This window comes from Pelophylax lessonae, assembly GCF_965119305.1.
Source record: "Pelophylax lessonae genome assembly, chromosome: 6".
Lineage (NCBI taxonomy): Eukaryota > Metazoa > Chordata > Amphibia > Anura > Ranidae > Pelophylax > Pelophylax lessonae.
The window spans coordinates 112,557,446-112,629,534 of record NC_138773.1 but is presented as its reverse complement, the minus strand read 5'-3'; the positions used below and the strand labels follow the sequence as shown (position 1 = coordinate 112,629,534).

Here is a 72,089-nt window from a genome sequence, read left to right as displayed (position 1 = left end):
TTGATAAGGGGATGTCAGTCACCTGCATAGCCTCCTTGCTTGTCCCTCCCCTGCCCCTCTCCATCAGCGTTGGGGTAACATTAGCCGAGTGAGGGAGAAGAAAAACATTGGAATACTAGTCAGTACCAGTTTGCCAATTTGTATTTGCTTTGGAAGAATGAATCGCCTCTAACGGTGAGTGTCCTTCTTGGACTTGTGGATGGTGCTGCATTATAATGGAAAATTGTATCAAATACCGTAATTTTCCTTTCCTGACACCAATACATGGCAGCATACACATGATATAGCTCCACCCCAATATCCACCCACAGGACCTGTTGAAATCTATAAAAGCATGACTGAGAGCAATCTCCCCATTCTTCGTATTAAGCATAAAGATCAGAGAGAGGGTCTGTATGCTGCCATGTATTGGCGTCATGGCATGACATGGCAGCATACACATGATAAATGATGAGCTTTGAGAGGGAGGGTTTAATGCAATAATCCAGTCTTTATTTAACAGTTAGACATGGACGCCTGAATAGTCCTTCTCCCAAATTCTAAGGTAGTGAGAGCTGCCGGATCCACCCTGTAGTGCCTCAGGAACATGTGGTTGGAAGACCAGCTTGCTTCCCTGCACACAGTCTCTAGAGATACCCCTGCACACGCTGCCCAGAAAGAAGATACTGCTCTGGTTGAATAAGCTCTTACCACCTCCGGAGGAGACTTTCCGGCCGCTCTGTATGCATTATGAATAGTTTTAACTATCCATGAGGATATCGTTCTTGCCGAGGCTTCTTTTCCCTTTAGCCTTCCAGAAGGTAGGACAAAAAGCCTTTCCGATTGTCTAAGGGAGGCAGTGGCTTGAAGATAGGACTTCAGGGTCTTAGGAATGTCCAATTCTTGCAAGTTGGCCTTTGATTCCTCTGGGAATGCTGGAAGCACCCCTTCATTGGTGAGATGAAACATAGAGGCTACTTTAGTCACAAAGTGATCGAGTGGCCTCAATACTACTCTGTCCGGATAGAATGTAGTATAGGGGTCCGTAGCCCCTAAGACCTGGAGCTCTGACATCCTCCAGCCTGAGGTTATGGCAATCAAGAAGGCAGTCTTCAAGGTGATGTTCCAGGGTTTGCCAAAAAATGTAGTATCAACGTCGGGTCCCACTGAGGAAATCAATTTTTTCTAGGAGGGCGCAGTCTGATCACTGCTATCATGAAGTGCTCCACCAATGGATTAGCTGCCCATTTTGTTTGAGTAAAGGCTGAGATGGCCGAGACTTGGAATTTTAAAGAACTCAGGCTGAGACCCAGATCTAGTCCTGTTTGTAGGAATGACAGTATCTGTGCAACGCTAGGGTCGAATTGACGACGGGTTGCAAAATTTGCAAACCTATTCCATATCCTGGTGTACATAGCATTTGTAGAGCCCTTTCTGGAGCTTTTTAATGTTTTTATGACTTCTGGGGTACTTCCTAAGTCCCGTAACCCTTGCCTTTCAATCTCCAGGCCACTAGGGCTAGCGGGGATGGATTTGAATGTAGGATGCCTTCCTGTATCAGGAGAAGAGGAATTACTGGCAGCATGATCGGAGGGCATATGCTCAGGTCCATTGCGAGAGAGAACCATGGTCTGCGTGGCCAGTACGGAAGCACCGCAATGACTATCAAGGTCTCTGCCAATAACCTTATCAGAAACGTCAATATCAGGGGGATCGGAGGGAAGGCTTAAGCCAGATGTGCTGACCAGACATGAGTCAGTGCGTCTGTCCCCTCCACCCCTGGGTGAGGATACAGAGAGAGGAATAGGGCCACTCTGTAGTTGGTTGAGGAGGCAAACAGATCTAGCTGTGGGAGTCCCCACCAGAGGACAATCTGTTTGAAAACCTCCGGGTGAAGAGCCCATTCGTTGAGGTCCTTGAAGTGCCTGGAGAGAAGATCTGTTTCCGTATTCTGCCTGTCTGGCAGATATATTGCCTTCAGATCCACCAGGTGTTGTTGTATCAAAGCCATTATGGGGCCTACCTCCGCTAGGAGGGAATGGCTGTGTGTTCCTCCCTGTCTTTGGACGTACGACACTGCTGCCGTATTGTCCATACGTAGTAGGACTGGACGTCCTTGTATTTAGGGTAGCAGGGAGGTCAATGCCATTAGGGCCGCCCGGAGCTCCAAGATGTTGGAGACCAAACCCTGCGACGGGAATTCTCATCTGCCCTGAATCTTGTGTAGACCGCAGGTGGTGCCCCACCCTGCTGCGCTGGCATCCGTGGTAACAATGATCCAATTTTGTGGACCTGACGGATGATGTCTCAATAGTGTTTCTTCGCGTGTCCACCACCTGAGACTTTGGCTCATCTGGACGCTGATTCGGAGGGTTGAGCTAGTCGCAATTTCCTCCACTGCGCTAGAAACCCCAATTGAAAGACTGAGTCTCCAAAGAGCCCAAGGGAGCATCGGAATACACGATGACATAGTCCCCAATAGGCTCATGCATTGGGCTGCTGACATCACTGATGTTGCTAGCGCCTGCTTTACCTTTTTCCTTATCTTGAGGATTTTTTGTCGAGTCAAGGAAACTGTGGCATCCTGGGTGTTGAATCGGGCCCCCAGGAAAACCATGTTCCACGTAGGTTGCAGTTGGCTCTTCTGCAGGTTTATAATCCAGCTTAAGGTGGACAGGAGCAGATCTCTTTGTTGCTGCGAAAGATCCAGATTTTGGGCTACCAGAATAATGTCATCCAGAAAGTAATGGACTCTGAGCCCCTTCTCCCTGAGGGGTGCTAGAACTGCAATCAACACCTTGGTAAAGGTTTGCGGGGATGTTGATAGCCCAAAGGGAAGGCATACAAACTGGAAATGCCTGTCCCCTACCGCGAACCTGAGGAATTTTTGATAATCCTGGTGTATCGGGACGTGTAGGTATGCGTCCTGCAAATCCACTGATATCATCCAATCTCCTGGCTGAATGATCCTGATAATGGTATTGAGAAATTCCATCTTGAATCTCTCCAATTTTATGAATTTGTTTAGCCTCTTGAGGTCTATTACTGGTCTGAAACCTCCTGTCTTCTTCTGGACCAGAAACAGAGGAGAGTAGAACCCCGTAAACCTTTGACAGATAGGAACTGTTATAATTGCCATTTGATGTAGCAGGATATCTATATATTCCTGCAAAGCCGCCAGTTTCAGGGGGGACTGGGATGTTTTGGTGGTCACAAACGAATACTCGGGGGGTTGTCTCCTGAATGACCAATAGTGGCCTAGTCGTATCGTGGACTGAACCCACCGGTCTTGGACATTGTCCTGCCAGAACCTCGGCGAGCCCCAGCAGTCTTGTCCCCACCGTCTCCCCTTGGACTGGCGTGGTGTCAAAAGGGTTTTTGGGTGGCCAGGGGAGCCGTAGGGGCCTTATTCCCTTGCGTTCTGAGGAAAGTGGCTTAAGTACCTCCAATTCCTCCTGGAACCCCTATTATAGCGGTTGTTCCCGAAATCTCGAAAACTATTCGGGATGGCTCTAGAGGGACATCCCCTTTGCCTCCTGGCTCTCCTGTCTTGGGGGAGAAGAGAGGATCTTCCGCCTGTAAGCCTGGTGATGGCCGTCTAAAGCTTCTGACCAAATAGGGCTTATCAGTCAAAGGGGAGTTTGCAGCAGTTCTGCTTTGACGACGGATCTGCTGCCCAAGGCTTCAGCCATAATGCTCTTTTTGCCATTACAGAGTTCAGCATTGCTCGGGAGGACCACCTGATGACATCAATGGCTGCCTCTCTGACAAAATCTGCTGAGAGCTTAATTTAATCTAAAGCTTTGATGATTTGCTCCTTTGACAGTTGGCTCTTAATGGCGCATTCCAAGTTCTGCGTCCATACTCGTAGCGCGCTTGCCACTGATGTCAATGCCACTGCTGGTTTACTTTCTCCCTTCTCCCATTCCTCCTGAAACAGGGCTCTTATTTCAGTCATAAGAGGGAAGGTGGTCACCTGTTTATGTAACCTAGGGTAGTAGGTCTTCCCCCTTTTTTTTTGGGGGGGGGGGGTTCTGGCTCTTCCCATTCCAGTGCCGCTTTAATGGCTCTGATAAAAGGGGGCACCATAGAAAACTTTAATCCTGAGTCTTCTAGATCTTCCGCTGAAGAGGAAGATACGTCTTCTCCTTCCCGCGTGTTCAGCTGTGTCGCTGAGCCTGGGGATTAAGCTCGCACAGACCGCTGAGCTGGTGCTTTCCCCAAAAAGCCTGCAGCATCCACAGAAGGGGATGTCTGTGTGGCTGGGTCATGGATCTCCTAAAGCGGGATGGCGAGTGGCTGGGGCTGAAATAGATAAAAAGGCACCCTCGTCAGGGCATAGGGCACTCTTTTTCCTGCATCTTCTTACTTACCAGATGGTGGCTCTTACCTGGCATGAGGGTGGTTTTGTGTGTGTGGTGGAAAGCTCATGTTGATATGAAATACCGAAAGGTGCAAGAGGGGCTACATGTTTATAAAGAGAAAGTAAAGGAAGGGGAAAGGAGAACTAAAAAATCTCATTGGACATACACATATATATACTCATACACATATAAACATCTATACACCTAGATAAACATACAACTAAACGGTTCTCTTGACCCAAAAGCCTCCATGCTTACAGACATATGCGTATCCCTATGCATGCATACACACCCGACCACATATATATATATATATATATATATATATATATACATATACACACATACATACACACACACACACACACACACACACATACCCCTACCTACACACCCATACATACAGACATATACGTAGTAAACAGTAATGCATGTACCCTCTAATGCAATCACCCCCAACCCCATACCCTGCACATTCAAACACATTTGTCATAATAAAAAGTTTTTTTGTTTTTTTTTAAACATAAAATCCACTTACCTTAGTTGTAGCTCCTGCTATGCTTCATGGCTACAGTTGCTTTTCTTCTGTTGGCCACAGGCTTTTAGACTCTGCAGGGGGTTTAAATAGGGCGCCCAATTAGGCCTCGCCCTGTTGCCCTGCTGAAATCAATTAAAATGGTTTGGATAAGGGAAACAGCCTTTTTTCCTTTATCCAAAGCCGCCCATGATCTCTGAGCCTCCTCCCAGAAGGGAAGGGGAGCCATTTGACCACCATGAAATGTCTTTTGAATACACCAGGAGAAAAATACAAGGGGAAAAAAACACTGTCCACAGTACCTAGGAAACTAGCAGAAAAATAAACCCATGAGAAGAGATAGATCACACATGCTGCCCCTAGGCTGTAAACGGATCTCACAACATGGCACTCACAAGAGGGAAACTGACTCTACAAAGAGGACTCCTCACCCCAAAAAAACACCAAAAAGGGATTCCCCACCTTATCGGCGCCTTTAGCAGCCTAAGATGTGGGACTGCGATCTGGGAGAGGCTGAACCCAGCGGACTCCGACGTGGTTGGCAGGTAAGAGCATTCCACTTGAATATAACGGTCTGTAGGTGTTGATCTTTTGAGGACAAAAAGGAGAACGGGGAGATTGCTCTCAGTCATGCTTTTATAGATTTCAACAGGTCCTGTGGGTGGATATAGGGGCGGAGCTATATCATGTGTATGCTGCCATGTATTGGCATCAGGAAAAAAAAACTATTAGAATAGTTTTTACATTTTAGAATGGAGTGCCTCGAGACTGTTCGTAATTTTTAAAGGGTGCCTCAAGGTTGTCCATCATTTTTAAAGGGTGCCTTGAATGGAAAAAGGTTGAGAAACACTAGTCTAAGGGACAGTAACCGCACTTTTACTTGCATGATTTTCCACTCGCCCCACAAACAATGCTTCTGTCCCCTCTCTTGCTATCCTCATGTTCAATTCATGGTTACGGCATCCGTGTGGATATTAGAGCACCTTAGATTGCTGAAGTGCAGGGAAGCAGGTAATACTTGCAGTGAAGTTGCAGCTCCACTTCATGGGAGGACTTTTAGTTTTCCTAGAAGTTCAGATTTCACCCTGAAGTAAACAGTGTGATGTGCTACGATGGGCATACCAGCACCGCTGTCATCCTACCACACACCACAGGCTGTGTTCTAACACAGCTTCTCATGGTAATAGGCCTTAACCGCTCGCCGGCCTGCTGCTGCAGTTATATGGCAGCAGGTTCCCGCAAATCGCCCTACTTGTACAGCGGTCCACGGGAGCGATCCTATTTAGGAACACAGGTCTCTTTATTGATTTCACAAGCCCCCCACAGTTAGAAAACACCCCCTAGGCTCACATGTAACCCTTTCACCACCCCTGGGTTAATTCCTTCCCTGCCAGTGTCATTAGTACAGTAATGTGTAGTAATGTAACTGGTCCCCCCAAAAGTGTAAAAAATGTCAGGGGTCCGATCTGTCCACCGCTAAAAATCGCTGATTGCCGCCATTACTAGTAAAAAAATAAAAACGACATAAATCTTTCCGCTAGTTTGTAGACGCGATACATTTTGTGCAAACCAATCAAAATATGCCCTTTGGGATTTTTTTACCAAAATATGTAGCAGAATACAAAGTGGCCTAAAATTATGAATAAATTTGATTTAAAATTTTTTTTTTTGGGAATGTTATATAGCAGAATGTGAAAAATAGTTTTTTTTTTTTTTCAGCAGTGTCGCTTTTTTTTTTTTTTTGTTTATAGCACAAAAATGGAAAATTGCACAGGTGATCAAATACCAACAAAAGAAAACTATTTGTGGGAAAAAAAGGATGTCAATTTTATTTGGGTACAGTGTCGCATGTCCACGCAATTGTCCCTTAAAGTAACGCAGTGCCGAATCGCAAAAAATGGCTTGGTCATTAAGGGGTCATTAAGGGGGAAAAAATCTTCCGGTCCAGAATTGGTTAAAGAAAACCTGTCATGAGAGGAAACATAAGAGGCTGTTTACAACATCCTTTTGAAATTATCTGTACTCTCTGGTCTCTGCTTTCTTGACACTTTCTTAGAGCCCCAGAACAATTGTAAAGTAAACTTTTTTTCTTTTTCCTTCATTGATGGACACAGCTCCTGATCATCTTAAAGCGGTAGTATCCCGCTTTTTGACACTTTTACCTACAGGTAAGCCTATAATAAGGCTTACCTGTAGGTACAAATAATATCTCCTAAACCGGCACGGTTTAGGAGATATTTGCAGTGCATGCACTCTGAAGGTCCGGGGGGACCTTCAATTATGTTTGCCGGGAGCATGCGCGGGAGTGACGTCATCGCGGCTCTGGCCAATCATCGCGCCGGAGCCGTCTCTTCCGGCCAATCACCGTGCCGGAGCCGCCGAACCCAGAAGAGACGGCAAAGGGTTCATGGCAGCGCCCGCAGCGATGTCCGGGGGTCCGTGTCGGGGCTTCGTTCTAAGGTAAGTTACACATAATGGGCTAGTATGCGATGCATACTAGCTCATTATGCCTTTGTCTTGCAGGGTTTTTTTTTTTTTATGGTTTACAACCGCTTTAACCATTGGATTATACTGCCCCCTACAGGAGTAGAACACTAGGCAGAAAAAAGTCTGGCTACACCTATGGGCAGTCCCAAGGAGTATACTCCCTCTCTCTGCATTCCTCCTGGCCGACAGCCCCCCATTTCGATGGAGAGGAGGTTCTGTCTGGAGCGGTGCCCACCTGGTTCGTGGTATGGTGAATAGCTGTCCCCCCTCTCCCCCTGGATGGTTTTGGGGTGGACGTGGGCACCCCCTTGGGATAGTCGAACTCCCGGGTTCCTCTCCGGCACCCCCACTTCATCTGTCCACCCCTCCACTTATGCTGGGGCTTTGTGGGTGGTCTGGTCCACCTCCTGGGGTGGGGGCAGGGCGCTATGCTGGCAATGGGGGTGGATGCGCGACCAGATGATCAGCTGTGCGAGGGGGGGTTCTACCTGGGGGCCCCTGCCTGGGCCTGTCCGTGAGGCCTAAGGATCCCTCCTTTGTCCCTGGGAGCCTTGTGGCACTGCGCAGGGCCACCATTCTCTCGTAGCCTTGTGCTCCATGCACGGCAGCCATGTTTGTGTAGTCCGGCGGCCATTTTGCTGCGGTTTGCCATAGAAAATAGTGGTGCCCATGACAGTGGAGCCCTCTAGGTGCCGATTTCGGTGGTGGGAGCCCCTTCTCGTCCCCTGGTGCGGACTCTTGGATCCTTTCACTTCCTGATCACCGCTCGTGCAGTGCAGATTCTCCTGGTGGCTTTGGTGCCTGGTTTCTGTGGGGTGGTGAGTCTGGTAGGTTCCTCTCCCTCTGCTGAGGATCAATTGGTGCTCTGTGTCTAGCAACCGGGTGGTGCTGCCTGAGCGGTGGGGGCTGCTTTTTTGTGGGGCCCCCCTGGTGGCTTGTCGAGTCTTGGAGCACATCTCCCCACCTGATCCCCTATCTAGGGCTGTGGGGCCTTCCGGGTCTCATCCATTCATCGATGCACTAACGACGGTCCTGGAGTCCCTTGTGTCCAGGTTGGAGGTGGCTTTTGGGTAGCTGGCTGGCATAAAGCACCCCCCGCCTTACCCTGCCTCATCTGTCTTCTCAGCTGTGCACAAAAAGGCCCTAGTGGACGCACTGTTTGTTATCTATGCTTGAGCCTTAAAGTTGGAGGTCGCAGCTGCAACAGAGGCACAGGCTCCCTTTGGCACACACAAGCCATCTAGAGTGGCAAAGGAGTTCCCTTTTTTTACTAGTAATGGTATCAACAATGAGACCTGTGTTCCAAAATAGGAGGAACACAGGAGCTCTGTATTGATTCCTGAAAGAACAACAGTCTGTGTTTACAACAGCAGACTGCCGTTCTCTCTCAACGGGGAGCAATCGCAGGTGCCCAGCAGCAATCACGGGCGCTGGCCCTGTGAATCAGCTTCCCCACGATCGCCCCCATGAACCGCCGTACAGGTACGGTGATTCGAGGGAACCTGCCGCCATATATCAAAAGCGGCTGGTCGGCAAGTGGTTAAGGACCCGGCTGACAGGAAGGCGGAGGCTGTGGCCCACAATTTTTGTACACCCTGGCTGGTTCGGCACTGAGGCTGATTTTCACCATTTCCATGGTGTCGCAGACTGACCGATTGGGCTAAGCTTTTACACCGTGACCTGGAGAGGGAGTAGCATCCCCCCTGCCTTTGCTGAGCTAGCGGACCAGCTGGTCCAGGGGCTGCAGTTTATCTGTGATGCCTCTTTGGATTCAGTTCCCCTAGTGGCTCAGCCTCTGTTTCAGCACTGGTCCTTCGCCGTGTCTTTTGGCTCAAATGCGGGCCAGACTTCTAAAGAGGCTTTGACTGATCTTCCTTTCAAGGAGATCACTGTTTTGGTGCTACCCTGGATGACATCATTAAAGGTCTCATGGGGGGGGGGGGTACCTTTTTTCAGCAGGCTACTAAGGGCAAGGACCCTCATGGTAGACATGGGCTCTCCTCAGCTCATAAGAAGTTGTTTCATCCCTCGGTCGACTGACAAGGGATCGGAGCACCTCTTCTGGAGGATCCAAGCTAACTTGGTCTGGCAAGTCAAGTGCGGGCTTCCCCAGACCTGAGGACAGTGCCAATTCAGCAGGAAAGTGCGCCCTCTCCCACATTTGGGGTGGGAAGATGTCTTGGCTTGTTCCTGGACCCGTGGACTACCCTGGTACAAGAATAAGTGGGTCCACGAGGTCATTCTGTCTGGCTACAAGGTCGAGTTTCGTTCTTAGCCTCTGGTAAGGTTCTTCCTTCCAATGTGCGACTGTCCCCAGTCCGCTTACAGGCTCTTTTTGGGGCGATGCAAGACCTTTAACTTTATGGGAGATGGTCCCAGTTCTGACTTCTGAATGTTTTCAGGAGTTTTACTCAAACCTGTTTACACTCCCCAGGAAGGAAGGCAAAGTGCGTCTAATTCTGGACCTCAAGGTGCTAAACTGCTTGTGCGGGTGCAGAAGTTCAGAATGGAGCCGTTCGCATGGTGGTGGCTTCCCTGCATTAGGGGGATTTTCTTGCCTCCATCGAAATCAAGGACGATTACCTTCACATTCCAATATGTGTCGGTCTCCAGCACTTCCTCCACTTTGCCATGGGAGAGGAGCATTATCAGTTTGTGGCATTACCTTTTGGTCTCGCCTCTGCTCCTCGGGTCTTCACGAAGGTGTTGGCCCTTAGGCCAGCATTGTTATGCCACTGAGGTATCGGGCTACTTGGATGTCCTCCTTCTGCGAGTGGAGTCTCCTACTGCTCTGGTGGAAAACCTGGAAAATCACCATACAAGCTTGAGAGAGTTTGGCTGAATTCTAAATTTTCAGAAGTCTGCTCTGGTTCCGTCCGCAAAGCTGGACTATCTGGGTCTGACTCTGGACTTGGCTTTAGCCAGAGTGCTCCTTCCTCTGGACAAACTCTAGAAACTACAAGCTGTAATTCATCTCCTGCTGTCCAGCAGATGATCATCCCTCCACACTTGCATGCGGGTGCTGGGCCTGATGGTGTCTAACTTCGAGGCGGTTTTGTTTGCAGTTTCATACAAGGTCCCTTCAAGGGAGATTCTGGCCAAATGGACAAGCATCCACAGTCCTTGGACAATCAGACCTGAGCCAGGGAACGAGAGTCCCTGATGTGGTGGCTTCTTTCTTCAGCTGGGCAAATCCTTCCTCCCCTTGTATTGGACAGTAGTCACTACGGATGCCAGCCTGTCCGGTTGGGGAGGCGTCCTTGGCACATATTCTGCTCAGGGGCTCTGAACACTGGAAGAGTCCAGACTACTAATCAATGATCCACTCCGAGTGATCAGACTGTGCCTGGAACATTGGACGGATCATCTTCAGGAATGTCCGGTGCATATTCAGTCTTATGTTTTGTGCCAGGGGGGCACAAAAAGTGTCCTGGCGGCTCTGGAGGTAGCCGAAATTTTAAGGTGGGCAGAATTGTTTGTTCAAGCCCTCTCTGCTGTACACATTCCCAAGGTGGAAAACTGGCAAGCAGATTACCTCAGTCGGAAGGCGTTGGACCAAGGGGAGTGGTCCCTTCATCCAGAAGGGTTTCATCAATGGCCCTGTGGGGTCAGTATTGTCTGATTTACGCCTTCCTTCCTCTCAAGCTTCTGCCAAGGCTTCTATGCAGGATCGAGGCAGAACGATTCCGGTCCTCTTAGTGTCCCCGAACTGACCTTGCCGTGCTTGGTACGCCAATCTGGTGCGGTTGGTCGCCGACGTTCCTTGGAAGCTTCCTCCCAATCTTCCATCCCGCTTTACAGTCGCTGGCTTTGACAGCTTGGCTGTTGGATGCCAAGTGCTGATGGATAGAGGGTTGTCTGAGTCGGTGATTCCAACGCTGTTAAAAGCTAGGAAATCTACTTCTAAGATGATCTATCATACATGGAAGACGTACATTGCGTGATGTGAATCTCTTGGGGTTGATCCTCGCTCTTGTTCGGTGGCTCAGATCTTGACCTTCCTTCAACAGGGGGGTTGAGCAGAAACTGGCCTTGAGTACCATCAGGGTATAACCTGGCAGCTACAGAGTCTTTGAGGAAGTCAGACTATTTTTGCTCATGGATGGGCCTTGGAAAGGGTTGTCAGTTTCCTCTGCGACCATTTTCAGATGGATCAGACAGACGGTGGTTCAGGTCTATTCCATCCAGGGTCAGGTTCCTCCTTTCCCGGTCAAGGCGCATTCTACTCAGATGCTCAGTGCCTGCTGGGCTTTCCCTCATCAGGTGTCAGTGACGCAGGTTTGCAAGGCGGCCTCCTCTGTGCACATTTTCACAAAGTTCTATAAAGTGGATGTGTTGGCATCTGGGGATGCTTCCTTTGGCCGCAAGGTTTTTTTTTAACCACTTAAGCCCCGGAAGATTTTACCCCCTTCCTGACCAGGACCTTTTTTGCGATTCGGCACTGCGTGACTTTAACGGACAATTGTTGTCCTTTTTTTCCAACAGGGCTTTCTTTGATCATGCGCTATAAACAAAAAAAGAGCGACAATTTTGCAAAAATAACAATATTTTTCACATTTTTTTTATATGAAATTCTCCTCCCCCCCCCCCCCAAAAAAAAAAATGTAAAAATCAAAATTTAACATTTTAGGCCAATTTATTTTCTGTTACATATGTTTGGTAAAAAAAAAAAAAAAAAAAAATCGCAAAAAGCGTATTTTGATCGGTTTGCGCAAAAGTTATTGCGTTTACTAACTAAGGGAAAGATTTTTGTCTTTTTTTTTTTTTTAACGATTAATGGCGGCGATCTGCGATTTTCTTTTTTTTTTTGCAGGACTGCGACATTGCGGCGGACAGATTGGACCCTTGACTGCCATTTTTGACACTTTTTTGGGGGTACCAGTGACATTACTACAGTAATCAGTGCTATACATATGCACTGTTACAGTAAAAATGACACTGGCGCCGGCGGGGTGTATTCCTCCTGAAGCATATACTAGCGGGGGGCGCCCTAAGGTCCTACTCTGACATGCAGGAGTAGTTCTCTCTCCCAGACCATATGTATTATAGATATTTACAGCTGACCCACGCGTTCCGCACCCAGTTTTCGGCAGCTCCGCAGAACCCGGAATCTGTGCTGCTTTTGGAACTGATTAAGTGCCAGGAGCCTGCCCACTTGATTTCCCTTTTCTATGCCGAGCTTCATAAGCCCTCCTCTACTGAGATAGCCTATGGGCTTAAGACTCGTTGGACCCGGGATGTTGGGCCTATTGAGGATGAGGAGTGGGGGGAGGCACTAGAGACCTGTCAGAAGGTGTCCCCGAAATTGTCTGACAGACTTACCCAGACGTTTATTGTACACCAGGCCTACCTCACACCCCTTAGGATGTCCAGATACCAACCTGATCGGGATCCTGGCTATCCAATGTGCCAGGCGGCTGGAGGCACCTTTTTCCACTTGCTGTGGAGTTGTCCACAGCTCCGGGGGTACTGGCAACAGGTGGTAGCATTTCTACATGACAAGATGGGGTCTCCCCTGCAGCTGGACCCCAAGCAGTGTCTCCTTGGTATTTACCCGGATGGAGATATGAATACGTTTATGACTATATTCTTGCAGGAGACGCTGTTTGTGGCCAGGAAATTGATAGCCAGGAGTTGGATGCGCAGTGATCCCCCAACCTTGGCTATGTGGATACGTGAGGTGAATACCAATATTCCTTTTCATAAATTGCTCTATAAACACAGAGGGTGTCCCGCCAAGTTCGATAAAATTTGGGACAGGTGGGTGAGTTGCCCGGACACTAATGTATAAGTTTGTTCTGGTTAATGCCCTCATTTCATAGTTTTTGCCTTTATTTATTTTCATGCACCACTACCGAACTGTACTGCCTAGCGTTAACCGGTTGTACCTTGTATGCCTTCTTTTTGGCTGCTGCCTTTTCTAATATTTATTCAATGTAAACTGCCTGTATTGTTGTACTTGTTCAGTTTTTTTACCATGCAATTTTTATTTGTACTGCACTACGTTTTCAATAAACTCACTGTTTGGAAAAAAAAAAAATGACACGGGCAGGGAAGGGGTTAACTTTATTGGAGAGGGAGGGGTTAAGTGTGTCCCTAGGGGCGTGCTTCTAACTGTGATTGGATGTGGCTTGTGATGTAACAGCAGAGATCAATGGTCCTACATAGCAGGACCGTATGATCTCTGCTGTTACACAGGGGAGAATGACAGGCGGCTTTACATTAGCCGCCTGCCTTTCTCCCGGTGTAACCGTCGATCGCGAGTGACCGGCGGACATCGGGTCCGCCGGTCACTCGCGGGGGGGGGGGGGGGGGGTCCGTGAGCGTGCGGGAGCACGCCTCCAGCGGCGCTCCCTAGAGCCTCACAGGCAAGCGACGTAGTACTACGTCACTTTGCCTGTGAGGGGCTGACCGCCACAGTCGTGCGGCGGTCGGCAAGTGGTTAAGGACAATTATAATGCGTCCCTCGATGAAGTTGAGTTTGACACCCATGCTCTAAAGAGATATAATATAAACTGAACAGAAAGAAATTTAGAAGAAATTTCCCTTTATTATGAATGTCAAATGTATCCAAATAAGCAGCTGCATTATTGTTTACAATATGGATGCATTGAAAACACATATTTAACATACAAAAGAGATTGAATTAGCCATTTGTAGACGAATAAGGCCATTAAAAAATATCTATGTTTAAGGTAGGAATTTATTTGCCAGGGTGAAGATCCTGCACTGCCTTGCTCCTGTCTGCGAGAATTTGGTGTGGTCTTCAATGGAGATCCCTCAGACCACACCACAGGCAGAAGCAGATGGAGTGGCTGAATCACTCCGCTGGAGGAACTAACACTGAAACTAACACTAAGGTAAATAGCTTTTTGGGCCAAATAAACTAACTGATGCAACCATTGTGTGTGTGCTGTATGTACTATACTGGAGTACCATCAGCTACATACGGTATAAACTGCTGTGTTCAGCAGCAGTATGGGCGACTTCCTATCCAATGTTGGATCTAAATCAGGTCGGCCTGAAACAATCTCAGTCACCAGTTGGACCAAAGTATTTAAAAGTCATATTAAGCATGGAATTCTAATTTAATTGCTTGGGTGAAAAAGTGTTCATATAGTGTCACATTACCATTCACATTTTGGATTACAATTTCATGACATTTGATTAACAGCTAAGACTAACAAGGCAGGGCTGCTTGGTACCAGTACCGCTATAAAAGGTGAAAGTACTGGGGTTGATTTACTAAACGCAAATAGAGAATGAGTAAATGAGGGGAACCTCTGCTGACTTCCATCATCCAATCAGGTGCAGGCTGTTTTTTTTTTGTCCATGCACTTGATTGGGTATTCTTTGCAAAGTGAAACTTCATCTAATTTGGCCTATTGAGTCTATTTGCCTCTAGTAAATCAACCCCACTGACTCTAGGTTTCATTTACCTAGCAGAGCAATTTATTGGCATAATACAAGAAAAGATGTTAGGCTAGTTCAGATGTAGGCAATACTGGCACTCCAGCTGTTGTGGAACTTCAAGTCCCTGGAGGCATTGCAAGACTGGCAGCTACTGGCAACCAGAGGCACAATGGGATTTGTAATTTCACCACATCTGAAGGGCCAATGGTGCCTACATTTGACCACTCTCTCTAATCTACCACCAGGCATAAATGGAGGCAGGAGAAACATGGCACATAAATGGTCCTATATTTCTTTAAATCTCAATTTTCAAGATCTAGCATCAGGTCTGTCGTCCTGCTAGTAAGTCTTCTCTGTACCAAGTCTCTGACCTGTGTGTATGTAAGCAAACCTGTACTGGGAAAAAAATATACAGGCTGTCATTGCTATGTTCCTCCTAAAATGCTACTTGTTTGGCTGTCATGCTGATTAACCAGCCTCAATATTTTCAGTGTCATTGACTCAGGAATAGCATGCAGATGTGGAATGTCAGAGTGGAAGTAGAATAGACATATGAGGACATGCAGTCACATAATGCTGTCCTGTTTAAAATACATTTGGCTCAAACTGTCCCCACTGCTCTTTTAATTTCCCTTGTTTTCTTATTTTAGGCAGACACAGACACCCTGTAATATAATCAAGCCTAGTATTTCTAAAATATACTTTTAAAAGCATTATTTTAAGTAAAAACTTATGGAAAACGCTGGAATTAAGGGTGATCACACTTTAAGGGAGAGACTAAGTGATTCACCTATCCATTTCTTTTGGCAAATACCCTCTAAATTTACTTGTTCATTCATCAAACCACATTGTATGTGTAAAATAAATAAATAACGTACCCAGGAGCAAACTAATCATTGTCACTTGTTCCCGGTAACTATTAGGGCCCTATGGCATGGACATTCCAATCAGCTCTACCTGTCAGTTTTTCATGTAGACCTGAGAGGAAGGTCCCTGGACCGGTGAATGCAAATGCACTTGTGTGTTTACACCTGTCTAACTTCAGGTCCTGAAAAAAAAAAAACGGAAAAGGACAGTGTCTTTTTATGCTTTTGTGGACCGGATAGGAGGTAACCTGATGTAAATGAACAATTCATTTACACCCAGCTGCCCATAGAGCTGACAGGGGTCCGCCCGTGTCCACTGGACACAGATGGACATCCATTCCATTTGGCTCTGATTAGCAGTGGATCTGTTCAGAGATCCCCTACTGACAAGAGTGGACTCAGCTTCAGGTTAAAGGAGCCTTATTCTTTGACTGCTCAAAAAAAAAAGTCTGAATGCTAATTAAAAATAAGGATACTGTAGCAATGGAGTTACAATATATGACATGTTCACTATTAATTATACATTGAACAAATTCACAGTGGTTTAGTGGTTAGCACTTCTACCTTGCAGTACTGAGGCCCTCGATTCGTATCTCAGTCAGAATATCTGCATGAAGTTTGCAGGTTCTCCTTGTGCTTGTGTGGGGTTTCCTCCAGTATTTTGGATTTTAACCCACACTCCAAAAACATGCTCGTAGGTTGATTGACATGTCTAAATTAGTCCTAGTATATATGCAAGATAAGGCCCTCCTTGTTTACCCCTTGGTGGCAGGGACTGATGTTAATGTGCAGTATATGCTGCGTAAATTGACTGGACTTTAATGCCTATGATAAATAAAATGGCAGTAGGATGGGGTTTTTTTTTTGATGATAGCAAGCTTCTCTTGGCCACCACAAGAGGGGGCTGTTTGGAGAGGAAAGACTGGCTCAGCAATGGGCTAAATGACCACCAGGTCTCCTATACACAACCCAATTCAGAATACTGCAGAGCCAGGAAACTTCAGGTCATGCTGCTGGAAACAGGACTTATCTGGGGGTAAATGTCTCCTGCTCATACTACCAACCTTTTCAAGTGCTGCAAACACAAGAGTAAATGTATAATTCATAGTGAAAATGTCTATATACAGAACAGTGCACATTCCTCATGGCTAGAACAATGGCATGTCATGTAGTTCACCCATTCAATTTTCATAAGAATGCACTCCGACAGTACTCCAGTTCCCAGTAAAGTTACAGGATCATGGCTCAATTGCAGGGTAAAATCCCTGGTTTCATCTCAGACAACAAAATGTACAGTGGTTAGGCAATAGCCATATATAAAACAAGTTTAGTTAATACATATTTTTAGCCTATCAATGTGGTCATCTGGCATAAAAAAGCCAAAATCAATCCAAAAATAGACTGGTGCTTTCTTTAAAATAAAGATGGTTGCGGTGGAGGCAGGACTAATGCAGAGCATTTCCCAGCTTTTCCCCACCAATATTAAACAGTAATAAAAACATTCAATTTTACCACATTACTCATACATACGCAATAACTTATTAACAATGAAAAAAACATACAAATGTACATGTAGTGAAAATCTAAAATGTGCATTTTAGCATTACAAAATAAATCTGCATAACTGCTCCTCTGCCACCTCCTTGCTAAGAGCCTCCTGGTACACTGTAAGATATAAGGCAAGTTACCAATCACCGGCTCCACCAGAGCTGGCAGTGTCACCACAGTTACAAAGCTTAAAGCTAATTCATTAAACTCATGCATCATGTTGCTCTTCTTTCCATGTCTAAAGGAAAAGGGAAATGAAAATGTAGTAGGTAAGTAGAGGTAAAGCAAACTCTCCATTTGGGTGTTAGTCACTGCTACTGGAAAGAGATCTTGTTGAAGATCTAGTCCTTAAAACGGTTTCCTTGCAGAAATCAAGACATTAAGAAGGAGGCATAAAAATGCCATTTACACTGGTCACAGGACGAGGAGTTCACATTCCAGGGAAGACATCTACTGAAGCAGGATGAAGCACATTCAAGTAACACATAGTATGAAAACAGAGGGCTGAAAGAAAGAGAACTGCATGCATGCAGTATGGTTAGCTGTAGATTGGATGCTGGGAGGGAATACACCTTCCGACCAGGACAGGGGTCTAGTTTCACAGTAGTAGTTCTGCTTTCTTGGGTCATGAAACATAAAGAACTCAGCTACGAGACTCAGTGCCGTTAGGGGTTAGCTTTGTTTTCTTCTCCACCCGAGGTCCTTTGGCGGAATACTGAACCAAGAGAAAAGGCTCTTTGGTCTCTCCTTCCCCAACAATACTCTCTTCATCCTCTGACTGGCTGAACTTCTGCAGGCGAAGATAACACCAGCAACCCAGAATTAGGGCACCGAGGGCTGCAATGGCAATAAGGATGACGATTACTGTAACAACTCCTGTGGTGGGGTTATGATCCATAATTGACATGGCTGACACTGGGGTTTAATAGCTTAGATATTTGGAATTCAGTCTTGTCCCAGGTCCCAAGAGGCTTGACACTGCACAGAGAAAAGAAAAACATATTAAACAGGAACTATTCACTGACATTTACAGAAAAGCATTGGGTATGGCTTTTAGAACGATAGGGCAAATGTAAGCACAACTCATGATATTCATCATACAAGAGCACTGAGACTCAATGTGGAAGAGGCTTAATTCACAAAGTTTGAACACATGAGAATGGGAGGGGTGAATTATCAAAACTGTTGCAAAGTGAGGCATTGCTGAAAAAAGAGAAATAATAAGCCATTACAGGTGTGGATAAAATATAATTTAAGAAATAAAGGCTTTCAAGATTTAAAAATGGTCTCAAGTGGACAAATAAGGCTTCCACACCTTTGCAGTATTTAGGTTTGTGAATTGAAAATTATAAACCTATGTAAAATAACTTCTGAGGCTTGGTGAACTGACGTTATTGTATGTTACAGCCAGAGTCCCATAAAGTCTTGGCAAGCTGATACTTGGTCTCTGCTTTCTTAGTGACTTAAAGTAGTTGTTCACCTTTTCAGGAAAATAAATAAATAAAAAGGTGAACATCCTACAACCTCCCCATGCCTCCAGTCCCCAGTGTGTGTAAGTTCATGGGTTATGAGCTATCAGTACCCATGCTGCTGGTGTAGCGTTGGTGAAACTGGTCCTATGCTGGTGCTGGCCATATGAACCACTCAGAAAAGTCCTGTAAGTCGTATAAAAACAAAAGAAATGGAGGTCTGAAATCCCTGGACCGCTACAGACCAGCTGCGTACACAGGGACAGCTGATGGGGGCAAGTACATCGGAGACCGGGGGGGGGGGGGGGGGGTGATAATTTCTAAAAAAAAAAAAAAAAAAAAAAAAAAAAAACTTAAAAGGTGAACTAACTCTTTACCCCTACAAGAAAGCAACTGTAATATAGATTCAATAAAACCCAAAGCATTGCACAAGGGATAGTAATCCACAACAACCAATCAATGGCAATTTACTACAGCTGCACAATTTTGGATAAAATGAGAATCACAACTTTTTTGCTTAGAATAAAGATCACGATGTTCAGCGTAACATCATCTTACACACATTATACACAAAAAAAAAAAAAAATTTACCATTTTTTTTTAAATTCATTGAAGTGTATTTTTTCCCCAAAAAATTGCTTTTAAAAGACTGCTGTGCAAATACAGTGTGACATAAAATATTGCAATGATTGCCATTTTATTCTCTAGGGCAGGGATCCTCAAACTACGGCCCTCCAGCAGTTGCAGAACAACACATCCCATGAGGCATTGTAAAACTCTGACATTCACAGACATGACTGGGCATGATTGGAATTGTAGTTCTTGAACAACTGGAGGGCCATAGTATGAAGACCCCTGCTCTAGGGTCCCTGCTAAAAAAGAATATATATAATATTTGGGGGTTCTAAGTAATTTTCCAGCAAAAAATACTGATTTTAATTTGTAAGCAACAAACGGAAGAAAATGGCTTAGTCTTTAAGTGGTTAAACTGCCCTCATTTACAGACCGAAGTTCATCCTTTCGATATAAAAGAACCAAATGATACAATGTTTCTTTTTATCCCAGTGCTGAACAATGTTGTGATAAACTTTTTTTTTGACAGTTGTGAGCAGAGAACAGCTCTGCACTAAATTGTGGAAATGCTGGATTAAGATCATGGAGGGGGGGTTAAATCAAGATTGCGATTTTTTAAATGATTATTTGTGCAGCTCTACAATATCCTGTTAACTATGACCTTCTGCATTTTTTACTTCGTTTTCCTCCTACTGCCTTATACATGATGAAATATACCACATAGAACATGAAAAGATAGCAAGGGAGCAGCGGCACACTGCTCTGCTCTTTCCTCTCCAACGTTGTTTTGAGCTCTCAATCTTTTTTGGTATGCAAACTTTGAGCAGTGTTGTTGATTGCTTAAAGCTCAACTCCAGGATATTAGCAACTCCCTTACCACCTTCATAATGTGGACACCCTCTATTGGTGGAGGTAACACTTGCAACTGCCAGGTCCTCTCTCACAGGCTGCAGCGGCAGGACAGCTCACAGGGGCAGCGAGGGGACTAATGCCCCAAAAAAAGAAGCGGGGTAAAATCTCTGATCCCTGCTGAAGAAAATTAGCCTGGCTCATTAAGAATTTTTTGACTGTGATCCATTATACTACAGAATGGCCTAGGTCCTAGGACATAGGTGCTCAACCTGTAGCCCTCCAGCTGTTGTGGAACTACAAGGCAAGGCCCATTATGCCTCGGTCTTTGGGAGTCATGGTTGTAACAGTCAGACTTGCAATGCCTAATGGGATTTGTATTTTCACCACAGCTGGAGGGCCACAGGCTGAGCACCCATGGCCTAGGAAGAGGTGTTTGGGATCAAGACCGAGGTTAAAGTAATAGATGTACAATGCACTATTTACATGTCATGTTTTGTCTGGAGTTGGGCTTTAAAAAATGTTCAAGATGGCATTATTTGTATGTTACATATAGTTACATTGTTGTGTAATTTATGAAAGAACAGTGACCATGTGCCCAGCAGTTTCACAGTCCGGAGGTCAATATCTACCAAAGACACTCTCTACTTTGAATAAATACATTCCCCCTGTGTTTAGATTGGTTTCCTTCTATGAACATCTACACTGGGTCATTAGTATAGAGGTTAACAATATAATGCACAACAGTCATTTCATTTGACAAAATTCTGTGTAACTGTTTGCTGAATAAATTTGTGGCACAAATACAATGAAAATTTAAAACCATATCAGTGTTACGTCATACAGGGCTTGTTGCAAAAAGACTGGCCTTAGCTTTGTCTATTTTCTTCCTTGGCTGTGAACGGAAATTCTTTGTCTAGTGATCGTTTTTTTCTTGTCTGTGAATAGACTGACCCCTGGGACTCTCGCTTAGTTCCGCCATACTGAGGCTTCATTTGATTTTATAAAGAAAGGCAGAACAGAGAAAAATGCTCTGCTGGATGACGGCTGCATTAACCATCTGTGGCTGAAATGAAAAACCGAAAGCTAGAGCCCCGAACAGAATTTTCCTTTAGGTTTGTGGTGACTTCGCCAATAGATCTTACTTTATTGCTGATCCTTTTGCAATTGTACATTTAATTTGCATGTGCATATTTGCACAAACATGTGAGGTTTAACTTTCTTACTTGCCAAAAAATGTGTAATATTGTTCAGCCAATTTTCTAGTTAAGATATGCTGAATGTCTACTATAAACATAAAGGAAAGTTCTGTTCGGGGCTCCAGCTTCCTGTGTAAACTTGAACCACAGATGATTAATGTAGTCTTCATCATGTAGAACATTTTTCTCTGTTCTCCCTTTCTTTAAATGCAAATAAATGTCCCCACTTTGCACCAGCTCGCCTAATGTGTGTCGTCATACGTTACAACAAAAACATGGTGTGAAGGGGCACTTAAAGACCTGAAACACCAGTACCTAGAGACCTGAAACACCAGTACCTAGAGACCTGAAACACCAGTACCTAGAGACCTGAAACACCAGTACCTAGAGGCCACTCTGATTGAGCAAATCCCCAACACTTCCTGATAGGATAGAAGTTTACCCATTCCCTTCCAAAGATTCCTAGCGGCCCATCACTACGATAGGCTAGTTCACATGCCAATAGTAATGTACACGAGACAGGATGTGGTACATAAACTTCAGCACTACTTTTACTGCCAGACTTCAGTCCAATTAGAATGGATAAGCATGCCATACAAGCTGCTAAGGTTTAACCCCCACTGCTATGCTTAAAGTATCTAAAGCCAAAACAGCTTTTCAGTTATGGATAGAGTGTGGTTAGAAACCATGTCATCTTTTTTTTATCTTTGGCGAGAGAGAAAGATGGCATCATTCAGCAGTTCCATTGGTGGAATCTACATAGGAGCCATTAGAATTGGCAAATGAAAAGTTGTAACCAAAAAGCAACATGAAAAAAGGAATCATCAATAATACACGTGTTCTATCAAAGAGGTTGTAAACCTCAGCATTAAAAAAAAAAAAAAAAAAACGAACACCTGAAAGACAAACACATAATGAGCTAGTATGCATCGCATACTAGCTCATTATGAAATACTTACCTTAGAACGAAGCCCCGAAGTGCCGACCGCTCACCTCTCTCATGGGTGACATGTTCTGTCGCCCTTCTTCCGGGTTTGCGGCATCCGGCCATCTGATTGGCTAGAGCCGCGATTGCGTCACTCTCGCGCATGCGCACGGGAGCCGACGGTCACGGCACGGGGCTCTGACGGAACGGCACCAGCGGCCATTCCTTCAGAGCGCATGCGTCAGTGATGTCACTGGCTGCATGCAAAGTAAATATCTCCTAAACGGTACGTTTGGGAGATATTTACAGTACCTATAGGTAAGCCTTATCATAGGCTTACCTATAGGTACAAGTTGCAGAGGAGGGTTTATTCCTCTTTAAACAGATAATCAGTAAATCTGTTCTTTAACTCAATAAGCTATCAGACAGATGGTGGGTGGTGGCCAGTTACTGATTTGGTGTCTCAGGGAGGGAGGAGAGGCCTTGGTTAGAGCCATTGTTAGGCGTGTGATGGTGATGTTAAATAGATTATATTGGTATTTTATATCCGTCTATACTCACAGCCCATTGCTTGGAATAAAATTGGTGTACTAGAGTCAAAAAGTCAACCCATTTGAGTTACATGATGTATAATTTTATTACTGTTCCTCTTTTAAGAGCATGGCCTGTATTTAAATAGAAATAAGTAATGCTGTTAATTACGGTACCTACTGCTAACACCCCTCATGTTTTTTCTCCTGTAGAGATATAATTTGAGCAAAATTTAGAAGGTTAAACTTTGCTGTATTTTATAGCACTGAGCTGGAACATATCTAATAACTGAGAAGTAGTTACCAGAACAAGGCTGCTATCCCAAGCATAGAAACATGATGATTAGCCTGATTAGGACAATGAGGATCTCCTATAGTAATACTTCAAGCACTTTATTAGATGCATGGCTTAACAAGGTTTAACATCTCACATCCTCCCAATGCCTCCTTTTCTTCCCTACATGGTTTGCTAACTTTAAAGGATAACTAAATACAAAGCATGGACTAGATCGAATTAAATGCATATTTTCCTAAAAAAAACATAGGCTCTCATTGTTGGCTTCTCAGTTTGAAAATAATAGTTGCCAGGCAGTCAATTTGACCCTCTGGTTTCAATACTCTGCATCATTAATCCAAAACAATTATATTGATAAGGACATCTGACATTTTTCAGACTTTTTCACTTTGCATTCTTGTGCCTAACCATTGACATAGATGCTGAATGGTTAGTCTGTTTAAAAAAAAAGTCCATGCAGTTCAACCAATAGAAGGGAATATATATTTATTTATATACAATCAAAAATACACAATACTATACCCACAGTTGATTCAGAGGAAGGCAAAAAGAAAAAAAACCCCAATGCTGAAGCCAATGCCTCATTTAAGTGGATGGTTTGAGTCTTAAAATATACAGTAGAGTAAAATGTATATTTATTACAAGTATATATAAAGCACTGACAATTTGCACAACACTTTAAACACATATATATACAGTTAGGTCCATAAATATTTGGACAGGCACAATTTTCATACTTTTGGCTTTGTACGCCACCAGAATAAAATTAAACATTCCAAATTAACCACTTTAAGGACCGGAAGATTTTGCTGCTCAATGACCAGGCCACTTTTTTCACCTTGGCACTGCGGGACTTTACCTGACATTTGCGCGGTCATGCAATGCTGTACCCAAACAAAATGTACGCCCTTTTTTTCCCACAAACAGAGTTTTCTTTTGGTGGTATTTGACCACCTCTGCGCTTTTTATTTTTTGCGATATTAATAAAAAAAGAGTGAAAATTTTGTGAAAAATTTACTTTTTATTTTGACTGTTAAAAAATATCCAATATATTCGATTTTTGTCATATATTTAGGCCAAAATGTATTTAGCTACATGTCTGACAAAAAAAATTGTCAATGAGCGTATTTTTATCCACTTTAAGACCGGAAGATTTTACCCCCTTCCTGACCAGGCCATATTTTGCGATTCGGCACTGTGTTACTTTAACAGACAATTGCGCAGTCGTGCGACACTGTACCCAAATGAAATTTATGTCCTTTTTTTCCCCCCCACAAATAGAACTTTCTTTTGGTGGTATTTGATCACCTGTGTGATTTTTAATTTTTGCGCTATAAACAAAAAAAGAGCATCAATTTTGGAAAAAAAAACAATATTTTTCACATTCCGATTATATAACATTTCCAAAAAAAAAAAAAAAAAAAATGTAAAAATCAAAATTTTTTAACATTTTAGGCCAATTTGTTTTCTGCTACATATTTTTGGTTAAAAAAAAATATAAAAATCGCAATAAGCATATTTTGATTGTTTTACGCAAAAGTTATCGCATTTACTAACTATGGGAAAGATTTGTTATTTTTATTGTTTATTTTTTTTATTTTTTTTACTAGTAATGGCGGCGATCTGCGATTTTTTGCAGGACTGCAACATTGCGGCGGACAGATTGGACCCCTAACTGACATTTTTGACACTTTTGGGGGGGACCAGTGACATTACTACAGTAATTAGTGCTAAAAATATGCACTGTTACTGTAATAATACACTGGCAGGGAGGGGGTTAACACTGTTGGTGATCAAGGGGTTAAATATATGCCTCATGCTTACTGACGTGTGTGGGGATGGGGGGGTTCTGGACACACAGAGATCACAGGTTCAGCAATGCTGAATCCTGTGATCTCCTCTTGTCTGTCACAGAGAAGACCTGCCTGCTTTGTTCACACTTTCCCCAATGATAGGGGAAGAGAGGCGCCAATCGCCGCCTCTCCTCCTCCGGCCCGACTCCCGCCGAGATCACTAGGAGTCCAGCGACATAGGTCTATGTCGCTGGACCCAGGAGAGCCGACCTGCCGCAGTAATATTACTGTGAGCGGTCGGCAATTGGTTAATTTGAAGTGCAGATTTTGAGCTTTAATTCAAGGGGTTGAACATAAATATCAAGTACAAATTTGAGGAACTGCAACCATTTTACACCCATTTTCAGGGGCTCAAATGTAATTGGACAAATAAATATATTAATAAATAAAATGTTTTTTTTTGTTAAGAATCCTTTACTGGCAATGACTGCCTGAAGTCTGGAAACCATGGACATTACCAAAGACTGGGTTTCCTCTTTTCTGATGCTTTTCTGATGCTTTGCCAGGCTCTAACTGCAGCTGTCTTCTGTTGTCCTTTGTGGGAATTTCTGCCTTTAGTTTTTGCTTCAGCAGGTGAAATGCATGTTCAATTGGGTTGAGATCAGGTGACTGACTCGGCCATTGCAGAATATTGCACTTCTTTTCCTTCAAAAGCTCCTAGGTTGCTTTTGCAATGTGTTTTGGATCATTGTTCATCTGTACTGTGAAGCACGGTATAATCAACTTTGCTGCATTTGGCTGACAATATATCTCTAAACACTGCAGAATTCATCCGGCTGCTTCTATCTTTTGTAACATCATCAATAAACACCAATGACCTGTGCCACTGGAAGCCATGCATGCCCATGCCATCGCACTGCCTCCACCCTGTTTTACAGATGACGACGTGTGCTTTGGATCATGAACTGTTCCAAGCCTTCGTCACACTTTTTTTCTTCCCATTATTCTGGTACAGATTAATCTTAGTTTCCTCCGTCCAAAGAATGCTGTTCCATAACTGGTCTGGCTTTTTTAGATGTTTTTTTGGCAAAGTCTAATCTGGCTTTTCTATTCTTCAGGCATATTAATGGTTTGCATCTTGTGGTGAACCCTCTGTATTTGCTCTCGTAAAGTCTTCTCAATTGTAGACTTTGACAATGATACGTGCACCTCTTGGAGAGTGTTCTTCACTTGTCTCGATGTTGTGAATAGATTTTTCTGTACCGTAGAAAGGATCCTGCGATCATCCACCACTGTGGTCTTCCGTGGACGTCTAGAACTTTTTATGTTGCTGAGCTCACCAGTGCGTTCTTTCCTCAGAATGTAGCAAACTGTTGATTTGGCCACTCCTAATGTTGCTGCTATCTCTCTGATGGATTTGTTTTTGAAGCCTTACAATGGCCTGGTTCACTTGCATGGACATCTCCAGCAATAGAGTCCAAATGCAAATACCACACCTAGAATCATCTCTATACCTCTTACCTGCCTAATTGATGAAGAAATAATGAAGGAGTAGTCCACACCTGGTCATGAAACAGCTTCTGATTCAAGTGTCCAATTACTTTTGGTCTCTTGAAAAAGGGGGGGGGTGGCTTTTCTTAAGAGCTGTAATTCCCAAACCCTTCTTCTGATTTGGATTTAAATACCCACAAATTATATATTTTCATGTGACAACACTGAAGAAATTACACTTTGCTACAATGTAAACTAATGAGTGAACAGCTTGTATAACAGTGTAAATTTGCTGTCCCCTCAAAATAACTCAACACACAGCCATTAATGTCTAAACCACTGGCAACAAAAGTGAGTAAACCCCTAAGTGAAAATGTCCAAATTGGGCCCAAGGTGTCAATATTTTGTGTGGCCACCATTATTTTCCAGCACTGCCATAACCCTCTTGGGCATGGAGTTCAGCAGAGCTTCACAGTTGCCACTGGAGTCCTCTTCCACTCCTCCATGATGACATCCTTTACCCTCAGCTTCTTTAGAAAGGCAGTGGTCGTCTTGGAGGTGTGTTTGGGGTCGTTATGTTGGAATACTGCTCTGTGGCCCAGTCTCCAAAGGAAGGGGATCGTGCTCTGCTTCAGTATGTCACAGTACATGTTGACATTCATGGTTCCCTCAATGAACTGTAGCACTCATGCAGCCCCAGAACATGATACTTCCCATCATAATGCTTGACTGTAGGCAAGACACACTTGTCTTTGTACTCCCATCTGAACAAAATAACTTTACGTTGATCTCATCAGCCCACAGTACATGCTTCCAGTAATCCATGTCCTGAGTCTGCTTGTCTTCAGCAAACTGTTTGCGGGCTTTCTTGTGCATCATCTTTAGAAGAGGCTTCCTTCTGGGATGACAGCCATGCAGACCAACTTCATGCAGTGTGTGGCGTATAGTCTGAGCACTGACAGGCTGAACCCCCACCCCTTCAACCTCTGCAGCAATGCTAGCAGCACTCGTACATCTATTTTCGAAAGACAACCTCTGGATACTGTATGACTCTGAGCACGTGCACTCAACTTCTTTGGTCCACCATGGCAAGGCCTGTTCTGAGTGGAACCTGACCTGTTAAACCGCTGTATGGTCTTGGTCACCGTGCCAAAGCTCAGTTTCAGGGTCTTGGCAATCTTCTTATAGCCTAGGCCATTTTTATGTAGAGCAACAATTCTTTATTTCAAATCCTCAGAGACTTCTTTTGCCATGAGGTGCCATGTTGAATTTCCAGTGACCAGTATGATAGAGTGAGAGTGATAACACCAAATTTAACACACCTGCGACCTTGTAAAACTAACGAGACATGACAATGGGGAGGGAAAATGGCTAATTGGGCCCAATTTAGACATTTTCACTTAGGGGTGTACTCACTTTTTTTGCAAGCAATTTAGACATTTATGTCATGTTGAGGGGGCAGCACAATTATACAAGCTGTACACTCACTACTTTACATTGTAGCAAAGTGTAATTTCTTCAGTGTTGTCAAATGAAAAGATATAATAAAATATTTACAAAGGGGTATACTCACTTTTGTGAGATACTGTATATTTTATTTTATTTTTTTCGACCCAAGCATTTTTTCCTGCCTTGGGAGCCAGCCACAATAGTGAATGGCTGTACTCGGGCATACACCATGTACTTGTGGCTGTCCCCAGAATATTTTAAGCTTCAAACCATCTGTGTGAGCGCTGTGGTATAAAGGTCTTAAACTTGCATCTAGTAAAAGGTCAAAATGTGTGTATATTGGTAAACCAACCTTCAAAAACATAACCAATGTGTTTCAGGGGTTAAAAGATGCACCTTTCTTCAAGGGCTATATATGAAGGAATCGGTGGAATTTCAAATCTGTGGTTCTGTACTGAAAGCTCGGAAAGTAGATGTCCTGATGCTTATGTTATTCACTTGCTTTAAGTGAAACACTAACCTAATTGAGTGCAAGGTCGTTTAATACTTTAACTATCGCAAACCTGTCCTTGGTATGCTAATTTGTGTCTGTGCAATCCAAGCTGATGTGATGTAAAAGGTTATGCTAACAATTTACACAGAATAATTTTCCTGTGGGTGTTGTGATTCATCATTGAAAGTCAAAGAGGTGCTCCTAAATCAAATGATGTGATGAGAGCTTTGACTGACAAGGCATCTCCTTCCCCTCCCTATGGATGTGTAGGTTGAACTTGATTTGCATGCTTCACGTGTTTGTGTGAATTGGAGTCTCAGCAGCCCCTCCGGCAGTGAGATTCACTGGGAAATATGGAAGGTAATCAGTGTATCGGTCTTTCTCCAAGGTTCTGTGATGGACTCTTAAAGACCATGTGAATTTTTTCCTGGTCATTGTACAGCTCTCACAACAGTATCTCTCCGAGGATGTGCTGCACATTAGGACTTTGTCTCAAACAGGAACGCAGGGACTATGGGGTTGATTTACTAAAGGAAAATCCACTCTGCACTACAAGTGCACTTGGAAGTGCAGTCACTGTAGATCAGAGAGGAAGATCTGAAATGAGGGGAAGCTCTGCTGATTTCTATCCTCCAATCATGTGCAAGCAAAAATGCTGTTTATTTTCCTTGCATGCCCCCTTCAAATCTACAGCGACTTCACTTCCAAGCAGAGTGGATTGGTCCTTAGTAATAAACCCCAATGTTCTATTTTATGGTGTGATTACAATAAGACAATTATCACACACAATTGTCACATTTTCACTATATTACTGTCTTATTTTAGATCCAGGCAAGCCATTTTGTGCCTATTTATACTCCTCTTATTCTGAGTACTTGTGTTTAGCAGACATGACTGATTCATCTACTTGATTATTCAAGATGTTAATACATTTGAAACTAAATACAATTTACAATCAATACTTTTCTGAAACAATCAGTTTTGACATTTCATATAGTTTATATTGATTGATTTAACATCTTTGCTTGAGGCATTTTCTATTGAAATGAATAGATATGCATCAGAATGCATGCATTAAGACACAAATCAATGTAGGTCTGCAGCACGTAAAGTGCATCATAAAGTATAGATGCATGTTGATGTGCGTTATAATTCAAGTTGACATTTAATACAAATTGCATTGCAGCGAGCGTTGTAAATGTGTGACCACACACAATAACATGCAGCGGTTTCATGCGTTTCAATTGAAAAAACGCAAAGTCGTACCCCATCCCCTTGTCTGAAGTGCTGTGGGCAGCACTCGTCTTCATTGTTTGTTCCCAAACACTAATTACTGCATATTATTTGCCCCATAGCCTAGGACGGCAAGGCACTCCCCTGCTCCTCCTTTCTCCAAGCTAACAGGCTGACTCAGGAATGCACTGCCCACCCCTGTGAAGGCTGCAAGTTCAGAGAAGCAGCACTGAGAGAGCAGGAGCCAGCAGCATTGAACATTGTAAACTGAATGTGCTGAGGTAAGATTTTAACAAATGGCTTAACAGGGAATGTTGATTTTTGTGTTCTCAGTGAGTTAAACTAAAGCCTCGTACACACGCAACGAATTTCCGCCGACCGGTCGTCCGTCTTTTGTCCAGAGTCTGTTGGTTGGAATGTGCTCTAGACTGCACACGAATTTTCCCGCACGACAGAATTCTACTTCAGAAGTGATGTCATGTGTTTTTTCATCTCTGAGCATGCCTAGTCTTGCTCATAAGATTTTTCCCCATCGAAATCTGTACTGAGACGAAAATCCGACGTGTTTTGATGGTCGACAAAAATTTTATAGTCTGCACACCAGGATTTTTTCGGCCGAAAAAGTTGGAGTCGGTTGTCGGAAGCATCATACTAACAAGCCGAAAATCGGCAGATCGGTCGTCGGATGAAAATTCCCGGCCGAATTTCCACTCTTGTTGTTAAAAAACAATGAGGGTTTTATTCTAGTTTAACGGGATCTAATGATCATTTGCAAAGCAACAATTCATTCTGTATTTAGGAAAAAGCAACTGCATTAAAGATAAATATACCACAATAAATATGAACATAGCACAGCCCTAACTGTAACAAGCTCAAGTCATTTGCAGTTAACAGCATTAACAGAAAAAGAAACACAAAACTCAAAGGAATTTATGTTGCCCACAGCAATCAGATTTCAGCTGTCATTTATTTTCACATGGAGATCACAAAATAGAAGCTTATTATGGAAGCTGCAGGCAAATTGTATCTCTTTCATATGCACTAGTTTAAAAAAAATCATGAACCCTTCTTACTTTGGGGGAAAAAAAAATATAAAGTTACAATACTGAATGCACACTCAAAATTGAATAGTGTTTTTCTTTGATTCAACAACTCGATTTTGCAACCTAAAATAGTGATCACCACATTACAAGGAGCTCATAAAAACTCATACTACAATATCCAAGAGGTCCTCTGTGCACCTCGGACGTGTCCCTGCTGTAATCCACCCTGCGCTGTCTTCTAAACACCAATCCACACCGCCAACCTTGAAAACTGGATTAGTCTAAAGTGCACTTCTCACTAACACAGGGAACATAACCAGGATTGAGCGACATCAGTAGCTCAAGACTCCTTTAACGGATCCTTTGATCCCCTCTTCAAGGGATCTTACGACAGACGACTCCTTGGATAATGCTCGTGGTCTCTCAACAGGGGATTGCATAGAAGCTAGAGACACTCACGCAATGGATAGATTTAAAGCTGCATCTGCAGCAAAAACTTGAATTTATTTGATGGAAGGCTGAGAGACTTTACACGTTGGAATGGAATATGTGGGGGTACAAATAAAATATAAAAAGGCAGATATTGCTGCAATTGCATTACCTAAAAGTTTTACTGGAACGCAGATTCACACCTATGCATGTTGCTTTTGAGCGTTTCTGTAGTGCTTTTTGCTGTGCTTTTCACAGTGTTTACCACAATTTGCATTTTGCATGCTTTTTTTTTTGGGGGGGGGATATTTGTTGTTGGGCAGAATTAAAAATGCAAACCATGACAAAATCGCAGTAAAAACGCATTACATGCTTTTCTACTGAAGTCTATTGAACCAAAAAAGCACAGTTTGGCATTTTAAAAAGTCCCTGACCCTTTCCAAAAACACAGAGGCACAGAAATGCATTTATGTGAATGTGTTCCATAGGAACCCATGTTAAAAAAATAAACAAATAAGGTTTTGCATTTCTGCAATAAGCATGAAAAATGCATTGGTGTGAATGGGGCCTTATTGCGTTTTCACTTTGTATTAAATAACAATGCTGTTTTACCTTATATTCCTGAGAACCTGGTGGGTGGTATATCACACTATAAATAGTTATATACCCCTGTATAGTGTTGATCCCTATTGGTTGCAAAAGTGGACTGTGGTGTTTATACAGCAGTGAAGTTTTTTTCTGTGCCAACTGCAAGGACTATTAAAGTAATTTAACTCAACTGTAGTACTTGTTGTTGGATGTTGACTATAGATATAGCTATGCAACACAAATGCCTCGTTTCCACTGAGCGGAACGGTTCGGGTCGGTACAGTTTGGAAGGGTTAGAATGGTCCGGTCTATCCAGGTGAGCGTTTCCACTGCAAGTCGAGCCACCAGGGGCCATGCAGCGTTTACACCAAATGAGGTGTTTGTTTTGCTCTTTCATTTGACGTGAGCATTGAAGTTTTCCTGTCCGCCAATCAGTGGAATCTATCGTGTGACCCAAGTAGCTCCGCCCTAACCGTATCGTACCATTTCCTATGGCCCTACATCTGAAGCAGGACCAGGAATGGTGCGGTTTGGTTCGGTTGTATGGGCCACTTTCATAATGGAAACACTTAAATTAGCGTACCGTACCAAACCGATCCGCTCAGTGGAAACGAGGCATAAGTAGATGTAATGAAACATGTTAAATGTATTCTACTGTTGTACAGCACTTGCATATGGCAATAAAATCTCTTTAAAAAAAGACAAAGTTGTTTGATTTACCAAGAATTTGTTTTACCTTATATTCACCTTAGATTTACCAAGAATTTGGTAAATCTTGTTTGAAATGTGGCAAATCCCATTGAGGTCTATAGGAGAAAAAGGTGAATCTTGTTCAATTCTGGCCATTTTAGAGAAAAATTTGAATCTTGGTACTGCCATGGGGGACATTTACCAGCACAAAAAATAATCTACAGTGGGGAGCACACTTTTTTTGCAGCATCCTTGGACACTATCCTTTAAATACTATCCTCTGGGATTGCGTTTTGTATGTGCTGTTGCAAAACAGTACAATTTTCACAGTCAGTGTCGGAAACAGAGTTCATAGAAAGCACATAACTGGCATTTGGCTTTGGAATTTATTTTTTTTCTTTTAAATTTAGCTTGGATTACATAAAGTAGCAGCGCCTCAATCTGGTTTATTTCAGTTTGAAAAAAGGATTTTTCAAGTACTAGTTCACTGAAGCAGTCCCTGTTCTTGCTGATGTAAAAATGGTCTAGCTGCTTGTCAATTTTTATCAAACGCTAAATAAAAATAAGGAGACCAAAGACAATACAATAGGAAGAGCTGGCCAACAGCAGGGCATTTTTATTGAGGAGGAATTGGCAGAAATTAATTAGAAAAAAAAAAAAAAGGAGTACAGGCATGTGTTTAGCAATATGAATAAAGAGACCGAAGATGACACAGCAGCGTAAAATACACCAGCAGAAAGGCGATTTTCAACAGCAAGGCTAGATCCAAATTTACTACAGGCAGAGCACAGGCTTGGGTTAACCTACAAGAATTAACATACTGCAGAGAATATATCAACATAGAATAGGCCAGTAGCAAAACAATTTTATTCAAGAAAGGGCAAAGATGTATAGAGACAAAGTACAGAAAATGTTTTTCTACAAGACTTAAAGTGGTTGTCAATTTTTTTTTTTTTGGTACAATAAAAAGGAGGTTTATGCTTTCCTGCTCTGTGTAATGGTATTGCACAGAGCGGCCCCCTTACCTCCTTTTCTGGGGTTCCCTGCTTGCGCTGTCTGCTCCTCCCCTTCTGTATGTCTCCCCATAACAAGCCATGTGCTATGGGGGCATATGTGTGGGTGTGCTCCCAAGCGGCTCAGCCATGCCCTTGCTCCTTCCCTACAGGTTTTGACTGACAGTAGCATGAGCCAATGACTTCTGTTGCTGCCTGAGTAATCTGTGAGAAGAGGAAATGAGAGAAAAGAGCTGTAGCTGAGCACAGGGCTGAATTGAGAGAGGACTAAGGTAAGAGTATTGGGATGGGGGGGGGGGGGGGCACAACAAGAAGTAAAAAGTTTTTAACATTAATGCAAGAAGAGCATTAAAGTAGAACTATAGCCATTTTTTTTCATTTAGGATAGAGCAAGCAAGGGTTATAAGTATAACCCCTGTCAGATTTCCTTTTCGCCATCTGTGTCCCATTGCAGAGATTACCCTTCACTTTCTGTTCCATAGCCAAACAGGCTATGAAGTGAGAGGGAATCCCTGCAAATTAAGGGAATGCCTTGGGGCCCCCCAGGTCACCAGAATTAGTGCCCCCCCCCCCCCCCCCCATTGGAGGATTTCCCCTCTATTACTTTTCTAGGGACAACCCAAAATTTGCGATTTTTACTTTCACTTTCAATGAGAATGGTCAACAAGACAATAGAGGGTGAGACTCAGTTCACATTAGCGCGGCTTGTTAGGCGACTTGTCAGCCTGACAAGTCGCGGTCCATTGACCGCTACAGGACCCGTTCTAATAGGAGCGACACAAGTCGCTCCGACTTAGAAAAAGGGTCCTGTACTATTTCGGGGCGACCTCGGAGCGACTTGCATAGACATCCATTATGTGAAGTCCCTGCAAGTTGCTCCGAAGTCGTGGTGCACGGGACTGACAAGTCGCCTCCCGAAGTAGTAAGGAGTCGTGTCGCGCTAATGTGAACCGGCTCTTAATCTCCCTAACGGGGGCACAGACAGCAATAAAAACTGACAGGTGTTCTAATCCCTCTCCACTCTATCCAAAACCAAAAAGAAAAAGTTTTGCCTTTAGTTATACTTTAAAAGGTAAAAAAATGTTTTAACTTTAGAACCTTTTAAAGAAACTGCAGAATAATTAGTACTGTTAAATTGGCTAGCAGCGGGATCATTTTAGCAAGCAAGTCTAGGCCCAAAATAACTAGATACAAGACTGAGGATCTATTACAAGAATATACCAAAGAGAATACAGCAGGGTAAAACTGGACAGTAACAGGACAGTTTTAATCACGGACAATAGGCCTATTGGTATTTATGATTAAATTCTATACAGCGCTATAGGATAGAGTTGTTATATATATTTACTAAGTGGTTATGTTGCATTTTGGATAAAGCAGCGTTGGTGTTTTTATAGATCCAAGCACTGGTGGATGGTATTGGAGTCTAATTGGGGTGCTAAAAGAAGAAAAATGGGTATATACCAAACTTAAAGGCCATATAAACATAAAAAAAAACACAAACTGAAATCCCCAAAAAATACCACCTGAACCTCTCTATAACAGTTCTTAGATGTGATGGCTGCAGCAGTTTTCATTAAAAAAACGAATACAGTCAATACATCTAAAAAATGATAAACTGCAAACCATTACATTTTTGTTTTTTGGGTTAGATAAGCTTTATGACAACTGCAGAATCTTAATTACCTCTGTTCTATAAATATCAAGAAAGGCAATTTCACTTAATTCTTAAAAGAAAGTCCTAAGCCTATATATATATATATATATATATATATATATATATATATATATATATATATATATATATATATATATATATATATATATATATTCATATTTAGTTATGAAATTTCATTTTTTTTTTTTTATTATGGATAAAGCTAAATCTCTAGCATCCCTGCAGAAGTATAACACATATGATGTGGAGATCTCCAAAGATGAAATGCATCTGCAATAAATGTAAGGACAGTGATAAAAAACAAAATTATTTCTGAAGATCTATGCAGCCTTCTAGGAAATGCAGTAGACCAATTACAGGAAGATCTGAATTCTGGGATGGTTACCATTATGGTTGCGAGAAAAGAATGAAGCAATTTATTTTGGAGAAAAAAAAAAAGTGCTCAAAACCTTACATTTTTCACAAATCTGCTGAGCTCAAAGGTGTTCTATTATTGATAATCACGTTCCCAGGTTAAAATATATTATTACCCCAATAAAATACTTTTAAAAGGGATCAATCATGCTGTCTAGTGTGAGATTCACCAAATATTTACTGCAGGTGAATCAGTCATTGTAATTTAAAATTACGTGCATCACAAAGATTCAGCAGCAGTGAAGCAGCACCCAAATCATTCTCTTTCCAGCATGCCAGCCTAAGAAATCTTCACAGCAAAACACCTAGTCTATTATTTACTGATAAAGTCTGATATGTCTTGCTTATGTTTCCAATTTACTTGATTTTACATGTAACAACTCGATTAACTCTACTGTGCATGAGTAATGTTTGGAATTGCAGAAGTCCTTAGGCCCCGTTCACATTTATGAAACAAGTGAACGTGTGTAACATTGCACACATTCCCTCAGTACGGTTCTGGTAGATGCGCTGTGCTGCCACTCATACTTATGGTAGAGCCAGCCAACGCACATGCTAAATCACACCACAATGCATAGTAATTTATTGCCAAGCACTCTAGTGTGATGTACACTTCAGTGTGATTGTAGTCCATTGGGCAACCCACTGAAATGAAAGGGCTGTCCTAAATGCAACACACCTAAACTCACAAATCTGGAGTGTTTGTGCCTTTACCATACCCTGTATCCTTTACCACTAACATCACAACCTCCAATGGGACTGAGGTTTGGCAGCTGTTGCATACTACTAATCCCTTTCAGACACCCTGACAATTTGTGGGTACCCCCTTGAGAAAGCTGGAGACACTGGGGAAACATTGAGGAAAGTAGCGGACTTGTTCTGGGTACAGGTTGGAAATTTCTTTCAGAAGGCTGAAACCTCAGATCTCTAGTATTCTGAGGTAAAAAGAGAAACGTTTTGGACAGAAGAACACAGTAGATGATACAAGGAGTGGATCTTTCAAAAACAACTTGTGCACTGAACTTTCTTTGAATATCATTGGTTCCTGCAGCACGCAACTGACAGCCACCCGGTCCATGAGCAGAATTATTTGCATGCAGTGGTGGAAGTCATATTCCCCACAGCACGGTCTTTAAATAGGGGATCGTGTGGTCAGGATGAATGAAATAGTTGTAGTCTGAGTCTTCAACTAGAAATGGGATATCCTTAACTACCACAACCTGAGGTATACCAAAGTCGTGCAGGTCAGTATACCTAAAAGAGGGCATACTCTAAGTATACAGGTGTCTGAAAATAGAAAAACGGAGGGGGGAAATACGGGTGGGAGAGAGTCAGAAGGAAATGGGGCGACATATGCCTGCCAGAGGAGGAGGAGGAATATATATATCCCCCCAGACTCCTCCTACAAATACAGGCTGGCCAAAGGCCCGCCTTCATACTTCTAGTCTGAGTCTTCAACTAGAAATGTGATATCCGTAGCCACCACAACCTGAGGTGTTCCAAAGTCATGCTGGTCAGTATACCTAAAAGTGGGCAAAGAACACAAAAGTAGGTATGAGAGAAAAATGCTTTAATGACAGGATAACATGAACAATTTAGTTAAGTAAAGTAGCAAATGCCCCAATGACATCGACGTGGGGTACGTATCGACTGTAACAGGAGGAATTCCAGCGTCCCATGTATTTGATAATGTGTGAAGCAACCCCCTGTTTGGAAGCTGCGGACGCTGCCCCGATTCTAAATGAATATCCTGAAAATTGTTTCGGGTTTAAATCTAAATGCGCAAACAAAATCCTAAATGTGAGAAACAAACTGCTTGGAAGTGAGAGGACGTGTTGGGAAAGGGAGTATTGGACTGTTTAGGGGAGCAGCTGCAAACTCTTTGCCAAGTAGGTCAAACACAACTACTGGGCACCAGCTACTTTTTTAGTTCTGTAATAATTGACTACAAATCCCTGGCCCATCTGCCTGTTTTAATTGTTGGGAAGTTGTAAAGAAAAATGGTCAGGGAACCAAGTGAGACCGCCTTTGAGTAGCACAGGCGCATGACAACTGGCCTGGGACACCTTGTCGGGTCTGAGGAAACCAAATAAACTTAAATAAATGGCTGCTTTGAGTACTAAACTGGGACCTATACCAAATGGGGAAAGGGAAAACATGTCTGACATGCCTCTAAAGATCTGGCCGGTAACTGGTAAATGTGATAAACGCGACTGCCCCTGAGTTTTCTGAATACTCCTCAAAAAAGCTTTGAGGGGGTGGGCTGCAAAAATTGAAGGATTACAAAGATCCTGCAGGGACCTGAAATGCTGAATACCTGAGAGATATAACTTGATAGTACTGAGAGATAGGGACAATCCACTACAGCAGGAGTTCACAAACTGTAAGTCGGGACCCACTGGTGGGTCGCGAGCTGCATTTTAGTGGGTCGCGAAGAGCCAGAAATCACTGAAAGCGGGCCTGCTTAAATTGTGCTGTGCGAGCCCGCGCAAATTACAGAGAGCAGTCAAATCGCCATGGATTGAGGACCCCGCCCACGCAGTTAATGGAGACTGATCTGCATTCCCGTGAGGAGGATACTTGCATCAGTGAGTACGTATGTGAGCTGTTATGTAGGATATGTTCATGGGGTGCAGAGCCAGCTCCTCAGTCCTGCTGGTGGCAGCGGTGGTGGCTAGACTGGCGGCCGGATTCTCTCAGCTATAGCGGGTAGAGACAGCAGCCTTGGTGTCATAGGAGGACCAGGTGGCCTGGCGGTGTCAGGAGTTCATGGCAGCTTCTGTGACCCCAGTAGAGGATCTGAAGGAGAAGAGCCAGGACACCAAGACCAATATAGAGCTCCTCATCATGGAGACTCTGGGTGAGGTGTGCTGGGCACTGGAGAGGGCAAACAGGGGCTTCACCTTCACTATGGACCGCTGGGAGAGGAAGGAGGGTGAGTGCCATATAGCCTTATATTTATTTAAATATTAAATGTATTCAAAAATAAATTGAAAAGTAGTAAATTGATATTTTTAATTTAACATCCCCCTCCCTTTAAAATATGCATTATTATTATTATTAAAATTTGCATTTATATAGCGCCAACAAATTCCGTAGCGCTTTACAATATTCAATTACAAGCAAGTGGGTCCCGAGAAAATAACTATTCAGAAGTGGGTCTCGGCCCAAAAAAGTTTGGGAAGCCCTGCACTACAGCAATAAGCAGCGAAAGCCATCACATATTTGACATCCCCAGGAGAACTGCAAGGGTATAGGGACATGAACTTAATAAAAGACCTCCAACCCCTAGTGTAAGCTTTGATTGTGTTTCTGGATAATGAAATATTGACCAGGTAAGCCGCCTGAGACCAGAGTGCGACTAATCCATGATCAGTAGGGAGTAAGGTGGTACCGTCATGCCCACCGGATCTGCTTCTGGGTGCTGTAAGAAAAATTGTGAGAAATTAAAACGAGATAAGGCATCTGCTGCAATATTGTCATTACCACTGATGAATTCACTGAGGAAATGAAATTTGTAATTAGGGCCTAAGCATGCCATCTACGCATGAAGGACATGATGAGGAGGGATCCGGATCTACCCTTATTGATAATTTCGGTTGTAGCCAAATTATCAGTAAAGAAAAATCACTGTGTTGTCAGACCAACCAGGGCCCCATGTGACTGCTGCAGCAAGTATCAGGTAGATTTCAAACAAAGCTCAAGTCTGAGCAAAGCTGCGATTGTTAAACACTTCTGGGAGCCAACAGCTAGCCAACCACTTGCACCCAAAAATGACATCTGAAAACACTCTTGGGGACCTAGTCGTAGGTTGTGGAATGAACATGGTAAATACTATTCCAGTCGCATTGAATCTGGTCCCACATGAGCAAATCGGTTTGTGCATCAGCTTGCAAACTCATCAGCATTCTGGTGCAGGGGAAGGAGAGCCATTAACCTAGAAACAAAATATCTACCCTGTGGAATGATCCTCATCGTCAAATTAAGCATTCCCAAAAGAGACTAACTCATTTTTAGAACAGACCGGGGACCTAACAAACTTGTGAATAACCTGACCTATTCTGACAAGTTTCTCCATGGGCAAACTGGCAAGCATAGAATTGGTATCAAGAGTTATAACTAGAAACGTAATGCTGTTAGAAGGGCCTTCCACTTTATGGGCAGCCATGGGGACGTTCAGGTCAGAAAAAAGATCCTTTAAGTACTGAAGATCCCTAGGCGGCTGACCAGGCCTTTCTAATAACAGAAAATCGTCCAGATAATGGATGAACCTCTGACAATATTTGCAGTTGACCAGTATCCAATGCAGTGCCTGGGCAAAGGTATCAAACAACCAAGGGCTGCTCTTGGACCCAAAAGTCAATTTGGTGTCAAAATAGTAATGCTCACCCCATTTGATACCATGGCATTGCCGGAGGGCTGATTTAATGGGGAGTAATTTGAAAGCGTCAAAAATATCCACTTTGGATAACCCTTGCCTAACTGCAGTATGTACTAAATGGCCAGATCCACCGATGAGTATTTAGGAGAGAATTCTTCCGATGGAATGAGTGAATTAAAGCTTGGAATGTGAGACAAATGGAGGAGCAGACAAATCATAAATCAAACGATATTTATTAGAAAACTTCACCACACACAAAATGGTGACAAGACGAAAAGGACCAATTACAAAAGCTTTGGCCACCTCCAATAACTCAACAATAGGAGCATGACTGCCTGCCGACACCAGGTTACTACATTCAAAAGGTCTCTGATGGTAATACAGCTGAAAGGAGAAGCTACACTCGCTGATGCTTAAGCCTGACAGAGCTCCATTATCTGTTGTACAGAAACCGGAAGTGACGACAGCCGACTAACCTAGAGAACCAGAAGGAAACGGACCAACATATGCCTGCCAGAGGAAGAGGAATACATACCCCCCAGACTCCTCCTACAAATACAGGCTGGCCAAAGGCCCACCTTCTTACTTATGGGAAGAACACCAAGGACTGTCATAATTTCTAGTTAAGAGGAACATAGTTACATAGTAGGCGAGGTTGAATAACAATAGTCCATCCAGTTCAACCTGTGTAGGTGTGTGTGGCCATAATTATTTCCCATACCCCTGAATGTTTTGATCCTTGAGGTGTACATCTTTTAAAAATAGCCATACTCCCCGCAGTTACTACCATTTGTGGTAGAGAATTCCACAGTCTAGTAGCTCTTACTGTAAAGAACCCACTGCATAGCCTGAGGTTAAAACGCATCTCCTCTAATCTTATTGTATGGCCTTGTGTTCTCATGCATTCCTTGCGACTGAATCGTTTTTTTTTCTATGTTGGGACACCGTTGAGGTATTTATAAATCGCTATCATGTCCCCTATCAGGCGTCTGTTCTCCAGGGAGAATAAATCAAGCGCTTGTAAGTGCTCTTCATAATTAAGGTCCTCCAATCCCCTAATCAGTTTAGTTGCCCTTCTCTGTACTCTTTCCAGCTCCAACACATCCCTTCTGAGGACTGGCAACCAAAACTGGACAGAATACTCCAGATGCGGTCGGACCAGTGTTTTACTTCACTCTCTCAATCAACATTGCCTATTTGTAATCCTTATGCTGCTAGCATTAGGTAAATAAATATACTTTCCTATCATATTTACCGGTTTACATTTTTTTTTTTTTGCATTTCTTCAGTTACTTCCTGATTTCCATGCCTGGGTAAATGATGTCATACATCCCAGGAGTCTTGAGGAGGAGAGGGAGGGTTCTCAGCTCTATCAAAGCCTGAGATGGATTCCAGGAAGTAAATTATATAAGAATCATCTTCCCTTACTCAAAACGGCCAGAAATGCAAGGGGCATTTTTCAAGATTATCTCTCAGCAAAATAAAGCATGGAGACTTGAATTGAAGGGGGGGGGGGGGAGGGGGAGTCTGAACAAAATTATAAACGCAACATATTTGTTTTTGCCCCCATTTTTCATGAGCTGAACTCAAAGATCTAAGACTTTTTCTATGTACACAAACGGCCTATTTCCCTCAAATATTGTTCACAAATCTGTCTAAATCTGTGTTAGGGAGCACTTCTCCTTTGCCGAGATAATCCATCCACCTTATAGGAGTGGCATATCAAGATGCTGATTAAACAGCATGATTATTGCAGAGGTGTGCCTTAGGCTGGCCACAATAAAAGGCCACTCTAAAATGTACAGTTTTATCACACAGCACAATGCCACAGATGTTGCAAGTTTTGAGGGAGCGTGCAATTGGCATGCTGACTGCAGGAATGTCCACCAGAGCTGTTGCCCATGAATTGAATGTTCCTTTCTCTACAATAAGCCGTCTCAGAAAATTTGGGAGTACGTCCAACCGGCCTCACAACCGCAGACCACGTGTAACCACACCAGCCCAGGACCTCCACATCCAGCATCTTCACCTCCAAGATTGTCTGAGACCAACCACTCGGACAGCTGCTGTAACAATCGGTTTGCATAACCAAAGAATTTCTGCACAAACTGTCAGAAACCATCTCAGGGAAGCTCGTCTGCATGCTCGTCATCCTCATCGGGGTCTCACACTTTGGAGAGATGTTCTCTTCACTGATGAATCCCACTTTTCTTAGATTTTGAGTTCAGCTCATGAAAAGGAGGGCAAAAACAAGTGTTGCGTTTAGAATTTGGTTCAGTATACTAAAAATGAATGAAATAGCGTTTTTGATTTGTGGTGCCCAGATGCAGTGCAGTTCCTCTTTACTATTCTCTCCACTAAATTGTTAGTCACCATTCTGTTACTTCTTACCTTTTGGTCCAAATCACAACCTGATTGTTTTTGTATATAATACCCTGTAGATTCCATCTTGTGGACAGGGCCGGATTTGAAAGGGGGCAAAAGGGGAAATTGCCCTCTATACACAAATTATATAAAACAATATTTAAAAAAAAGTGTATTTTTACTTTATTAAATGTATCTTGGAAAGTAATATTTTGCCTGGCCATCTATAAAACTACATTGTATCATTCTTCAAAAATACATTTTTGTGGCTCAAGCAAACTACATATGGAGCACTATGACTGTTTGTGTGCGCATGTGTGATCTCAGAATGAGGTTGTGTCATGCATTTAAAAAAATGTGTGACTGTCAATGAGAATAAACCAACTCTGTGCATAAGGGGCCCCCCGAATCTGAAGTCCCCTGGGCCCCCAAAGGTCTAATTCTGGCTCTGCTTGCAGATACCCTTTTGTATACAGCAGTCTTACATTCTTCTCTGCTAGATGGCTACTAATGTGATCTATCACTGTCTTCATCTACAACCGTTTATAGATCCCCAGAATCCCAATTACTGTCCATCTACCTATTCCTTCTTGTATCAAAGGAAATGATATACACCTTTGCTCCAGCCTTCACTGGCATCAAAATCTTCCACCCAGATTTGTTTGGGTTACAAACCTTTGGCCATCTTTTTTGGCCAGGCAGGGATGACATAACTCACTCGAATGTGCATTGGTGTTCATTCATCCTGGCAGATGCTCAGTCCATTAAAAAAAAGGAGACTGAACAGGAAGTAAGAAGCCTAATGCCTCGTTTCCACTGAGTGGTACGGTTCGGTTCAGTACGGTACGGTTCGGAACGGTACACATTGCGTTTCCACTGCCAATAGTACCCTTTTCATGATAGGCGTGGTGTAGCTGGTCACAGCAGGAAAGCTGTGATAGACGATTCTCTGTCAACCAATCAAAGTTCTGCAGAGTGTAGCTTCACCCAGTTGGTACGGGTCTAATGTGCTTGGTACCCCAACGAAAGGGTACCAAAAAGTGGTACGGTACGGTTCGGAATTAGGGTACCATTCATAATGGAAACGGCATAAATAGCGTACCGTACCGAACCGTACCAGAAAGCTCAGTGGAAACGAGCCATAAGAGTGCAAAATTGGGTGCAACTCTGTATAGAAACCAATCAGCTTCCAGGTTTTATTACCAAAGCTTAAAGGAGGAAATAAACGGTGCAAACTTTTCTTTTTTTTAAAAAAACCCCCTGCAAAGTAAAGGCATAATGTGCTAGTATGCATTGCATACTAGCACATTATGAAATACTTACCTTAGAAAAAATGCCCACACTGCCGCACTGTGAGCTCTGACAGACGGTTCTATCTTCACTCGGTCTTCCTTCCGGGTTTGTGTCCTCTGGCTGTGTGACGGGCAGAACTCTAAAGAGACGGCACGAGTATACTGTCCCTTCAGAGCGCATGCACCTGTGACCTCACCGGCTGCATGCAATGTGAATATCTCCTAAACCATGAAGGTTTAGGAGATATTCATAGTACGTACCTTTAAGCCTTATTATGGGCTTACCTGTAGGTACAAGCCTACAGAGTGGGTTTACATCCACTTTAACCCCTTACTGACTGCCAACAGTAATATTACTGTGGCAGTGCAGCACCCATAGGTCCAGCGACGTAGACCTACTTCACTGGACTGCTAGTGATTCCGGCTGTTTAGACACAGCAGGAGTCCGGCTGCGGGAGGAGCGGCTACAATTGCCGCTGCCCCCCCCCCCCCCCCCCACGATCGTCAGGGAAACGGTGTTTACATAAGCAGGCGGATCTTATGAGTGACAGACAGGAAGAGATCAGCAGATTCAGCATAGCTGAAACTGCGATCTCTGTGTCTGTCACAGAACCCCCCCCACACACGTCAGTAAGCATAAGGCATATATTTAACCCCTTGATCACCCACAGTATTAACCCCTTCCCTGCCAGTGTCATTATTAGAGTAACAGTGCATATTTTTAGCTGGTCACTGGTCCCCCCAATAGTGTCAAAAATGTCAGTTAGTAGTCTGATCTGTCCGCTGCAATGTCGCAGTCCCGCAACAAAATCGCACATCGCCGCCATTATTAGTACAAAAAAAAAAAAAAATATGACCTAAATCTTTCCCGTAGTTAGTAAACGCAATAACTTCTGCGCAAACCAATCAAATTACGCTTATTGCGGTTTTTTTTTACAAAAAATATGTAGCAGAAAAATTGGCCTAAAATGTTAAAAAAAATTTAGATTTTTTATTTTATTTTTTTTGGGGAATGTTATATAGCAGAATGTGAAAAATATTGTTTTTTTTTCAAGATTGTCGCTGTTTTTTGTTTATAGCTCAAAAACAAAATCGCACAGGTGATCAAATACCGCCAAAAGAAAGCTATATTTGTGGGAAAAGAAGGACGTAAATTTAGTTTGGGTACAGCTTCACACAACCGCGCAATTGTCCGTTAAAATAACGCAGTGCCGAATCGCAAAATAGGGCCTGGTCAGAAAGGGGACAAAACCTTCCTGAGCTAAAGTGGTTAATTGAACAAGCTGAAGTTAGAAGCTGATTGGTTTCCATGCACAGCTATACCAGATTCTGAGTGTTCCAGTTTTAGTAAATCTCCCCCCAGTATGTCTTGAATGCAATAAAAAGCCTTCCTGCTCATAATTTCTTTTAGAATATGGCTATTGTTCTACTAAACTTTAAATCTTTTTCCCAAAATAGAATTAAATCCCAGGATTAACTATCCAGATTTTTGATATATTGTGTCTCATTGTTCTCTCTTTATAGTATTTACATCTCGCTCAGGCACATTAGCACCGTTCAGACCATATAAAAAGGAAGAAACAAAAATAGACCAGAGGTATATGGTATAGTAATAGCATAATCCCAGCTATCAGCACCTTGTCAGACCACTTATTTCTGTGGAAGGAGGTAGTTCTGAAAATAGCTAAATCATTACATTTTTGTAACACTCACTAATGAGATGATTAACACGTTTCAAAGGGGACAAAAACTCATAAATTGCATGTGCTATCATGACTGCAAAATCCAGATGAAAAGTGTTCTACTTCTCACACACTGTGATAACGATTATTTTCCATCCTTGAATTCTAGCATGGATCAGCCTAACACATTTAAATACAGGCTAAACGTTGGGATGTATTTAGAACACATTGCAGAGCTATGTACATTTATCATTTGTTTTGTAGTTAGGCTGTTTTCCCTGCAGGTCAAATATTGTTCATTTATTAAAAACAGAGTGGTTTGGAAAATAACATATTATGGCCACTAGATGGCCATAGCCACTGGGTGGGGGCTTAGGCACGTAATTTAGTAACAAAAACATGAGGAATGTCCTCGCTTCAGCAGGACATATACTAATAGCATGAGGAATATGCATAGATATGCAGCAATTACCAGCAACAGACAAATGTTACAGCAGAAATGACAAACATCTAAACAAGCTACAAAAACCCAAAGCTGTGGCCATTTTTTATTTTAAGCTAAAATAATGATTTTCCGAGACTGTGGTCTATTAAACATGCAATATTCACAGAGGTGGATTATTTATACCTTAGGGCCGGGAGTTGTTTCCAATTTATGGACGAGGTTATGCAGATCAATGGATCATACATACAGATTAGTGTACAGACATTACTCGTTCACTTTTGATATTCCAAACACAGTGATATTTCCTGAAAATCCTATGCAGCGGTATAAACTGCAGAGTACTCATACAATGGGAGCAGATATTATTAAAACAATGTTTTCAGGTACATGGAGTGTGCATACACATGTGGATCTATTTATAACCAATCCAATGTATGAATATCTCCGCATGTGTTTAAAAAATACAATTACCCTTGATATTTGCAATGTTTGTGAAATGGCAGCTTTTTTATGTTGCATTTTGCAGGACAAATGTAACAATCACTAAGGCCCCTTTCACACATACGGTCCGTTTGTCCGTTTTTTATCCATCCGTTGACGGATGAAAAACGGACATCAATGCATCTCTATGTAAAAACAGATGATCATCCGTTAACATCCGTTTTCATCTGCTTCTGTCAATGTCCATTTTTTGGAAAAGATGAATGCCCTATTTTTCATCTGTCAAAAAAACGGATCGGACGAAAAACGGATGTAAACGGACAAACGGTCTGTTTTTCATCCGTTTTTGCATTGGTAGTGGATGTAAAAAAAAAATGGATGAAAAGCTGATACATTTTGACGTGACTGAACTGATGAACTGAACGGACCATATGTGTGAAAGGGGCCTAACATTCCATCCGAAGAGGAAAAAAGGCTTAAGAACATTCAACCAGAAATGTCTGAGAACATTCGACCATTAGAGAAAATAGCCCAAGGCAGACCCGATTCCCCTATTTACACATTCCATGTGGATCGGGGAATCCCTCCCATTGAGTTATTGTATTCTGCCAGAAGGGGGACTTCCCCCACCACCAGAATACACTGAGTAGTGCTGCAGGCTATAGCCAGTGGCACTGATCATTTGGGAAAAGGCCAGCAGGCTAGTTGTAACACTTGACTTCTGCTCAACCAGCCTGCTCATAAATAGTTAGAAATTCTTCTGGACCCTGCTGAACCGGCTGAATTAAAATAAGATATAAACAGTAACTCACCCTAGCTCCACCGCACTGTGGGAAAATAAAGAGCTAAGTGTCGGTGCTCAGGCTGAACGTCCAAACCAAATGTAATATGAATAAAGCCAGCACACGAAAAGTCTTCTTCCAAGTAAAATGCTTTATTCCAACATGGATAGCGGTGACAACATGACAGATGCTGACGAGTTTCGGCTTTACGCCTTCCTCATAGCATGAGTAAGGCGTAAAGCCGAAACGCGTCAGCATCTGTCATGTTGTCACCGCTATCCATGTTGGAATAAAGCATTTTACTTGGAAGAAGACTTTTCGTGTGCCGGCTTTATTCATATTACATTTGAATTAAAATATGGCCTGATTAAAACTATAGACTGAAATCATTCGACCAGAAGAGGAAATAGGAGGAAGACCTCTGCTAACTGTATGAGGATTCCTGTGTTGACCGCTGACAGTGTAACGAATCAGCCTTTGCAGAGAGGGAACTGCTATACACAACTGACAAGGTAGAGTTGATTTACTAAACCTGCAGAGTGCAAAACCTGGTGCAGCTCTGCATAGTAACCAATCAGCTTTCAGATTCTTTTGCTAAAGCTTATTTGAACAAGCTGAAGTTAGAAGCGGTTTGGCTACCATGCACAGCTACACCAGATTTTGCACTCTCTAGCTTTAGTAAATAAACCCCCATGTCACAGAGACAGAACTGCATTGTTTACCTTAGGGCCCTTTCACAAGGATGCCTTTTTCCTGCATTTCTACCTTGCAACCTTCACACCACTGCGCTGTGGGGCTTTCTGAAAAGTCCTGCATGCTGCATCTTTGGAGCGGTTTTCAAAACTGCACCGAAAATGCAGCTCCCCAATGAAGTGAAATGAAAACATGGCAAAAACGCATCACAAATGCACCGCGTTTTTATTTTTGGTGGATTTGAGTCACATGTCCATTTTTGAAAAAAATTGTGTTGCCCTCTCAACTCTCTTGCCCCTTGGAAGATGTCCCGTCAGACATGTGGACAGAGTTTATTGGTATCGTCCCCACTAAACTCTGTCCACATGTCTGACGGGACGTCTTCCAAGGAGCAACAGAGTTGAGAGGGCAACACAAAAGCCCGCCCGGAGAGTCAGTAGTGCTGTGCGCTATGTTTGTCATACAGTTTTTTTAGTACCCACTTGGTTTATTAATATTTTTTTTGTTAACGGTACATCACAATGGGATTTCCTTGATATGTGTTTTTGCTGCTGAAACCAATATAGGAGAAGCGATCCAATGACCACATTTGGGGCAAGCCATTCATGAAAGAGTGAGAGAGTGAGGTGTAAGAGGAAGAGAGCTGGAGCCATCCATCCATCCTTGCAGGATCGGTCATCTTTTAAATGCTGATTTAGACCTCTTGAGTTGTGGGGACCAAGAATTTGGTAAGCACAAATGTAACTGGTGGAAAGCTGTGAAAATACCATCATCCCAGTCTAAGCATATAAGAATACCCTCCAATACAATAGGGACTATTGTGGCCATGACAAAAGAAACTCCAAAAAACATGAATTATAAAAAAAAAAAAAAAAAAAGTATAAACTTTATTAAATATCAGAATAAAAAGTATTGAATAATAAAAATAATATGACTTGTGTACAAATGTATGATTGCAGTTTGGAAATATGGCTACCAGAACCTCAACCAAAAAACAATAATGAGAGGAGACATCCATGTTGAGCACTACATGTCTATTTTTCCCAGGTGCAGACAAACTGAAAACACACTGAAATGCATCTAAAATGATACAACGCAGTGTGGAAGTAGGTGATCTTGTTCCTCTCTAGATTTCAGTTCAGTAAACTTGTCAAACTGAGTTCCGTCTGCAACATTATATCAACTCTGTACAGCAGTTGACTCTGCGGTAGCTTCTTTATTACGCTGCCAGTGGTGAGCACAGAACTTTGCACACAATGCAGAGGTCCCCCTTGTATGATTTCCTCTTCTGGTCAAATGTTCTTCAAGTGGTAATAAACCCAAAAATGTTATTCCTTGAACGTGGGACTTTAAAAGGTATATGAATATAATGAATTGGAGCAAAGGGGGGGGGGGGTTAAACAAAAGATCCCGCCCTGGAGATGCTCTCTATACCACCTATTGCCCTATTAGGGGCTAATGTAGAGGGATAACTGCAGTAACCCATCCAACAATCCCCAGACGTGTGAATGGATCAAAATTGTGAAATTGATGAAAAAAAGGGGGGGGGGATCCTCTTATGAATTAGGGCACAGTCACTGATAATTAATTCCACTAGGCTGAGTGGTTGAGCCAAACACGGATCCACAGCATTCAGAAAGTCGATCATACAGAAAGTCGATCATACTACACTTAACAGCCGCACAACCAACCTCCAACATACCGGTCTATGCCAATCACTCCACTGCTGCGGGACTGTGTGTTTTTTCAGGCTTTCAGTTCATATTGCCTAATTCTACTATAGGGAATATTAGTCCATATATTGAAATGACTTTCTGAATGCTGTGGATCCATGTTTGGCTCAACCACTCAGCCTTGTGGAATTAATTATCAGTGACTGTGCCCTACTTCATAAGAGGATTCCCCCCCCCCCCCTTTTTTCATCAATTTCACAATTTTGATCCATTCACAGGTCTGGGGGATTGTTGGGTGGGTTACTGCAGTGATCCCTCTAGTTATGTACATGTTTTTTACTCTTGAGATTTTGTATGGTTTTGGGAGTCTATGGCCTCTTTCACACGGTCCGCCTCCGTAGGCGGATCCGTGCTGCTCAGCAGGGATCGATCCGCGATCCCCGCTGAGCCGGCGGATGACAGCTCCGTCTCCGCTCTCATCCGATCCGATCACTGAACGGATGGAAAAATAGGGTTTCCATCCGTCCAGATTTCACGGACAGGATCGGATACGGATGGCAGCGGAGGTGTCTCCGCTGACATTCGCTGCCCCATAGAGCTGCATGGAGGATCCGATCAGATCCGCCTAAAAAACTGACAGGCGGATCTGATCGGATCGCCCGTGTGAAAGAGCCCTATGCATGCCACATTTTTCAATTAATAACGTTTTTTCTTTGAATAAATTTTGTGTCCATAATTAACCTCTGTCTGGGAAGAATTTCTTATCTCCTCTATTTCTGTATATGGGACTTTAAAGGTGCCTGACTATAAAAGACAATCAATTTTCATTCAAAGAGTAATCATTAAAATACCATATATCTGCAATACTGTTTACCTTTACTCTACTATCATCAATAACTGGGATCAGGAGCCTGAGGACCACCAACCACACCAAACCATTCTCATGATCACTTTTCAAAGAAAAATGCCTTTTATAGTTTCACATTACCAGAAGAAGTGGGGTATTTGGAACCCACAAAACATTGTGATAACCGTTCCAAAGCCATCCTAAACCTATACACTACCCAGTTCTAGCAATAGCACAGTGATGTATAGTGGGGTGGGAAAAGTAATGATAAACTGTGAAACTCATTTGTAGAATTTCTATATATTATATGGTTGTAGATAAAATAAAAGCCATGCTGGGGGAAGCATTTTATATGTTTAATGCTTTTATAAGAACAGAATAAATGGATAGAATTGTAATGGTACTGTAAATGCCTTGCATTGTCAGGCACCTTTAAAGTCCCATGCTCATATCATTTTCTTGTCTTGTATTTGTAATTTTAGGCATGATGGTAATTTACATATATTTGGTTAAAAGATATCAATGTACAAATACTGTACTGGTGACCATAGCACAAGGAACAAACTTTTCAGAGAAAGGGATTACAATAATGCCCCATACACACGTGCAGATTATCTGCAGACTTTTGTCTGCAGACTTACCAAAACCATATAATATGAGATCAAACCTAAACACTTTCAATTTGTATGCAATCCGGCAGGCCCTTGCACTACATAGAAAAGGTAAGTCTGCAGACAAAAGTCTGCAGATAATCTGCACGTGTGTATGGGGCATAAGACACGTGGCCACTCATTAAACTAGAGGAAAGGCGGTTTAAAGCGGAGTTCCGGGCACAGAAATCATTTTTCAACAAACATACCCCCGGGACAGTCAGGGCTAGTACATTTCACAATGGCTCGCCTCTGATCTGTCCCGGTTCGCACTTACCTTTTAGAAGAAATACTCACTTATAAAATTTCTTCCACAGCGTTTCCATCTCTCTTGAGGGCAGCTGAAGCCGGCGCGGTCCTCTTCGGCGTCTTCTTCTCCCAGAATGCGCCTGCACCGGCCCCTCTCGTCACTTCCGGTGCGGCGTCGCCCGGAAGTGACGAGCGGGGCCGGTGCCGTCGCATTGATTCCTGGGAGCGATGACGTTCAGCTCCCAGGAATCAGTGCAAGCCCGGAAGTGACGGCGGAGCCGCGGCACAGAGGGAGGAAGTGAAGACTAGGTGAGTATCTTCGATCTTCAATTACAAGGTGAGTAAATAAAAAAAAAAAACCTAACTATCCAATTCCTTTTCAGGTGAAGGTGTAGAAGCGGACGGGCACAAAAAAAAAAAAATATCGATTTTGTGCCCGGAACTCCGCTTTAACCTTACTACATAAACGGTTCTTTACTGTCAGAGCACTAAGGATGTGGAATTCTCTTCCACAAGCAGTCGTATCAGAAGGGAGCATTGATAGTTTCAAAAAACTATTAGATGGGCACCTTAAAGACCACAACATAGAGGGGTATACAATGTACGGTTAACAGCAAACACACACACATCATAGGTTGAACTGGATGGACTGATGTCTTTTTTCAACCTCACTAACTATGATGCTAAATACTGCAGTTAAATACTTGGATGTCGTGGCTGCATTTGTTTTTCTTTTTTTTGGGGGGGGGGGGCTTTTTTCCCCTGTTTAACCTGGTGATCCAGCCAGTAAAACACCTCCTGTATTAGAGGGCCACCACTCTGGATAAAGGAGCACAGGGGGCACATTTGGACAGCAACATTGTCAGTCTAGGGGTAAGGGAAGGATTAGATGTACTAGCAGATTTAATACACTAACAAATTGAAGCCAAACTCCAGCTAACACTTTATAAGCATTTACGGGACCTGTTTTGTTCCTTTTAGAGTAAAGGTTTTACCTAAAGAAAAAGGGCTGACCATTGTAAACACTCCTGTCCATGGTAAATGCTTTGTCTCATCCCTGTAAACTGATACATCTGGACAGAGGTTTGGTTTAAAAACAACAGACTTACTGGCTGGATCAACAGATGAAAATAGAAAAAAGAAAGCCTAAAAAAGGAAACTAATACAGCCATCACATATAAGAATTGATAAACTGCTACATATATTAAAGTCTTGCTTTTGAGTTTACTACAGCTTTTTTCTCTAAGGATAAAATGTTACATTTACCCTGTGAAAGGCAATGAATAGAAACAGAGTGCTGAGAAAATCACAAAGCACATTTTTTTATAACTAGATGCCAATGTTCAAGGAATGTGCAAAGGCTGTCATTGCTGACCACATTCTAAAACAAAAGTCTGAGTCTATACAGGATCCTATAGGGCAGAATATTTGTAGCATCCTTATAGGCCCCGGGGAGCTGCTGATTCTGTCCTCATTTACCATTGATATTTTATACCACATTTCTATATTCTTATGTACAGAGAACAGTCCTTTGTAGTCAGCTCTTTCTCCAGGATTCTCCTCCTATTTCATGTTAAACCACAAATGGCCCAATTCCAAACCAAGAGCAAACTGATGTTAGAGAAGCCAGCTTTAAAGTATCCGACATCCTCGGCTCACATCATTGGCAGGAGGAAGGCTCATATCCCTACAGATTGTAACTAGATCCTGAGAAAATCCTGATATGACCGGCCACCATCTCCAGACAACCCACCCTATAAACGACGCATCTGTCAGTCTACAATTATCATACAAAGGTTTTAAAGCCCCACTGACCCTTCCAGGTAAAGTGGTTCTAAAGGCGGAAGGTTTTCATAATGAAACATTCTAAATGACATTCACCATGGGGTACCCAGGGAACATCTCCCCATCACTTACACCACCCAACACCATACAGCCTGGATCACCCTGCACATCATGCCATATACTGTATATCATATAGGTGACCATACACGTCATCACATAGATAGAGGATCATACACCTATTATAGAAGACCATGCACATTATATACAGGACGATATACATCATATGGATAGAGGATATACACATCATATAGGGGGACCACACACATCATATAGGAGGACCATACACATTATAGAAGACCATACACATCATATGGATAGAGGATATACACATATAGAGGACCATATACATCATATAGGGGACCATACACATCATATACAGAACCATACACAGCATTTAGGGGACCATGCACATCATATAGGGGACCATGCACACCATATATAGAACCATACACATCATATAGGGGGTCATACACATTACATATAGAGGACCGTACACATCATATAGGGGGTCATACACATTACATATAGAGGACCATACACATCATATACAGAACCATACACAGCATATAGAGGACCATACACATCATATAGTGGGCCACACAGCATTTAGGGGACCATACACAGCATATAGGAGGTCATACACATTACATATAGAGGACCATACACATCATATAGGGGAGTATATACATCATATACAGAACCATACACAGCATTTAGGGGACCATACACAGCATTTACGGGACCATGCACATCATATAGGGGGTCATACACATTACATATAGAGGACCATACACATCATATAGGGGAGTATATACATCATATACAGAACCATACACACCATATAGGGGAGTATATACATCATATACAGAACCATACGCACCATATAGGGGACCATGCACACCATATATAGAACCATACACACCATATATAGAATCATACACATCATATAGAGGACCATACACATCATATAGGGGCACACAGCAATTAGGGGACCATGCACATCCTATAGGGGACTATATACATCATATAAAGAACCATACACATCATCTAGAGGACTATACACATCAGAGAACTATATGCATCATATGTGGGACAATATAGGTGATATACAGAACCATACACATCATATAGAGGACTATATACATCATATACAGAACCATACACATCATATAGAGGACTATATACATCATATACAGAACCATACACATCATATATGGGACAATATAGGTAATATACAGAACCATACACATAATATAGAGGACTATATACATCATATACAGAACCATACACATCATATAGGGGACTATACATATCGTATACAGAACCATACACATCATATAGGGGACTATACATATCGTATACAGAACCATACACATCATATAGAGGACCAAACACGTCAGAGAACTATATACATCATATACTGAACCATACACATCATATAGGGGACAATATAGGCCATATATAGAACCATACACATCATATAGGGGACAATATAGGCCATATATAGAACCATACACATCATATAGGGGACCATACACAGCATACAGAGGACTATATACATCGTATACAGAACCATACACATCATATAGGGGACTATATAGGTCATATACAGAACCATACACAGCATACAGAGGACTATATACATCAAATAGAGGACCGTACTTATCACACACAGGACTATACATATCAGATAGTTGGCCCTGCAGAGTCCCCTGACAGGCAATGCCCGGTTGGGGGAAGGGTCACTGCCAAGCACCGTGGGCAGACTCTTCAGGTTTGTTATTCGAGTGCCAAATAGTAGCCTGGCACACCGTCCCCACCCACACACACGCAGGTTATACGGCTGTAGAGAAGGCTCACCCAGTGAGTGTTCCGGTCCCGGAGCCGTTCTCCCGGCAGGCCGTCCGGTCAGCGCTGCTCTGGGTTCAGGCTGCAGAATGGCATCTTCCAGCACACCACAGCCCAGCCCGTTACTTCATTTGCATAACGGTGCCCCTTATATATAAGTTCTGGTGACGTAAGCAGAAGCTGGCGACCAATGGAAGCTCCGCAATTAAGACTAACATAGCAACAGCTGAAAGGGGGAGAGGGTGGGGGCACCTAGCAACAAGGAGGTGGTTGAGGAGGTCACGTGAGCGAGGAGCCCGGTGTAGGGTGGGAGTGTGGATGGGGGGAAGGATTTAAAATAACGGTGTCACCTTCCAGAGTGTGTTCACACATGTGACATTACCCATACCCTGAGTTGAGCCATGTACAGAGCACACCTAGGATGGGAAGAAGGAGGTATTAGAATGTAGTATGAGCCATGTACACAGCATACCTAGGATGGGAAGAAGGAGGTCAGTGGCGGCTGGTGCTCAAAATTTTTGGGGGGCGCAAAAAGAAAAATGTAATAGGTATTGCTTCGCGGCAAAAAACGCGGTAAAAAAATTGCGTGACTTTGAGGTGATGGTACAGGCATGGCACAGGTGATGGTACAGGCATGGCACAGGTGATGGTACAGGCATGGCACAGGTGATGGCACAGGTGATGGTACAGGCATGGCACAGGTGATGGTATAGGCATGGCACAGGTGATGGTATAAGCATGGCACAGGTGATGGTACAGGCATGGCACAGGTGATGGTACAGGCATGGCACAGGTGATGGTATAGGCATGGCACAGGTGATGGTATAGGCGGCATGGCACAGGTGATGGTACAGGCATGGCACAGGTGATGGTACAGGCATGGCACAGGTGATGGTATAGGCATGGCACAGGTGATGGTATAGGCGGCATGGCACAGGTGATGGTATAGGCGGCATGGTACAGGTGATGGTATAGGCGGCATGGTACAGGTGATGGTATAGGCGGCATGGCACAGGTGATGGTATAGGCGGCATGGCACAGGTGATGGTATAGGCGGCATGGTACAGGTGATGGTATAGGCGGCATGGTACAGGTGATGGTATAGGCATGGTACAGGTGAGGGCACAGGTCGGCTTCAATCACTTACCTGCTCTCCTCCTGGGCTGCCTGCGAGACGTCCACGGCGCTGCTCCTCTCCTCGAGTCCTCTTCTTCTGACGGCGGCGGGATTCCGGGAACCGTCCACGGTGCTGCTCGCCTCGTCCTCTTCAGTCTTACGATCGGTCCGGGCGGCGGGAAGGAGATCGGGCGGTGACGGTGCGTGACTGACGCACGCATCGACACCGCCCCCATTGCGATGTCGGCGGGGTCAGCAATCGGATGTCCTGGATGATGATTGGTCCAGGCTGGAGACTGGACCAATCACAGCCAGGATATCACGAAAGTGGGGGTGTCCTAGCACTATGACCTGCGCCCAGGTTACGCCCCCAGAAGGCAGCCAATCGGCGCTTCTTCTGGGTCATAACCCCCCCCCCCCCCCATAGCCACCACATAGGCCTGCGAACGCAATTTTTTTTTTTAAACTTTATCGTTCTTTTTGTAATTTTTTTTTTCTTTTTTTTAGGGGGGGGCGGCGCCCTGGCGCCCCCTATGCACAGGCCGCCACTGAAGGAGGTATTAGAATGTAGTGTGAGCCATGTACAGAGCACGGCTATAGTGGGAAGTAGGAGGTATTAGAATGTAGTAGTATGAGCCATGTACAGAGCACACCTAGGATGGGAAGAAGGAGGTATTAGAATGTAGTGTGAGCCATGTACACAGCATACCTAGGATGGGAAGAAGGAGGTATTAGAATGTAGTAGTATGAGCCATGTACTGAGCACACCTAGGATGGGAAGAAGGAGGTATTAGAATGTAGTATGAGCCATGTACACAGCATACCTAGGATGGGAAGAAGGAGGTATTAGAATGTAGTGTGAGCCATGTACAGAGCACACCTAGGATGGGAAGAAGGAGGTATTAGAATGTAGTAGTATGAGCCATGTACAGAGCACACCTAGGATGGGAAGAAGGAGGTATTAGAATGTAGTGTGAGCCATGTACAGAGCACACCTAGGATGGGAAGAAGGAGGTATTAGAATGTAGTGTGAGCCATGTACAGAGCTAGGATGGGAAGAAGGAGGTATTAGAATGTAGTGTGAGCCATGTACAGAGCTAGGATTGGAAGAAGGAGGTATTAGAATGTAGTGTGAGCCATGTACAGAGCTAGGATGGGAAGAAGGAGGTATTAGAATGTAGTGTGAGCCATGTACACAGCGCACCTAGGATGAGCTGATCTGCCAGTACCGTGGACTTGATTGCCACCGCCAGCCGCCTATCATTAGGCAGACAGCCAGAACGGCGATCTGCCTATGTAAAAAAGATAGATCGGCGTTCTGTCAGTAGGGAAGGCATCGATTCTGTGTCTCTGCAAATCAGGAACATGGATCAATGCCTTCCCCTAGTAAAAGCACCTGCCACACAGTGCACAAACACTGGCTAGGCACACAGTTAACTCTTAGATCACCCCTGATGTTAACACCTTCCCAGCCAGTGTCATTAGTACATTAGTACAGAAATGTTTTAGCACTGTTCACTGTATTAGTGTCACTGGACCCCAAAAAGTGTCAGTTAGTGTCCTATTTGTCCACCACAATATCGCAGTCTCGCTATAAGCTGATTGCCGCCATTACTAGTAAAAATAAATAAATAAAAATTCCATAAATTTATTCCATAGTTTGTAGGCTCATAGTTTGTAGGCACAAACCAATCAACATAAGCTTATTGGGATTTGTTTTACCAAAAATATGTAGCAGAATAAATAGCGGCCGAAATTTATGAAGAAATTCGATTTTTTTACATTTTTCTATTCAATGTGTTTTATAACAGTAAGTAAAAAATGTTGTTATTTTTTCTAAATTGTCGGTCTTTTTTTGTTGATCGATCAAAAAGTAGAAAATGCAGAAATGATCAAATACTACCAAAAGAAAGCTCTACTTGTTGGAAAAAAAGGTACAGAATCGCATGACCGCGCAATTGTCAGTTAACCTCCCTGGCGGTATGATTGTTTCTTGATTTTAGGTGCTGAAAGCGGGACAATTATTTAGCATTTAATTCTTAAGGACGAGCAGCCTAAACCAACTATTTACATATGATTTTCTTTTTACTGTGCGTTCTTCTTTATAACATCTCGGGTATGATAAAGTTTGAAACACAAAATCAAAAATTATAATATAATAAATAACTATAAATAAGTTAAAGTATATGTATATATATATATATATATATATATATATATATATATATATATAGTACAGTAAAGCTGCAGGAAAGGGCAGTGGGGGGCAAACTAATGTCAATTTATTTTATTTAGTAATGTAATCCAATAGGATTACAATATATCAGTGTGTTTGTGTGTTTTACTATTTGAATTTGCAGCCGGTTCCACCCCCCTGCGACGTGACGCTTGCAGGAGACGGAAGCCGGGGCTCACAGCATCAGGCGGAAGACCCGGCTGCCGTATGCTGCAGGGACACATCGTGGGATCCAGGGGACAAGGTAAGTAACCTCTACCAGGATCCAGCGATGCTCCCTGGTGGTACCCCGAGTGTGGCTCGGGGTTACCGCTAATGGCACTGAAATTCCACCATGAGCCATACTCGGGAATACCGCCAGGGAGGTTAAACTAATGCTGTGCCATCTCGCAAAAAATGGCCTGGTCATAAAGGGGGGTTAATCTTCCATAGGTGAAGTGGTTAAAATTGAGTATGCTTATGGAATCACAAAAAAACAGGGTAACCACAATTCTCTATAGGTGATGCTTTAAAAGCCTTTACAGGTCATTAGTTTAGAGTTAACTGTGGACTTTGGCCCTATGAATTTTGCTTGCACGCCAACGTTTGCGGCAATACACAAATATGCTCGCCATACGCCGTGCTTTTTATATAGAGGGTGACAGGGGGGTGCTTTCCAACATTTCTTAAACAATGTTTTACTTATTATATATAATCCTTTTTTTTTTTTTTACACTTTTTTTTACCTTAATTGCTATCACAAGGGGCTAACAATCCCCCTATGTGCTAGCATGGACAAGTGACAGTTTTTTTTTTTTTTTTTGAGACATTGGAAGTTTATTAGACCCACAATGTCTCTCCTGAGAGCGATAACACCACATTTTCCACACCTGCTCTCCATTCACACCTGAGACCTTGTAACACTAACAAGTCACATGACACTGGGGAGGGAAAATGGCTAATTGGGCACAATTTGGACAAATTTACTTAGGGGTGCACTCACTTTTGTTGCCAGCGGTTTAGACATTAATGGCTGTGTGTTGAGTTATTTTGAGGGGACAGCAAATTTACATTGTTATACAAGCTATACACTCACTATTTTACATTGTAGCAAAGTGTCATTTCCTCAGTGTTGTCACATGAAAAGGTCTAATAAAATATTTATAAAAATGTGATGGGTGTACTTACTTTTGTGAGATACGGTGTGTATATATATATATATATATATATATATATATATATATACAGTACAGACCAAAAGTTTGGACACACCTTCTCATTCAAAGAGTTTCCTTTATTTTCATGACTATGAAAATTGTAGAGTCACACTGCAAGAGGAAGTCACCTGAAATGGTCTTCCAACAGTCTTGAAGGAGTTCCCAGAGATGCTTAGCACTTGTTGGCCCTTTTGCCTTAACTCTGCGGTCCAGCTCACCCAAAACCATCTCGATTGGGTTCAGGTCCGGTGACTGTGGAGGCCAGGTCATCTGGCGCAGCACCCCATCACTCTCCTTCTTGGTCAAATAGCCCTTACACAGCCTGGAGGTGTGTTTGGGGTCATTGTCCTGTTGAAAAATAAATGATGGTCCAACTAAACGCAAACCGGATGGAATAGCATGCTGCTGCAAGATGCTGTGGTAGCCATGCTGGTTCAGTATGCCTTCAATTTTGAATAAATCCCCAACAGTGTCACCAGCAAAGCACCCCCACACCATCACACCTCCTCCTCCATGCTTCACGGTGGGAACCAGGCATATAGAGTCCATACGTTCACCTTTTCTGCATCGCACAGAGACACGGTGGTTGGAACCAAAGATCTCAAATTTGGACTCATCAGACCAAAGCACAGTCTCCTCTTAAGAGTTGTTGGCCCTTTTGCCTTCACTCTGCGGTCCAGCTCACCCCAAATCATCTCGATTGGGTGCTAGAACTTCGTGTGCCATTGACCTGGTCTCTAATCTGAGCTGCTGTTAACCTGTGATTTCTGAGGCTGGTGACTCGGATGAACTTATCCTCCACAGCAGAGGTGACTCTTGGTCTTCCCTTCCTGGGGCGGTCCGCATGTGACCCAGTTTCTTTGTAGCACTTGATGGTTTTTGTGACTGCACTTGGGGACACTTTAAAAGTTTTTCCAATTTTTTCGGACTGACTGACCTTCATTTCTTAAAGTAAGGATGGACACTCATTTTCCTGTACTTAGCTGCTTTTTTCTTGCCATAATACAAATTCTAACAGTCTATTCAGTAGGACTATCAGCTGTGTATCCACCTGACTTCTGCACAACACAACTGATGGTCCCAACCCCATTTATAAGGCAAGAAATCACACTTATTAAACCTGACAGGGCACACCTGTGAAGTGAAAACCATTTCAGGTGACTTCCTCTTGAAGTGTGACTCTACAATTTTCATAGTCATGAAAATAAAGAAAACTCTTTGAATGAGAAGGTGTGTCCAAACTTTTGGTCTGTACTGTATATATACACATTGTTCCCATCACATTGTGCCCATCACAGTGCCCCCATCACATTGTGCCAATCTCAGTGCTCCCATCACATTACCCCCATCACAGTGCCCCATCACAGTGCGCCTATCACAGTGCCCCCATCACAGTGCTCCCATCACAGTGTACCCATCACAGTGTCCTCATCACATTGCGCCCATCACAGTGCCTCTATCTCAGTGCCCCCATCACATTGTGCCCATCACAGTGCCAAAAACGCAGTGCCAAGAATAGGAATTGACGGCACAGAACAATCCTTAATTCATGATGTGCTGTCCCCCATTGCTCTGTAAACAGAACTGAGATGCTTACTGCCCACAGTTTGTAAAAGATAATGCTGCTCTGCTCTGCTCTGCTCCAGCCGCCTCCGACACCGCCGATCGATGTGCATAAGACGCTAGGGTAACAATCGCGACAACAGCCTGGTTACCTTTTTTAAAAATGGTGCCGAGCGCTGCCTTGCTTAGCATAATTTCCGGTTTGAAAATAATGCGATGCTACGAACCGGATGCCCATTGCCTCCTGGGATTGATGAAACACACCTCCCAGGAGCCAATGCAAAGCCGAGAAAATTATGTACGGCGCTGCGGTCACTAAAGGAGGAATTGTATCTAGATACATGCCTAAATAAGGTAAGTGAACCGAAAAAAAAAAATACCAATTAATTTTAAGGATGCATAGTAGTGCTTTTTTGTCTGGAAGTCTGCACAGAGGACCACTTTATACTGCACAATTATTGGATTTTTTATTTGGAAGGTTGCACAAAGGACTCACTTTATAATACATATTTATTGGACTTTATTTGAATTCTGAATTTTTACATTTATTAATGGTATACGGAATATGAATTATTCATTTATTATCCTACACAATATATTAATTTTACGAAGTTTAGTATATTCACTTTTATTGTAATTATTTTAAAGCAAGCGCTATAGGTAGCCTTTTAGACTACTTACCTGCACACAATTTTAATTTCTATAGCAGCTGCTATGAATACACAATTTATTTTTTTTGCTAAATTTTTTATTTATTTATCAGTTTTTTCCATTAAACTTTTACAAACATTCATGGTATCAATCATTATTTACAATATGGCAGAGTCTACATTTTTTCCTTTTTCCCCTTCTTTTTTCCCTTTCTTTAACTTCATTTTCCTTCCCATATTGGGGATAAGTTACATCATCGTTATACTATATTTATAACCCAAGTTTTCCCCAAGTATCAGGTTTACTTGGACCCTTTTTCTAATCTAACCTCTGCAATATCACATCCCATTACCTACCATGAAACAACACCCCATCATAGAGGGGGGGGGGGGAGAAGAAAAAAGAGAAAAAAGAAAACACAAAAAAAGAAAATAGAGGGGAAAAATGGGGGATCTGGCTGGCTTGGGGGCTTCTCTTCTGGGTATACACTCTATCCCCTAGTCCTCATACAGGGTTCTGCCTTCTCGAGATGACATATTCATTCCATCTATCCCATATTAATTTATATTTGTCTATTTTATGATTGGCATTTAATACTAAGTTTTCTAATTTATTTACCTCTTCCACCTTGTTAATCCACATATTCAGATCTGGTGGTTCCTCTTTTTTCCACCTTAAGGGAATGCACATTTTTGCTGCATTAAGTAAATAAGGTATTATTGAATTTTTATATTGTTTTCTTGGGATATTAGTTTTGTGAAGAAGGAAGAGTGCCGGATCCATTATCAGCTGATGTTCTGTCAAATTTTGTGTACTTTCATAAATCTGCTTCCAAAATTTTTCCATTTTGGGACATGACCAGAAAATATGGATTAATGTCCCCTCGCCTTCTCCACACCTCCAACATCTATCCGTATTTACTGATGATATTTTATGCATTTTTACTGGGGTTTGGTACCACCTCGACAATATTTTAAAATTTGTTTCTTGTATTTTAGTACTGATGGATGTTGAATGTGTCATCTGATATATCTGCCTCTTCTCTTCCTCCGAAAAGGACTTGTCTAGTTATTTCTCCCAGTCCTTCATATATGTTAATTGCCCATTATCCCCGCTGTCACCTAATAGTGAATACAGTTTAGATATGGGGTGTAGTAGTGTCCCTTTTTGTACACACATCTCTTCAAATTTTGTATATTGCAGGTCTTCCTCTTTAAGTTTTGGTAGCGTCCCCAGGAAATGTCTAAGCTGGGTCGCTCTCCAGCGATCCAGCCGGAAATCTCCCAGGGGATCCATCATCTCCTCCTCCGTTATCCATCTCCCCTGTTTCATAAAATGGTCTACCTGGTATAATCCTTTTTCCCTCAAGTCCCTAAATTTTTTATCCTGGAAACCCGGGGTAAATCTAGGGTTACTCAAGACCGGGAATATGGCCGAGTATTTTCTTGTCAATTTATATTGTTGAATAATTTTTGCACGTCTTAATTGTAAGTCCTATAAGCGGGTGTATTTTCATGGAAACTGGTAAAGAGCGGCTACAGAACGTAGTTCTTTCCAGTGGAATTTCAAATTGTGCCTGTTCCATATTTGGCCTTAGTTTTGTATTTCTATGTCGGCACCAGTCCACAAGTCTACACAGATGTATAGTTTGGTAATACCTCCTCATGTCTGGTACTGACAATCCTCCTTCCTCTTTTCGTAGTGTCATTACTTTTTTACTCAATCTAGGATGTTTGGCTGACCATATTAATTCCTTCAGTATACTGTCTATTTGTTTAAAATAGTTCTGTGGTATGGCTATTGGTAAGGTTTGAAAAAAATACAAAAATTTTGGTAGGATAGACATTTTTACAATATTACATCTAGCCCACCATGATAACATTCCCTTACTCCATTTTTGCAGGAGATTTCGTATAGATTTAAGCAGTGCCGGATAGTTTTCATCATATAACTGGGAAAATTTTGATGTTATTTGTATGCCCAAGTATTTTAGTGCTCTACTTGTCCACTTTAGTCTAAAATTTGAGCTTAGCAGTTGCTGCAGTTCTTGTCCTAGACCCACCCCCATAGCTTCTGACTTTTCTAGGTTTATTTTGAGGTTGGACAATTCTCCATACTCTGCAAATTCCCTTAAAAGATTCGGAGTGAGATAATCGGGTTGGTGAGAGTAAACAGCATGTCATCCGCAAAGGCCGATATCTTATGTTGTGTTTGGCCAATTTTAATGCCTGTAATGTCTGGATTTAGTCTTATTTTACATAGAAAAGGTTCTAACGTCAGGATAAAGAGCAGGGGTGAAAGGGGACACCCCTGTCTAGTCCTATTCTGAATCATAATGTCTTCCGACAACCTGCTGTTTACCCTCACCTTTGCCGACGGGACCGAATAGATCTGCATTATCCAGTTCAACACAGTCTCACCCATGCCCACATATCTCACTACCGCCATCATAAACCTCCAACTTACTCTATCGAAAGCTTTTTCAGCGTCTGTACTTATAAATATACTTTTTATCTGTCTTAATTGGGCTACATGTAGCAAGTTTAATACTTTTATTGTATTGTCGCAAGCTTCTCTTGTTGGTGTGAATCCTACTTGGTCTAAATTTACCAATTTTGTTATATAATTTTGGATTCTAGTAGCTATGATTTTTGTGAATATTTTGAGGTCCGTGTTTAATATTGAAATTGGTCTGTAGCTAGTACAGGATGCTGGATCTTTGCCTTCCTTAAGTAGTACTGTTATGTGTGCTTGTAAAGTTTCTCAATATTTTCTTACCTTTACCCCATGTGTTAAACATATCCACCATGAATTTCTTTAACTGAGGGGTATATGTTTTATAATATTGGATAGTGTATCCATCAGGACCTGGTGCCTTCCCGTTTTTAGAGTTAGAAATTGCTGTGATCAATTCCTCTTCTGTAATCTCAGAGCTCAATTCCTCTCTCTCGTTTTCTGATAAGCGTGGCATCTGTGATGTTTCTAAATAATCCTCTATTTGGGAAGGCCTCAGGTTCTGAGGGTACAAATTGTATAATGATTGATAATATGTTCTGAATTCCTGGGCAATTTTCCCTGGAAGTACTGTTTTCTGTCCTTTCTTATTTATTATTTGTGGGACGTAGGTGTTTAATGTCTGCTCCTGGATCGCTCTTGCTAGAGATTTCCCACATTTATCTCCCATTTCGTATGCATTTCTGCGGCTAATCTGTAATGCTGATTTTGCTTTGTAGAAAAGTATATTATTAATTTCTTGCCTTACCTCCATTAAATTATTTTTCGTCATTGGCGAATTATTATGTTTATGGGATGCTTCTAATTTCTGCAGTTTAATCAGAAGGGTCTCTAATTGTGCTGTTCTTTTTTTTTTAATTCTAGAGCCATGTTTGATCAGGGTGCCCCTTATTACTGCTTTGTGTGCCTCCCAAATGGTGTTCGAATCTGTATCTATGGTCTTTTTAAGTAAAAAAAATTCTTCTAATTCCCTCTTAATATCTGATCTGACAATTTCATCTTGTAGTAGGCTCTCATTAAGCCTCCATGTCCGGAGTCCTCCTCCTTGTATGTTGCTTAGTTCATATTCTAATATAATTGGGGCATGGTCTGACCATGTAATTGCTCCTATCTGTATGTTCTTGATAGCGTGTAATTGGTTGTGTGGGATGAAAAAATAATCTATCCTCGAGTATTGCTGGTATACCGGGGAGAAAAATGTGTAGTCGCGTTCCCCTGGATGTATTAAGCGCCACCCATCTATTAGCTGTGCACTGTACAAACTATTTGATATATGTTTCCTAATCCTTACTGGTGTTGATGAGGTTCCTGTTGAAGTATCCTCTGAGGGAATTAAAGGGATATTAAAGTCGCCCCGCACTATTAAATGGCCTTCTTTATAATCTGATAATTCCCTGATCATTTTTCCTATAAATACATTTTGTTGGCTGTTGGGTGCGTATAATGTGGCCAGGGTGACCCTGATATTACCTATGGTTCCCTTTAGAAAAAGTGATCTCCCATTTGGATCTTTAGAAATCTGTTCATATTTCCATGGTACATTGCGAGATATTATAATCCCCCTACTCCAGGGGCGGATGTACAGGGGTCGCAGGGGTCGCCATGGCGACCGGGCCCCGTGCTGCAGGGGGCCCGAGAGGGCCCCCTGTATGTATAGAGAGGAGAGCGGCAAGCGCAGCTGAGACCGGAGCTCCCCGATCCTCAGCGAGTTACACAAACACACAGGCAGCTGATCTCTCTCTCCAGCTTCCTGTGTGTGAGTGCAGACTGAGCAGAGACGAGCACTGAACCCGCCCCTCCCCCTTCCTGTGTGTTTCCTGACTGTACAGTACACGGAGGAGAGGGGGCGGGACCAGCTCTCTCCACTCTCTACAACATCGCTCTGATCTGAGGTCTGTGATGATTATAACTAATATAATACTGTACTAACTTGCAGGGGGGGGGGTTTGGAGATGGAGGTGTGTGTGTGGGGGGGGGGGGTGTATGGAGATGGAGGGGTGTGTAAAGCTGGGGGGGGGGGGTGTATGTAAAATTCCTACCACCCCACTCACTGTCATCTTCCTACCATCCCACCTGTCATCTTCATCCCCCTGTCATCTTCCTACCATCCCCCCTGTCATCTTCCCACCATCCCACCCGTCATCTTCATCCCCCTGTCATCTTCATCCCCCTGTCATCTTCCCACCATCCCACCTGTCATCTTCATCCCCCTATCATCTTCCTACCATCCCCCCTGTCATCTTCATCCCCCTGTCATCTTCATCCCCCTGTCATCTTCCCACCATCCCACCTGTCATCTTCATCCCCCTGTCATCTTCCTACCATCCCCCCTGTCATCTTCATCCCCCTGTTATCTTCCCACCATCCCACCTGTCATCTTCATCCCCCTGTCATCTTCATCCCCCTGTCATCTTCCCACCATCCCACCTGTCATCTTCATCCCCCTGTCATCTTCCTACCATCCCCCCTGTCATCTTCATCCCCCCTGTCATCTTCCCACCCATCATCTTCATCCCCCTGTCATCTTCCCACCATCCCACCTGTCATCTTCATCCCCCTGTCATCTTCCCACCATCCCACCCACTGTCATCTTCATCCCCCTGTCATCTTCCCACCATCCCACCCGTCATCTTCATCCCCCTGTCATCTTCATCCCCCTGTCATCTTCCCACCATCCCACCCGTCATCTTCATCCCCACTGTCATCTTCCCACCATCCCACCTGTCATCTTCATCCCCCTGTCATCTTCCTACCATCCCCCCTGTCATCTTCATCCCCCTGTCATCTTCATCCCCCTGTCATCTTCCCACCATCCCACCCGTCATCTTCATCCCCCTGTCATCTTCATCCCCCTGTCATCTTCCCACCATCCCACCTGTCATCTTCATCCCCCTGTCATCTTCCCACCATCCCACCCCTGTCATCTTCATCCCCCTGTCATCTTCCCACCATCCCACCCCTGTCATCTTCATCCCCACTGTCATCTTCCTACCATCCCACCCGTCATCTTCATCCCTATTGTCATCTTCCCACCATCCCACCCCCTGTCATCTTCCCACCATCCCACCCCCTGTCATCTTCATCCCCACTGTCATCTTCCTACCATCCATATTGTAAAGAAAAAAAAATGAATTAGGGCTCTTTCACACGGGCGATCCGATCAGATCCGCCTGTCAGTTTTTCAGGCGGATCTGATTGGATCCTCCATGCAGCTCTATGGGGCAGCAGATGTCAGCGGAGACACCTCCGCTGACACCCGCTGCCATCCGTATCCGATCCTGTCTGTGAAATCCGGAGGGATGGAAACCCTATTTTTCCATCCGTTCAGGGATCGGATTGGATGAGAGCGGACAGGCGGTCCGCTCTCATCCGATCCCCCATAGAGAGCAGCGGGAGCTGTGACACCTCCCTCTCCGCACTGCAAGCGGAGACGGAGCTGTCATCCACCGGCTCAGCGGGGATCGGCGGATCGATCCCCGCTGAGCAGCATGGATCCGCCTACGGAGGCGGACCGTGTGAAAGAGCCCTTAAGCAAATTCTAGAAAAATGTAATTAAAATAAAAAACTACTGACACTAATGGCAGAACTACCACACAAACATTGGACTTGCGACCGGCCCTGGCGTTCCGCCACCAGGCTGGGAGGGAAGGGCCCCGTCGGGGGGGGGGGGGGGCCCTTTATGGTTTCTTGCATCGGGGCCCTGAGGGTTGTAGTTACGCCACTGCCCTACTCCCCTGGATTTAGTCTCTATATTTGTTGCGTGATATGATATTGGGTAAGATCTATTTTTTAAAATTGGAATTTTGTCATCTCGAAAATGTGTCTCCTGTATGAAGGCTATATCCACCTTAGATCTTTTTAGGTCATTTAATAGGACTCTTCTTTTTTTCCGGGGTATTGAGCCCTTTTGCGTTTATTGTTAATATACGTAGTACTTCCATTTTCCTCCTCCAAGCCAGTCAGAAGAAGGAAGAAAAAGGGGAAAAAAAAAAAAGAAGAGAAAAAAAAAAGACCCCAAAAGGAACCCCCCCAATACAAACAGACACCTACCCTAGGGTTCCTAACCCCTCTGATCCCTCCTATCAAGAGGTAAAGTTCCTCTTGCTTTAACTAATGTTATAAAGCTCTACTTTCTCTACTCTTCCTCTACTATCCCTTCTTTCCTAGAGCTTGTTTCCTACTTAGGGTAATGGCGAGGAGTGATGAGGGCTGGAGACCAAAATGGTGGGACTTTACGGGTACCCCACAACATCATAACCTCATCAACTGAATCCATCACCCTTGATGATCCTGCACTGGTCACTCTTTCTCCATAAAGGTGAAACTTCTCCTTGTGTCTGGCAATGGCAACCTAATGACTCTCTCTTACAAACTGAGCAAATAAGGAATTCAATTGGAACTTGGCTAAAATACTTTTTTCAACTCTTACAATTCTTAACCTGATATTTCACCCTTGGCCGTATAGGAAACCAATAACTTTATCATCAGGGCTGATTTTATCAATTAGGGTTGAGAATCAGAAAAGAGTAGGCCAACAAAATTACCTTTATCCTGACTTAAATCTCTAAAGCCTAGTACACGGCCGAATTTTGGACGGCATCAGCCAGTTCAATAGAAACCGATCCAACATTCGGCCCGTGTGTACTGCAGTCGGTCCGACAGAAGCCAGCCGAACTGTCGAAGGGGCATGACAGAGAAAGGTTTGGCAATCGTCTCCTGATCAGTGCTCTCAGCCAATGGTTAAGACAGAGCACTGACCGTAGTCTTCTGGGGGGGGAGGCTAGTCTTCCTGTCAGAACACAATAGCACAGCAAGGGAGATTGCTGTACTAACATCGAATAGTTAGTACAGCAGCTCTTCCTAAATTGTCAGAATTTTTTTTAATTCAGGTTGAAGTAAAAAAAGAACCTACTAGTGTGTTTTAGGCTTAAAATTTAAGCCGCCCTCAAAAAAATTCCTTCCCAATGAAGCTCAGTGCCCTCAAGCAACAACTTTCCTCTTTAATACCTAACAATATCAAGGCTTCTCAACACAAATTTAAAGTGATAATAAAGTCTTGTATTTTCTTGTTTAAAAATAACAAACATGTTATACTTACCTGTTATTTGCAGTGGTTTTTGCACAGAGCAGCCCAGATCCTCCTCTTTTCGTGTCCCTCACCGGCGCTCCTGGCCTCTCCCTCTTGCCGAGTGCCCTCACAGCAAGCAGCTTGCTATGGGCGCGCCTGAGCCGAGCTCCGTGTGTCCATTTAGACACAAAACCCTGGATTGCCCCCGCCCACTCTCTCTCCTCATTGGCTCACTGACTTTGATTGACAGCAGCGGGAGCCAATGGTGAAGTGGGAATGAAAAACGTTTTCATTGTGAATGTACTTTGTAGCAAAACAAAAATAGAAATATACAAAATGGGTAATATAGCCCACAAACAACTCCTTCAATGAGGGGGGTATAGGCAATCATTAATGCCTTTCAAGAAACAGGCCCTTAAACTTACCAAATACCTATTACATCTACTTGGCCTCCGCAAACACTGCTTAAAAAAAAAAAAAAAACACTGCTCCTACACCTAGCTAATGTGGCCAAAGCTTGTATTCTCACCATAACCCTCTCACCCCCACCATGGCACTACTTTTTTTGTGTCTTCTATGTTATTTCTTTATTATGGATCCATACTGTGCTCTATCCCATAACCCCTGGCATGGGATCTTCTGGCAAAAATAGGGAAATCATCTCCCTTACCATCCCTTTCTTTCCCACTTCACCCCTTTTTTTTCTCCTAAACACCTTAAACCTGGAGGTGTCAAGGTGTCTGGCTCTATCCTGGAACTCACAAACCAAATTATGTAGATAAATTTAGTTCATTTTTACAAACCAAATTATATAGATAAGCTGAGGTCACTACACACTGCATCTGGATTAGAGATTGTCAAATTCACAAAACAAAAAGAAAAGAAAAATCCAGAATTACTGACCTTCGTTACGACCCCCCCCCCCCCCCCCACACACACACACACACACACACACACACACCTACACACCTTTCCAAAACATCCAAAACATGTACTGGCAAGAGGCATTCACAGGCCTTGTACTAGTTCCACAGCAGAACCATCTAAGAGTCGGTTCACACTAAGGCGACACGACTCTGTACTACTTCGGGGGCGACTTATGCATTGCCATGCACCACGACTTCGGAGCAACTTGCAGGGACTTCACATAATGGAAGTCTATGCAAGTCGCTCCGAGGTCGCCCCGAAGTATACAGGACCCTTTTTCTAAGTCGGAGCGACTTGTGTCGCTCCTATTTGAACGGGTCCTGTAGCAGTCAATGGACCGCGAGGGAGCGCAACTTGTCAGGCTGACAAGTCGCGGCAGTGTGGACCGGCTCTAAGTGTTCATATAACTGCTCATTTTCTCAGGGCCAAATGTGTATTGAAACTCAATCCAGCATCAGGTTGGTGTATGGAGATTGTGTTGGCTTATGGACACATCTGAACCCCTTTGGGGATAATTTTGTCTACTAATGGTATCTCTTTACCAAAGTAAGTAAGTAAGTCTCTAAAATAAACCCTGTAGGTTTCTGGGGTCACAGCATAATATTGCAGCACAGTCTGTTTGACTATATCATAGTTTCGATTCCATGAGGAGTCCATTGCCTGGTATGCAGCAGCTGTGCCCCCTTCCACAAGGCCTACCAGGTGGCACACCCAGTCAATGCAGGGCGCCTCCACGAATTGGCACGAGTGTTCAAAATCTTGGAAGAATCCCTCCACATCCCCTTCGGCTTCGCAAAATGTGTTAAAGTCCTCATAGGTCAACCCAGAAAGGTCATGCCTATGGGCTCGTGGACTGGGGAGGGAATCTCATCCTCTGAGAACTCCCAGGGTTTCAATCTCATGAGTCTCCAGATAGCTGCCCATTTGTCATCCAAGGTGGCTTAGTGACCGAGGAAGGTCAGCTCCTCCTCATACCAGGTGATCCAAAGGGCCATCAGACCCAGGGAGTCTATTCTCAGGATGTGGTACGTCCTTGCTGTCTGCTCCTTGAAAACTGGCTTCCTTAATGGCAATGACCAGTTAATCTTTGGAAAGGCCAATGCAGATAAGGCCTAGTTCTCAAGCTTTTTCTTGCAAACTTGCAGTAGTCCAAATCCTATATTTGCCACTCTAGGTTCAGGGTTAGAGAGCTGTTGCTCTCCATTATTGTTCTTATCTCACTACTGCCACCAGTTTGTGACGGAGGTGTGGGCAGAACAGAACACATACAGAAATCAAGAAAAGCAGGGAGTCATATAAGGGAAAGGCTTCAAGACAATAATTCCAACACCTTGCGGGGCAGGCAGAAATATAACAGGGTGACAATAGGGCACATCAAGAGATAAATCCAGAGACACAGGGCAGAAATCAGGTACAGCAGGGAGTTAGTCCAGAGTCACAGGGCAACAATTTATGCAAAGTGAGTAACTGGCTGTAATCTGGTACAGCAGAGTTTAATTCCAGGGTCACAGGGCAAAAACTAAGTCAGGAGGGATAGGTAGAAATCTGGTACAGCAGGGATCTAATCCAGAGTCAAGGGATAGCAATCCAGGCACAGCCAGGGTTTAGAGACTCACCAGCCAACAGTGGCCACAGCAGAGGAAGTTCAGGCAGAGTGGCAGCGAAAAGGAGATTCAGAGGGTAGTGGTCCATCACAAACTCATTGTGGATGCTCAGAGGGCTGTGTGTCCTGGCCTTCAGGACCACACGAGCAGCAGTTAAAGGAAGAGCAGAGGGGAGAGTAGAGTCCCAGTGTTCAGAAAGCCACACAGATAATGCAGAAATACAAGTCCCAGCAGTGCAGAAAGAAAAGCACAGCCCACTCGGAATTATCTGTCTCAGCAGTTCCTTGCATCTTCTAACCTCCTTCCAGTGGGGGGGGGGGGGGCAGAGGGGACTATGGCCTGAAACAACAGGATCCCGGCCACCTCCTGCTCTTGAATGGTGGGTCGGTAAGCCAAGATTGCGGAATCCCGACCCGCCATCTCCGAGCATCAATGTAAAGAACTGAGCCGACACTAGAGGAAACAGAGCTGATGCTTCCTGTATAGTTCCGGCTCCTGTCACAGGCGGAGTGATATCAAATGCACTCTGCCTGTGACAGGTCACAGCAGCAATACAGGAAGCAGCGGCTCTGCTCTCTACTGAAGCTGCATGCTTCCTTCAGCGCTGCACTCCATTGATGTGTAGTACCAGCCAGCAGTACTTACCAGCAGTACTTGCCAGCAGTACCGGCTAGCA

General features: G+C 43.3%; 1 protein-coding gene across 1 annotated transcript; it reads right to left on the bottom strand.

Annotated features, from left to right (window-relative positions):
- Positions 1–16,665: 16,665 nt before the first annotated feature.
- Positions 16,666–54,639, bottom strand: SNN (stannin). The gene is made up of 2 exons (XM_082262318.1): positions 54,551–54,639; positions 16,666–18,170 (listed from the first exon to the last, which is right to left on the bottom strand). The coding sequence occupies exon 2, from the start codon at positions 18,097–18,099 to the stop codon at positions 17,836–17,838; it is 264 nt and encodes an 87-aa protein (XP_082118444.1). The 5' UTR covers positions 18,100–18,170; positions 54,551–54,639; the 3' UTR covers positions 16,666–17,835.
- Between the last annotated feature and the right edge of the window lie 17,450 nt (positions 54,640–72,089).

Bases quoted from the DNA above. Each gene is read 5' to 3' on its own strand.
- SNN (XM_082262318.1), bottom strand. From the start codon at position 18,099: ATGTCAATTATGGATCATAACCCCACCACAGGAGTTGTTACAGTAATC.